This window comes from Coptis chinensis, chromosome 7 (assembly GCF_015680905.1).
Source record: "Coptis chinensis isolate HL-2020 chromosome 7, ASM1568090v1, whole genome shotgun sequence".
Classification (NCBI taxonomy): Eukaryota; Viridiplantae; Streptophyta; class Magnoliopsida; order Ranunculales; family Ranunculaceae; genus Coptis; species Coptis chinensis.
Window position 1 is genome coordinate 21013211 of NC_141462.1, and position 72089 is coordinate 21085299.

Below are 72089 nucleotides of genomic sequence, written 5' to 3' on the forward strand. Positions count from 1 at the left end.
GGTATTAAGCACATGTATAAAAACTCAGATATCCCAGATCTCAGATGTAATCATGAATTGATGAAAAAATATTTGTTAATGGTGGGTGCATGATTAATCAGGTGGGGATGCCCTCCAAGCAAATTTCCATGGACCTACTCTGCCAAGTAGACATGTTATTTGTTGAAGGGTAAGGTGAAGGTGTATCCTGATGGACATAATGAGTTCGTTGAGTTTGGGGCTGGTGACTTGGTCGAGTTTCCTAAAGGTATGAGCTACACTTGGGATGTATCTGAGACTGGACAAGCACTACAAATTCGAGTAGAGCAATACCAGAAATCCTTGTACTCTCTCAACTCATAATAATGTAAATATTGCCTTCATGTCTTACGACTCATGTCTATTACCACTGAATGTGTAATGGTAACTAATTCGTCCTCTGTTAAGTCCGCTTCACCTTTGTACTATAATGATGAACATTTAGAAACAGGGGTTAACAAAACTCAAACTTCTATACCAGTTGTTTTCTGCTTTTGTTATTCAGAAGTTCTTCAAACAAGAGAGTCTATCAATTTCTGAGATGTCACGAGGGACAAAGAGACTGCTGCGTTTTCTTCTGTGAAATTTGAGTTTTAAACAGGCAACACACTTCGGCAATAACATAGACTTGATAGATCGAGTACGTAGACATGCAGATAAGAAGAAATAAGGTTCATTTAGTTTAATGGAAAAGGTTATTTGCTTCTATGCGTTGTACTCTCCTGTCCAATTATGTAATTGCTAAATGTATTACTGTGGGAGGTGCGGAGATCTTACAATTAAAATTAAAAGGACATAATAAATGTCCCTTTACCCCAAAATTAATGTCCATTTTAGGGGCATTTTAGTTTCCATTGGAGATAATAACATAATGGAAAAAAAAATTGTTGACGTATACAAAAATGTCCCTCCATTAATACTTTTCCATTTTTCTTGTATAACAAATTATGTTTTGGAGTGACAATTAATCAGTTAATGTATAGCACTTTGTCAACTCAAAAGAACCATTTTTTATATTTTTTTCCTCATACTTCATGTCATAGTTTACATTATGCTCAATCTCATTCATTTCTTTGATCCGAAACGTGTTATATCACTTCATTTTCCAGGCTGGTCCAAGGGACTTTTGGGTGCATAGTTGCACACTTACGAATGGTGAGTTGGTGACTATTTCTTGCTAGATTACTCTGACTTATTCGTTATCCTAGGGTTATATATATCAAATGATTTTTATTTTTTTTCGATAATCGGTTATATGAAATCCTTGATAGCCCCCATATATAATGGTTCTAACATGACGCTACCTGTATTTGTGATGCCTAATTTTTCATTAGTGAGAGGACTATGCACATTGTTGTTACAATTTTCATACTTTCATATATAGAATATTGATACATCAATTCACGAAACAGGTTTGGAGTATTTTAATGGAGGGATAACAACAGTCAATTCAACACTTAGAATGACGAAGATGGTGCTGATTAGAATATTTAGGAGTGGCTAATAGCACGTGAAGGCAAGTAGCAATTATGGGTGCTTCAAATAGAAAGCAGGTCATTCACATTTTTGAACCCTTTTCTCTTGAGATATAAAAGCAGTAGGCTTAGAGATAAGAATACATACTTCGGTATAGTTTATAACAATATTAGTGGAAACTTAATAGAAAATTGGGATCCATGTTGCAGGCTATATAGAGGACCTCTTCTGCCTTTTTCTTCGTATATCTCCCTTGGAATCATCAATTTTGGGAAGTCCAATTCATGAATTTGATTTTTCAGGTTATGCTGATCCAAGTGAGTTTGAGGATGATTAATGTTTTGTTGATTCTTATTAGGCTTTTTGATATAATTAGGAGTATGTTTTGTCTTTTGAATAAGAAAGTTCTTATTACTAAGCTTATGCGAGGGCGTAAATTAGCACTAGTACTATTACTTCATTGGTTCTGAAACAATACTAGCATCATCACTTTATTGGTAATATATGTTGAGTTGGTATTGTGATCAAAATATTTCTAAAGGTTGTCCATCTCTTTGTGATTACTGCTATGCTAATTGTCTTGTTGAATCACTACACAATGTTTCGCTTATTGTTTCGCCCTTTTTTAGTTGGTATAGAACTCAGTTCTTTAGTTTTATTTTATTTTGCAGATAATGTATGCTCCTATTTATCCTATAAGCTTGGGGCCTGCACTTAATTTCTCATTGTTATATTTTAAAATTCTGAACTCTCTTGATCGTGCTCACAGTCTGGCAAAACAGGCATTGTAAATTGATGTGTTTGACAACCATGCTTACACTCTGTGATGTTGTTTGCTTCTTTGTACGTATTTAATGGTTGTGGAAACTCAATGATTTTTTTAAAGTTTGTAATCAAAATCATAAAGGTTAATATCGCGCTTCGAACACAAGTGTACTCCTTCAAAATATTGAAGTGGTTGCTTTTTTTTTTTAATGCCGTGTTTTATACTTTCATATATCGTACCACTTTGCATATACCAGTATTTGCAGTACTTAAACATGTTTTCTTTGTAGTTCTATTGGTGGTGTTTCACTTCTATCTCTTAGGACATCAAGGTCACTGGAATGCCCTTACTAGGACGAGTATTTGCTCAAGGCACCAAAATGGAGTCCATTTTGATGATCGTGTGACAAACACTTAGGATAAGGCCAGCTTAATTTTAGCACAATAAATTCAGCCATGATAGTGGAAGAAAGATCTACAAGTTTATTTCATGTTTTTTTTACAGGTAATGTATAAAGATGTCACAATTTGAAGGATTGCAAATTGTCGGGGTTGAAGTGTCTAATGTGCTCAATGAACTTGCCACAAAAACTCTTGTAAATTGAAGTTCCCATCTTTGTCTGTCCCTCGTGAATTCCTTTGTCCAATCACACTGGATATAATGAATGCACCCTGTTATCGTTTCTTCCAGACAGGTAAACCTTTGTCCATTATGTTTTATCCTTTGTAATAAGGGCATCCCAACGCTTAAAAGAATTTCTATGTTACTTTTTAAGTTCATTTGTCTCTGTTCAGTACCTATAGGACACATGCTAATGGGGAGGGTCTTTATTTCTGCATATATTTTTTTTGCTCTTGAACCGTACGTTAAACTTAATTGCCAATGCGATTTTAAAAAATTAGTATATGTGAAACCCCATTTTAATTTTGTTTGTATGTGTATTTAATATAATGATTAGAGTAATAATTAATTTCATTTTCTTTTGTTAATCTGTTTTGATATGTGGGCTACCCATGACCCATGTAAGACTAACCCGACCCATAAGTGGAATAGAATTAAAACTTAGAATTCTTCACTATTCGAGAGAGTTCTTTTTCTCTTCTTTTACCGACTTAGTACCAACCACTTAAAGAAAACAAAAGCTTGTAGCTATCATGAGTTGGTTTTGGGAGCTATTAGAGATGGATTTCTCACTATTTTAGGCTGTCCATATCTATACTGCTTAAGGTAAGTGATTTCTTACTTACAATTCTTACTTTAGATAGATGGATGCTTAATAGAGGTATACCAAACCAATTAATTTATTTGGATGTAGTAAGGGATGGTGTTAGGTATTTCGAATTACTCTTTATGATAATTTAATTGATATCTATTCTACATGCTTATTGATTTTGGTTAGTTCACTAACCTTGTTACCTATTATTCTTATATAAATGGTTCAGTGGATGTTTCCCTTGTGTATGATATGACGGAAGGTTGATACGCCATCAGAAGTGATATTTGGGTATTGATATATCTTAGTGTGATGTTACGTGTAGTGAAAAAATTATGGCAGATGATTTAATGGATGGAATTGGTTTCTTATCCTGGATATATTGGCTATATGAATATATATGATAAGGTTATATAGTAAAATGTGATTATGGTATATATGGTTTAGTGGGAGGTACGTGTGTGTGCGCCTGCGAGGCCGTACCTCTCAACTTTCAGGGGGAAAGATGACCGCTTGTGAGGCCATAGGGCGCAAGTGACCCTGAAAGCGTTGTAATATTTTCAAGAGGGTGTATATTATTGTTTGCCACTTGCGAGGCCATAGGGCATTACCTCATTGGAGGCTGCAAGTGTGGTCCCTGAAAAACATAAGGCACAGGCTCGTGTAAGTGATAACCTACTGCCAATGCTTACCTTAAGCAGAAAAAAGTCTCAATAATAATAACCAAAAAACCCAATGCATATAAGAAATGAATAGATAGTATCATGCCTCATAACTAGGTCTTAACCTCAACGAACAATAGCCTAGCTTCAAGTAAATAATCACAATGCAACAAAATTAAACCAATCATCCACACATACTGAATTATATATAAGCACTGAAACGTCTAGCCTTCACATCTAGGTCAATCATCTCACACCATTTTCTCTCATTTTGAGAGAGGACGACACTTCTATTGCAAGATTTATCAGCTCTCTCTATGTTGTAGAGACGTAGTCGAAGTGTTTGATACTTAACTGCCAGTAGGCTCTCATCTAGCTCTCAATGCGAATTGCTAGATTCTGAAGCGTGTTTTTGTAAAGCGTTGGGACAAGTTCTTGATGTATATGGACAATGCAACATATCAGCTGATCCATCATTGCTTGAGGAGTACGAGTAGATGGTTGCAACATATCAGCTATTATATTGGAGGACAAGTCAGAGCGACCTACTTCTTTTTGTTATTGGTGTACTTTAATTCTTATATTGATGTAATATCCTATGTAGACTGAGTATGTTTTTGTGCCGCAGAGGCCATTGTAACTCCATTTTAGATGAATGATTAACAAACCAAATGACTAAGCTTTGGAGGTTATGTCTCATTCTTCCAATTCAATACCTACGGTTGTATATTACCTATTTATCTAAGGTTTGTATACTGATTTAAGTGAATGACGTTACAGCGATGTTTTTGATGCACTAACCTTTTATCTTTGTCGTTTGCAACGTGCACTTAGCTTGCTAGGATGAGAGGCTCAAAGTACGTGTGATTTGGAGATATACTTAAAAGTTTATTGCTTACGTATGTCTAAAAATCAAATAGAATTGGAGTTCCCTTTAAGTAAAATTTTAAACGGCTGCCAATGCGTATGCTCAGGCATAATGTGAATTGTAAGTATGCTCACCCAAATTATGTTTACACTCTTCGGTAAGTTTTATTTGACATTGCGTGCAGAGCATGAGCATCTTGCTAGTACATTGTAGTCTCTAAGAAGTCCTATATCGTCAGACTCTTTTAGATATCACAAAAATTGAATTCTTTCCCCATCAAAAAAAAAGGTGAAGCTATCAAGTCAAGCATATACACGTTCACCTTTAGCAATGGAAATTTTTAAACTGCTTCATTAAAACTCATAGTAAAGCAATCAACATAGGTACAGTCCCCTACATAATTGCCTTAAAAAAACTTTTACATGCCCTCATAGCTAAAGTACCAAAGCTCTATAACGTGAAAAACCTTCGTACCATGGACTATAGAAATAAGAAGTAATTCCATAATTTAACCATAAAATTTAATGCTTAGATGTCCGCAAAATTAGAAAAAGGAATAGGGAATATTTAGAAGAAATAATGCAAGATAATGAGCTAATTGTTGAGTATCTAAGTTTTAAGAGTTTTGCAACTTTAAAATAGCACCAGTGGTCTTAGTTTTCAAAGTGTTAGTAATTTCAGAAGCATTATCTTTGTCCAGGCCAGTATCTTCACCTACATTTGAGTGACTCCCCTGGATATGTTGCCACACTATTATGCATAGGGTTTTTAGTGGATATCTTCTGTTTATGAATTTGAACAGGACATTGAAAGTCTTGAGCTCTACTTTAGGCATTGATCAATCGAGCTTGGATGTACAACACCTTGAAATTAAGACAATGTTAAGTTAAGCTTTTTTTTGCCTAGTCGTCGTCCTCAAACCAAACTCATCCCCTACCCATATCACACTGAATTTCATAGTGAGTAATAATTAATTCCTTGGGCCATACACCCACAATCATATTTCTCATTAATACACATTCTTCTATTCTAACATATCTGTTACCGAGTCTTGAGTGCTTCCTAATATTGCTAGCTACCATTCTCTAAGTGTTCCATACTTGGTTATATATTCTCCACTGCAAACTTGTTTCGACTTAGTGTGTCTTGTCCTAATCACATACACTGCCAACGTTTTTGCACTCGTTAAGGATTTTCTTCTTCAATAATTCCCTACCACTCAATCATGTAATACGTGCAACTGCATGACCAATTAACATAATTATATTGCATATATGCATTACATATAGGAACACAAATTGAACGCATATTGTCTAGACTATTTGTACTATCAAACTCAATGGCCCTGCTACACTCACATCAAACTCTATTATCTCGAGAAAAAAAAGAGAATTGAAGCATATCATGACATAACAGGATTATAGAATATAGTTTACTTGCAAACATTCAAAATAGTTGAGAAGGTGACAACATTATGTTTCATATTCAGTTCATGCATTTTGTGGAAAAGTCCCCAGATGCACAATCACTCATGAGATTCTCCTTTAATTTGGCTTCTTCCTTCGAAGGATGTGCTTTTTCAGTAGCTAATCGAACAACATCTTAACCCTGTCGTCATTATTGCTCTCCTTTCCTTCATTAGCATTTTGGAGAACCATACAAATAGATGAATCATTCCCTAACTCGATCATCACTAAATTAGCTTCAATTTGGTTGTGTTAAGTACTACATATCAACCTTACAAACTTTAGAATTCGTGGACCAAGTTTTGTTACTCCGTGATGATTACGATATACAAAAGTTCCAATTATCTTGTGACTAACATTGTGATGTGGAGCAAATCATTAACTGGATTATAGTTGCAGTTCAACGACATATTTACATCAACAATCTCAGTATTCAAGTTCCGTAGTTTCTTGACTTCCCAGTTCAATGCAACTTAAAACTTTGGAATTAATTCATGCTTGATTTCCTCCGGTGAAGAGTCGAAGAGCATAAGACTAGAAAGACTAATTTATTAAGACTCAGCTAGTTAAAACTGATCTTTTATTATTAATCTCTCTCTGCCTCAAGTTCTGGAGACAAGAATATAAGTAAATTAGCAAATTACATGAGGCACTTAGGTCCTCTATTTATAGAGGTTACAATGAGCTCTAGAAGCATTCCAAACTGTCATTTGTTTCCTAATACAAATTGACTTCTTTCAGAGTCCAACTTCGTCTCCAAAATTGAGAAGAAATTGGCTACAGTGTCGATCCATGAGTCTGGACGCACTATTCATGCATCTCAGACGCGATCAATGCGTCTGGACGCTCGATCCATGCGTCCCAAACGCGTAAGTCTATTTTGTCTCTTCAGCTCTATCTTTCTATCCTCTTTTGCGGGCTATGGTCCAAGCAACGAATCCTTCGGCCTTGGGCTTCCAAATAGGCTTTAAAATAGGTCCAAGTCACATCTTTAATAGCTCCAATTCCTTGGCCTTCTCCATGATTGTCCACGAGCTTCCCATGTGACCATTAATGCTCCGAATTGCTCCGTTTTACCCCTTTTTCTCTAATATTCCACAAAACTCTCTCTTTCACCTGTAGAATCATAAAACATAACTTACAAACACTATTAGTCCACTAAGATGGCTAAACAAGAGGCATAATCGAGGGTTAAATAACACTTTTTGAGCACTTATCACAACTCCCAACTAGCCTTTTGCTAGTCTCTTAGCAAATAAGATTAAAAAAATAGATAAAATCCTAATAATAACTCATTTTCTTGAGGCATATTACAAACACAAGGCTTTTAGTCCAGTTATAAGAGGGTTTTAGGTAATTTACGCGACAAAATCAATCAATAGCATGTTCAAGAAATTTTTGAGAGAGAGAAGAGGCATAATCGAGGGTTAAATAACAAAAGACTTATAGATTTGATGAGGGATAGCACTTATCACAACTCCTATACTCTCCTATAGCTGGTTTACCTTTTGCTAGTCTCTTAGCAAATAAGATAAAAAATAGATAAATGATCAAAATCACATCCTAATTGAAAAAAAATAAAATCCTAACTCATTTTATGAAGTGTCGGGCATCACTTTAGATTACATTTACCATATGTACCAACAAGGCTTTAAACCTTTTTCTTAGCTTTTCCATCCTAAGGTTGTTTGAAAAAAGGGTTTTGCTTCATTCTTTCAAAATTTCTTCAACTTTTTTTTTTTTTTTTTTCCATTTTCTTTTTTTTTTTTTTTTTTTTTTTAGTGGTATATCCTTGATTAGTACTGGATATGTTTGTTTTCCACTAGCTTCTTTCACTTAGAACAGAATGATGGTCTTCATTGTATCTTTCTGGTATTTCCTTATAATCCTCCTTTTATGCTATTTCTTCCTCTTTGTGCCCCTCGTATTCTCATAAACATATGGGTATGGCTGATAAAGATTTTGGTTATACTCCTTGTCTAGAGTTGGGTAAAGGGTAAAGGGTTTTATGAAAGAAAATGGCTTAATGTAAGGCTCAAAAGGGTTTAACATGATGGTCCTACTAGGTGGGATAAAGGCTGAATGGGTTCATTACTTGACTTATCAGTATGATACTCTGTTTCAAATAGACTACAAGACCTAATGGCTATCTACTTTTGTCTGGATGTGTCAGGGTAAAGGGTGGTTTGATTAACCAAATCAACAAATAATGAGACTATATTACAATGACATAAAGAACTGAAAGATGTTGAGTCACTAAGACTTCGGATTTTTCATAAGAACTCTCTAAAGAATGGGTATAAAGCTCAAGTCTAAAGAATGGGTATAAAGCTCAAGGGCTAAGTCTAAAAATTCTACTTCCAGTTTACTAGGGGTTTAAATCTCTCTTCTAGCAAAAGTACACAAACCCTGACCAGTATTATTATGGTGGTGGTGCCTTGATAAAGAATTTTATCAACAAGAACTATGTCCGAGCATAATAAATAGTCTAAGTGGTAATGAAATCAATAATATCAACTATCTATCAAACTCAACACTAAGCAGTATAGAATATATATCCCAGACTCATCATTAAGATTCATTTTTCTCATGCTACTGATATAGAAACAAAAATATTTTTGTTTTTGAAAACTAATTTTCAAAATTCATATCTCAAGTACTTCTCAAGTACACCCTCCCCCAACTTAAGATATGCATTGTCCTCAATGTATAGAAATTAAGTAAATGAAATGAATGAGAAAAAGGGAAGATGTTACCATTGATGCCGAATATCAAAATTAATCCCAAAAATAAGAACATTTCCTTTTACCAGTTTTTTTTTTTTTTTTTTTTTTTTTGTTAGGTATTTTTAAGTCAGATCCCTAAGACTATATATCATGCATTATCAATTTGGAGTAAGGAGATAAGATTTTCTTATCCAAATCTGACGATTGTTTGGAGGACGAGGAGGTCTCACCTTGTGGGCTGTCAAAAATACTCCTTGATATGCCAGAAAGATTGTTGGTGAAGTTGCTTCTCTACCTTGAACTATTTCAGGTCTGATGATTGTGTGATAGGACTTGTGGTTCCTCTGTGTAGAAGATTGATGAAAATCTTTCTTTCTAACAGGACAATAGTATCTGATGTGCCCTTTACCACCACAGTGATGATAATGGATGTCTGGCTGATTGCGCTCAAGGTGGGCAGTTGACTGGTTCACATACTTCTCTCATTCAGATAATGATGGTGTAGAAGAAGCTTCAACAGTGCAATGCTTGTTATCAATATGGTCCACTTTCTGCTTAAGAAGACTCATTTCAATTTCTAGATTCTGTTGTTTTTCCAAAACTTCTTTAAGCTGATTCTCTAGTAACTGATTTTTCTGGGCAGAAGTCTGTTGTTAATCCTGAAATGTAGAGTTCATCTTCTCAAGGTATGATACTCTCTCTGTCAATTTTCCATTCTGCTCACTTAAATCCTGAACTTTCTATAGAGATTCCAAGAACATGGCTAGCAACGCCTCTATGGTGGGTTTCTCAGGTTCATCACAGTTTTCTGTAGATTGAGCACTCTCAATTGTATCTTCGAATGGGAAGGATTCTTGTATCATGCTATCAAGGAAGTACACCTCTCCACCTTCAGCCGTCATCATAATTTTTATGCAAAGGTGAAAGATATTTATGTCCATGGACATCTTACCAAAGTTGATCTTCATTTCACCGTTGTGACAATTTATCAAAGCTTTTGCGGTAGCGAGGAAAGGCCGGCCTAGAATAATTGGAATTTTATCAAAGGCCTCCTGGGTGTCTATCACAATGAAATCCACTGGATAGTAGAAATTAGCTACTTTAACAAGAACATCCTCAACTATGCCTCTGGGAATCTTGGTAGAGCGGTCAGCTAACTTCAATTTGACTTGTGTAGGCTTTAGGTTCTCCAGGCCCAATGCTTGGTACACATGATATGGCAAGAGATTAACACTAGCACCAAGGTCTAAAATAGCATTACCCGTGAATTTTTCTCCTATCTTGCATGATATTGTAGGACTTCCTAGATCTTTGAGCTTGACTGGAGCTTGCTGATGGATAATAGATGATGTTTGTCCAGCTAGAAACGCTCGCTTTGGAACATGAGTACTTCTCTTTATGTTGCATGCATCTTTCAAGAATTTGGCATATGATGGAAACTGCTTGATCGCTTTGAGAAATGGGATATTGATGTTATCTTTCTCAAATGGATCCTTCATCTCTAAAAATTGCTTGTCCTTTTTGCTTTGAGCATAAAATATAGGAAAAGGTGTCTTTGGTACAAACACATTAGCATGTGTCTGCTCTTCTCTCTCTTTGGCATTCTTGCATATCTTGTCTTGACAAATGGGAGTTGAAAGAATTTCTCCCACTTCCTTCCGAACTTCATTTGAAATCTTGATTGATTGCTCTGTAGCAATGTCATCATGAGAAAGTAAGTTAACCTTGTTGTCTATCTTCAATCCTGATCTGAGAGTAGTAACTGAGCTGACATGGTGATGGAGTTGATCAGTACTAGAAGTTGTCCCAATGTGGCATACATCTTCACTCTTCGATATTGGTTCCAATAAGCTAGGTTGAGTGGCTTGTATCTTTACAGACAAAGCAGTAGTGAGTTGGTCGACCTTAGCCTCTAGAGACTCTATTCTAGAACATTGACTTGCCTGAGATTGCTGGAGATTGAGTTGAGACTGTGCAAGAAGCTCTAGAACACTTTCAAACTTCTAATTTTTTTGTGATAGCAAAGTAATTGCATTCTCCAGGTTGGCGGGTGGCATAATAATTTCCTAGGATCAGGCACTAACTCTCCACTTGTATTGGAATTCTGCTGAGAGTATAATTGTTGTTGAGGAACTAACTGTGAAGCTTGACTTGTCTGTGGAATATAACTTTGATCTTAAGAACCTGGGGGGGTCTATCATTCTGTCTCCAATAATTACCTTGAAAATTATTACCACCTTGGTTGGGCCTCTGAAATGAGTTTATATTGTACGATCCAACTGATGCATGTTGATAGTAACCAGGACATTCTAGAGTTGCATGAGAAGTGCCGAGAAACGGACTTCTCGCAGATTGGCTAGCTTGCATGACTGGGAGAGATTTAGCTTGGGACTTGTTGATCTTGGAGGGATTCATAGAGAACTGATTGAATTTCTTACTCAAAGTTTCAATGCTGGTGGCTAGGCTGGCCAATGTAGACTTCAGTTCTTGATCTGCTTGTTCATGTGCTTGGTAACCAAATTGCTTTGGCTCCCCCTCCATCCTAGCGACATCCTTGTTGCTAGTAGTCCATTGTTGTGTTTTTTCAGCTAAATTCTAGAGAAAGTTGTAAGCTTCCTCTCCATCCATTGATGTAAACTTGTCTTTGTGCATTGATTGTATCATCTGCTTGTTCATCATCAAGAGTCCTCGATAGAAAAAATAAGCCAGTGTGCTCTTATCATATCCATGATGTGGACATGAGACTAGCAGATTATTGAATTTCTCCCAGCTTTGATGATATTCTTCAGTCACCTTCCCTTTGAAATTGTTGATGGCTTGCTGCATGGCATCTGCCTTCTGGGGTGGGTAGAACTTGTTCATAAACTTCATTCTCAACTTCTCCCAGTTATCTATTGAATTGATCGGCTATGCAGTTAACCATTCAGAGGCTTTACCTTCGAGTGAGAGCGGAAAAAGAATCAACTTGATACTCTCTTCTTTGATATTTTGGTTCTTGAAAGTTCTGAGGACTGATAGAAATTTGTTCATGTGAACATATGGCTGAACATTGTCTGAACCATTGAACTTTGGAAGCATAGAGATTACTGATGCTCTAAGTTCAAACTGGTTACCTTCTTTCTCTGGAAAAACAATGCTGCTTGGTGGGTCTCCAATGATTGGTGAATAGAAATCACTCAGCTTCTTCCTCTGTTGTGCTTGCATAGGTGGAATAGCTTCAGGATTATTGGTGTCCACAACACCTCCATCATTGTGTGCGGCCATTGTATCAATCTTGTCTAGTATTTTTGATATGCGAAGATGATGAAAAACTATCCTACTATGCTTGAATGCAATTAAACTAATATACAACTATTCTAAATTATACTAATATGCAAAACTACTTTCTTTCAACTGGGTTGGGCTTTGCAGCTAGTATCTTGCCCGTTGTCTAAAGATGTCTCTTCTAGGGTTATGGTGAATCACTTGGATTGCTTAAGTACCACGGTCCACATACGCTAGTCCATTTGTCAAGATTCAGACAAGAAACACTAGAGTTTGATGTTTCGCTGTGTTGGCTTACAACTTCAATTGTTGAAAAGGTCCTAAATGCAATTATACTAGAAAGCAATAAAACTAAACTAAGATACAACTATACTAAGAAAGCAATAAAACTAAACTACGATGCAACTATACTAAGAATGAAATAAAAAGAATGAAGATTCGACTAACCTGGATGGTAGATCTTGTCTTCGAGATGTCCTTCAAGCTTCTCTCTTTCTCAAAAGGATGGTCTTGCCTCTTTTTGTGTATGTTTATATGAATGACAGGATTGGAAAGGGGGTTTGAAGGATTAAAAACTATGATTATTGATATTATAGATTCTTAAACTAAACTAAACTAAACTATTGAGAATTTATAAGAAAGAGAATTCAAGATATTAGAATCCACCAATACTTTTGATCTATGACCTTCTGCTTCATGGTTGTTCTCACAAGTAGACTACAATTAGGCAATCGAGCGAGTGTCGATGCCCTCTTGGACAAAACATCGTTAACAAATAACTCTACTTAAAGTTGTTCCTATGTTCATGTTACTAGTATCTTCTTTCCTTTTATGTGAGCTTGGGCAGCTATTCAATGAATCACCATCTAAGGCAAACACAAGGAATACTTTCCTTACTCTAAAACACTACACAACTAGAAGAAAAGTAGAGAATAATAGTATAATATTCATTTACAATAAATAAAACCCTATTCTAGCATTATATTCAATTGCAATAAATAAAAGCATGTCACTAGCAAATATTCAATTGCAATAAATAAAACCCTAAACTAGCATGATATTCGATTGCAATAAATGAAAACCTTAATCTATACTTCCATCCCCTGGTCTGGGCAATGGAACTAATAACTAAAAATATAAAGAGCTAACCTGATTGATGAACACCATGAACCAGAAGAATCATTAAACCTTAAGCACTGGCTTCATCTCCTCCCTTGAAGGAGAAGATTAGCCTTCCATAGAGAAGGAAGAACACGAAGAATGAGAGGAAGAAAAGTCGAAGAACATAAGACTAGAAAGACTAATTTATTAAGACTCAACTAGTTAAAACCGATCTTTTATTATTAATCTCTCTCTGCCTCAAGTTCTGGAGACAAGAATATAAGTGAATTAGCAAATTACATGAGGCACTTAGGTCCTCTATTTATAGAGGTTACAATGAGCTCTAGAAGCATTCCAAACTGTCATTTGTTTCCTAATACAAATAGACTTCTTTCAGAGTCCAACTTCGTCTCCAAAACTGAGAAAAAATTGGTTACAGTGTCGATCCATGCGTCTGGACGCACTATTCATGCATCTCATACATGATCAATGCGTCTGGACGCTCGATCTATGCGTCCCAGATGCGTAAGCCTATTTTGTCTCTTCAGCTCTATCCGTCTATCCTCTTTTGTGGGCTTTGGTCCTAGCAACGAATCATTTGGCCTTGGGCTTCCAAATAGGCTTTGAAATAGGTTCAAGTCGCATCTTTAATAGCTCCAATTCCTTAGCCTTCTCCGTGATTGTCCACGGGATTCCCATGTGATCCTTAATGCTCCGAATTGCTCCATTTTACCCCTTTTTCTCTAATATTCCACAAAACTCTCTCTTTCACCTGTAGAATCATAAAACATAACTTACAAACACTATTAGTCCACTAAGATGGCTAAACAAGAGGCATAATCGAGGGTTAAATAGCACTTTTTGAGCACTTATCAGATGACCAATTATAGACGAGTCTACAAGGACTTTGTTGAGAAAGAGATGTGCTTCTAGATATTCAAAATCAATGTCGAGTACATTGATACTTTTAACAAAGTTGGTGATCGAACCTATGTGCTAAGTGCTAATGGCTTTGCTGACCAAACTAATGAAGAGTTTGTAGCATCTTGGAATGGATACAAGAAGTCCTCTGAAGAACGAAAGTTGGAGACATCTTTCAGGTACGAAAATGCTGCAGCAGTTCCATCTAGCATGGATTGGAGAAAGAAAGGAGTTGTTACACCAATCAAGGACCAAGGCCAATGTGGTAAGTGAAACATACACTTCTAAGTTCTAATAAGCTATATACTAATATGAGTTGCTCTTGGTTTTTGGCATATCTAGGTTATTAAAAAGACACCACCGTACCATTTTGCTGTTTGCTAATAAATTTTTTTTATATGAAAATACACAAAAATTCAGGAAATTGTTGGGCATTCTCTACTGTAGCTTCTATGGAAGGTATAACCCAACTCACAACAGGTACATTGATATCTTGACCATGGTTGTGGAGCCAAGTTTACCATTAATTGGTATTATTTCATTGATTGATTGTTCAAGCCATGGGTTTTTAATTCTAACATGTTTTAATTGAGTGTTTGTATATTTTTTTATTAAAAATGAAGAAAAAATATCATATATATCCAATTTAATGATATTGAATAGACCCTATTTATATATAGCGACAGCTTTTTACAGGCTCAATTGAATGGGAATAATGATTTTTTTGTTTGTTGATTTATTCTTTAACTATTTTCATTTATTTTTTTTTATTTATTTGTGAGAATCCCTTTTGAGGTTATGTGGAAAACTTTTGGAATTAGTAGGTGTTAACTTGACGGATCTTTATTTTATTTTTTTGTGATGGATATAGATAGTCTGATTTATCATTTGTTTAGGAGGATGTGTGGTGGTTTCTAGAGTCAACGTGGGAAGAAGAAACCTATCAAAAAATCTGCAGATGAGTTGAACTAGGAACTGGATAACTATCCCGTTGAAGTCGTTAACACTTCATATTGTGTTGGTATACGTACGGAGAATGCGCTGATCAAAAGTGGCGGTTGGAGCAGTAATGCTGCTGTCCAGATTGTAAGTGGGGTTGGGATTGAATTAAGAAGCAGGAACTCAAGTGGTTTCCAGATTTTTTTTTTTAAGATTTTTTGTCTTTGAAATATATTGTGAAATATTTTTCATGTTTGCTATCTGATTTGTATTTTATTTCTTGCATGGAATGATTCATACTTCACAGGGTGTCTTCCTGTATAGCACATGTAATCTTTGATCGAGGTACATCAAATTTAGAGATGAACGCCATCATGAGGAAGAAGCCTATAACTCCCTGATTTGGCTGAAAGGTTAGTTTCTTCAATGGCGGTGTGAAACTGATTGGATTGTTATGTTGTAATGTTCTAGATATTTTACAATTCAAAAGTTTTTGATTGATTAAAATTGTGTTTAAGGTTTGTTGCCGATCAACTATATTCATTACAAACCAGTTGAGACTTGAGAGTAATCACCTTGGCTCAAGCAGCACAATTTACAGGTTTGGTATTTTTTTCAACAAGCTGAAGCAAGAAACCCAGTAGGAAGATATTGAAGTTCAATAAAATGTGAGCTTCCAGCCATGGGTTTCATGGTTTACTTTTATATATCTTCGATTCTCCGATATGGGTATATTTGATTTCTTTATTGACAATGTTTTCCTATAATCATCTACAAACTATGCTATGGGTGCTTCACTTTTTTTCTTCTTTGTTTATCTTTATGATATATATTTTGGTGGTGTTTGAGTTGTTCTTTAACACAAGATTGATTTGGACAGATGGCTAGAATTTCATGGCACTTCATTGCAAGCATAGCCATATAAAATGAAAAAAATATCATTTCATGCTAAATATAAGATGTCTTTATGAGTTTTCATATTTGAAATGCTGTTATTTTTTTTCAATGGTGGTATGTGACCTTAGTCGTTAGCTCAAGAATAAACCTTTTATTCATTAATTTTATCTTATCGTGAGTATGTATCTCTTTTCTTTTCACTTCAATTTTTCTAATTATTCAATTTGGTTGTTGTTGTTGTTGTTGTTGTTGTTGTTGTTAGATAAGCTACTTTAGGAGAAAACTTGAGTATCGCATTTCTCTTCTTTTATTTGCCTTCAGTCGGGTCATCAAGTGTTCAGATATATATAAACAAACATTGCATTTAGTGGGTTGCTAGCTTTTTGATCTTCTTAATTGTAAATGAGCTTGATTGGGGGAATTAGTTTAGTCTTGTGACATTGGAGTTATTTGATTTTATCATTTCAAGATTTATAATCGGTTCTAACAAGAAATATATTTTCCCAAATATACAAGTGGTGGTGTTCATTGTTTCGTCAATTACCTAGTTTTTTTCTTTTTCATTTATTTTTGGTGTATGAAGCCTGACGGGGAAGCATTTATGTATTTTGGCTACAATTTGTTGTACTTAAGTTGGTATGATGGCATTGTTATTGTTAGTAATGGTACATACATTTAATGTATTTTGGCTACAATTTGTCGTACATATATAGGCTGGTGTGATGGCATTGTTATTGTTAGTAATGGTACAAATAATGGTGTGGACTAATTTATGCTGAAGTATTCACAGGGAGCCAACTGTAGGGAGATAGTGGTGTATCGGTTTAGGGCATACATAATGTAGCTAGCAGTAGAAATAGCACTAGAAGTGCGAGATTGCCTAGCTTCGTACCCCAATAGGAACGACCAGACTCAACCCAAACATCGTCCTTCTCCTCCCAAACATGGACCGTACTCTCATATTCTCTAACACATCTCAACATGTTATTGCTTTAAAATCTATGATCTTTTCTTTGTTATGTTATTGGTTGTCGCCGAAATAATTTTCAACTATCTTCTGCTGCTGCAGGTAAATTTTATACTTCTCCAGGAGTCAAGAGTCAGGTATATCATTGACACCTATTCTCTGGTTTGTGTTTCAGTTTCTTCTTTACTACTCCAGTATTGTTTTTAGCATATGGCTTCCATGTATTTTTAGTTTAGGTCTGGTTTCTGATTTGTTTAGGAACAACTTGATACGTGCTACCAGTTCAGATCGTATGAACCGAAAGCAATTTGGATGAACTGAAAGCCATGTTTATGACAGGTACAATTCATAAATTCCTATTCCTATACTTGCACTCTAAGCCACAAAATAACATAATCTCTTTTATAAAAGCTGATGAACATTTAGTAATCCTTAAGGTTTACATGCTCACTTTCTGGATCAGTTTTTGTACTTAAGGTTATCTATATGTTTGTACTATACTTAAGGTATTAGTATTGTAAAACCCGTTAAACAGGACCCTATCCACACCGAGATTTAACTGGAAAGTATAGACACTTATACTTCTGTCATATATTTAATTCTTAGAGAATATCTTTAATCAAGAAGTGGTTAGAATAGGTTACTGGAGAAGCTCCAAGATAACCAGGTCAGTCTTAATGAAATTACAAATGTTTGTCGTATATTATAGATGTTACGATGTTTAAATTTTTAATCTGCTTTGTTGCAAAACTCTACAGGAAGTTAATTTAAAATTTTACATTGTTATATGTATATCTAACATAACTATTTTGGAGCATACTCCATGAGTTATATGCATTCTACCCTCCTTTCATTCTCGGATGCAAACGTTCTCGCTATAAATAAAATCCAGGATGGTAAGTTAGGTTAAAACTCTTAGTTTAATACTTTAACCCTCCCTTATCTCGATTGAGCTTATAACACACATTGGGTGGTCAAAGAAAGAGAAATGAACCTCACTCTTAAGTCCCAAACAAATGAAAGGATGAGTACAATACCACAAGTGGAATTTGGATTTGTATTATTTAGACATGGACTTAACCATAGAAATCGTAGAGTGCGTAGGCCTTCTGACCTCAAGGAGATTATGCTTATTGGGTTTTGAGGTACTTCTCATGAAATCGAGTTAACAAATTATTTGCTCCGCAATAGTCTAGCACTTTTGTGAAAATGACCATCATCTATGAGCATAAACACTACGATTATGATCATGGCTTTTATGATCCAGATGACATGGGAGTATTATCAAAAAAACAGATGGAAGAATGGGTAGCAGAAGATGCTAATCAAAAGAAGAGAATGGTAAAGCAAGTCCATTCAAAGCTTGGGAACGTACTAAGCCCTGGTTTGCAATTACAGTTTGTGTAGTTCGGATTTACCTGTTTATGTGCTTTTTTTTTAAGCTTACAAATATTCATTAGTTTTGGATATGCTGAACTTATTTGTTTATGTGGCCTGTGAGAGTCTCTTCACTTGCTGTGAAACAAATATTTATTTGGTTTTGATTATGAACCATACCATATTTCATATTGTTGTATTGAGTTTTGCCTGTTAAAACAGATGTATATCGGGTCATAATTATTTAGTTTGTTTCGTATCATGATTTGTGAGGCAATTTTCATCTATCACTGTTGTATCCTGTTTTGCCTATTTATTTGAAAACAATTTGAAATTTGGAAGTTCATCTGTCAGGGCTATGGCTGAGTTTTCTAAATCTGCTTCTTGAATTGCTCCAAGATAAATGAAGCAAGCATTTATGCATTACTGAGTCAGGAAACCAGATTCGAGATCAAATGTGCAGCTATGAGGATGATCATGCCATTGGAATCCTTGAGTCAATGCAGAATCAATTCAATATAAAAGCTCGCCTATTGACGTAATCACGTTCCAATTGAATATTTTGTCGAAATATTCAACTGTAAAGTAATCTTTAGTTTACACAAAATGCCAAAACGTTCTTTCCATTATCTTCCTAACTAGCACTCTCTTCCCACATCTATACTGCGACACTTCTTAACTGGATGTTTCTTCCAATCTTTTTTACTTTGTTCACTAAATGAAATGGAATTTCTAAGTCCCTAAATTAATCACAAACTGGATTGAAATCAGATAAAATCCCTGATGATAGTTACACTGTTCTTAGGCTGCTTACGAGCCACAGGCGCTGATACTGATACCGGTGGATCATTTTATCAGTTCCTTGGCTTGGCTCAGCTGTTTGGAGTGACAAAATAAATAATTTTAGAACAAGGAAAATACTTCATTCTCATTGAAGTTGGTTCCTATTATATGTACTAGATTGATGCACATTACATAGAAGGATAATATCGTCAATTTCTACTAAAAAAACAGAGGTAAAATAGTCAAAACAAAACCAAGAGATTTAGAGATACATAAAAAAAAAAAAGTTCTCACTGTTGTGGGACTATAGATGAGGGTCGCGAATTTTGAAGTAGTTTAGATATACAACTTTTACATGCATTGCAGGACATCTAAAGTACGGAGTTGGAGCTTGGAGGCATTGAACTAAAGAAAACTACTGCCTTTGATTTAGTTTCTTTTAATTCACTTTCATCTTGAGTAGTTGATTTTTTCAAAATAAACAAGTGCTGAAGGATGTGTTGCACACGATGGTAATTTGTGGTAGGTGTGAGTGTGATGCCAAATAATATTTTAATTTATGCAAGACTAAATAGGTTAATTAATGTTGTATCTTATTCACCTTAGTTATAATATTACAGAAAAGTGAAAAAGAAAAATGTAATAAGTACACATTTGCTCCTATGCAGCCTAAGATTTGTCAACTATGAATTCTATTAATCAGTTGTATGTTCTAATCCAAGTATTTTGTAAGGTTACGTAAAGTTATGAGATTAAAGACAAATTTGTGTGGTCTTGACTCCTTTCGAAATGTTTTTTCCTTGGATTTACTTTATTATTATATTTATCTTGCTTAGTTGCTATTTTCCCTACTATTTTTAAGTTTTCTTTATTTATATGTAAAAAAAACACCTATATGGATTTGACCACTTAATATCAATAGTTTTATTTTGTTGGGGATTAATTTTTTTTTTTTTTTTTTTTTTTTTTTAAAGTTTATGTGATGGTTTTAGTGGATCATATTAGACTATTGAAATGACTCATCACATGTCATTTCAATGTATTTTTATAAGTTTTTGATGATCCTAAATAGTTAAAATCATACATAACTACAATATTATAATTTGATAACTAATATAAGCATTTGTGAATTTGATTTTTATTGCTATTTTTTGCAGAGACACTGCAGGAGGATCTACGTACACATTTGGCTATTATAGATCACCTTGATTAATCAACGGAAAATCAGAAGCTTAATGCAAAACACTCACGAGACGGAAAAATTGGATCAATCCCAAAGCACCCACGGGACAGGAAAACAGAAGCCTAATGCAAAAGAATTGAATCAATCTCAAAGCACCCACCAAATGGGAAATCAGAAGCTTGAATAATACTTACAATGTCTAAGGTTCGAGCTTATTGTATCCGACCAACCAAGAAGGCCCAATGTAACAAAATATCAAGTCTTTTTCATACACATTGTCCATTTGAAGTTTTGGAGTAAGCTAAACCACTAATGCATTTGTTTTCTCATGATTTTACTATGTTTCTTGAAGAACATTATTGTTTGAATTGTACACCCATGAGGTGCTACTTATAACACAAATTTCAATTGTATCATGACTTTCTTCTAATGGCGAATATCTCTTATGAAAAATATAAAGATGGAATTTCAAACGGGATCGTTACCAAAAGTCCGACATAGATAGTCTTACTCAGAGAATAAATAATCCAAACTCACTCACTCTCTTTCTAAAAAGTCTGAAACCCCGATTATGACAATAAGCAGGATTAATGCACCATAAGTATGCAAAAATTGTAAATGCACACTACCGTGTGTAGCAGTGCAACTCAATCTTGAACGATGAAAGACTTCTAATTTATATTTTAAAATAATATTATTAAATGGTACCGGTTCGTAGGACGGGTTCGAAAACTAGTATAGTTTATATTTCAGTAAACAATTCTTTCTTAGAAAGTAAGTTCTTTAAATTTACTAAATTTGTTGATTACATTTTTAAGTAACACAAGATACATATAGTTCATTTGGATTTGGTTTCCCATTATGTTTTGAAATCCCCAAAGTTACCATATTAACTTGATTTTGAAATATCAAAGATTATCTGGAAACTATATTTGGTTGAGATGTAATTGGTAGAGCAAATATAAAGAAAGTGATGATGAAAATAATCGTTGTAAATATCTTGTATATCCACCAAAATGCAGCAAAATACATTGTCTTAATTTGTAATATTTCGTGTGAAATGTGTAACACATGCAAAATTTATCATAATTAATTTCTTCTTTTAATCTAAGAAAATTGATCTTTATTATGGAAACATTGTAAGCTAGACTATCAGGCTGAGTTTCAGTCCAAATCGTTTCCTATAAATTGAGATATCATCAGTCAGGGTGTTCTATATCGACCAAATGGCTAAGTTTTTCATTCCTGGATTTTCAGTTCTTATATTTTCACTAAGCATTATATTTAATTGTGTCTTTGCTGATGATAGACAGGTAAAACTAATTTACATTTTTTTTCTATTTTCTATTAACGATTTATAGGTACATTTCAGTGATGTCATTATATAAGACGCCACTATTTGCATAAGAGAATTTGTTAGAAAATTAAATGATTATGGTGATTAGACAGGTTTATATTGCTTATATGGGATCACTCCCTAAGAATGATTATTCGCCTTTAGCGCACCAGCAGAGCATTTTGCAGGAAGTTGTTGAAAACAGGTACTGGTAGTACTCAACATATAACAACTAGCATCTGTGTCGATTTATGACTATTTGGACGGTGTTGAAGATTTATGCCTAGGTTCTGAAATTTTTGTTACTATGTTTCGTTTTGTAGCTCGCCCTCAGAGTTGATAACTCGTAGCTACAAAAGGAGTTTTAATGGGTTTGCGGCCAAACTTACTGAAAAAGAGAGCCAAAAGCTAGCAAGTTAGTAGCTAGGCAATCAGTACTTCTTTAATACAATGGAAATAGTATGTTGTTTGATGCCACATAATAATTTTGTACCCTGCACATACAGGCATGGAAGGAGTTGTATCTGTCTTTCCAAGTAGAATATACAAGCTTCACACAACAAGATCTTGGGATTTCATGGGAGTAAGGGAGAATGTGAAGAGAGTTCCAAGAGTAGAAAGTGATGTGATTGTGGGCGTCATTGACAGTGGAATCTGGCCTGAAGCAGAGAGCTTTGCTGGGGAAGGTTTCGGTCCTCCCCCTAAGAGATGGAAAGGCGATTGCGATGGAGGCAAAAACTTTACGTGCAACAAGTAATATATTTTTATTACTTAACCAATTCGTGCAACTTGCTAACATAAGAAATAGCTTTTTTTTCGAAAATATATAATTTTTAGTAACATAAGAAATATCATAATGTGCACTTCTTTCTTCATTTTTCTTTATCTTTTGTTTTGCATCCTTCTTTATTTTTTATTTTGCTTCCTTCCTATGCTCTAAAGCTGTTGTAACCAAAGTCTTAATGTCTGTAGCAAGCTTATTGGGGCTCGATTTTACAAATGGGAAGACTCGGACTTGGCCCTTTCGGCAAGTGACACACAAGGACATGGTACGCATACTGCATCGACAGCAGCTGGAAACCAAGTTAATAACGTGAGCTTTTTAGGTTTGGCTCAAGGCAATGCAAGAGGAGCAGTTCCCTCGGCAAGGATTGCAGTTTACAAAGTCTGTTGGGAAGAAGGATGTAATTCAGAAGATATTTTGTCTGCTTTTGATGATGCCATTAGTGATGGTGTTGACATACTCTCAGTCTCGTTAGGAGCCGAGGTTGTTGATGAGTATGCAGTAGACCCCATTGCCATTGGTGCTTTCCATGCCATGCAGAATGGTATTCTCACCTCACAGTCAGCTGGAAATAATGGTCCTGAACAAGGAACACTTGCGAGTGTTGCTCCCTGGATACTAACTGTGGCGGCTAGCAACACTGATAGAAAAATCATAGACAAAGTTGTCCTAGGAGACAACACCACTTTTGTGGTGAGAATGATTCCATCTCTTTATTATGTTCGATCTTTTTTTGTTTTGGTTTTTTTGTTGTACTTTGTCCACCGTTTTAATTGCAACTCATATAAATCCCTTTGTTATGGTTACAGGGAAGGGCTATAAATCCTTTTGTTATGAAAAAAAAATTGCCTTTGGTTGAACAAGATACGGCTGCTAAAGATGGAAATATTGTCTTCTACCAAAGTTCCGACCAAGGATCAGACGCCCTATCCTACGGTGCAGATGGGATAATAGTGCAAGATGACGACCAATCCAAAGAATATTGTGTGAACTATCCCCTACCCGCATCTCTTTTAACAACTATTGATGCAAAAAGAGTTGAATCCTACATGACCAGCACCAAGTAAGCATTCAGCCTAATTACTGAAATCGCAATCACCATTTTATTTTTGTCTTGCCAGAAATTCTGCTACTGTTTTTGAACTTTTAGTTGGACCAGTTCTGACATTTTAGTTAAAACAGAAATCCTGTGGCAACTATCTCAAAGAGTGAGGCTGTGAAAGATGCAAACGCTCCTACGGTTGTTTCATTCTCTTCTCGTGGACCTAACACTATAACTAGAGACATCCTCAAAGTGTGTGCTTTTGTTGTTGCCTTAAGTTTTTCTTGCTTCAATCCATTGTGTTAATTCTATGGTCTTTATTGTGCTAAGTATACATATTTGCCTCAATTTCGGATGTTTTGCAGCCAGACATAACAGCCCCAGGAACGAATATATTAGCAGCATGGTCGCCAGTAGCTCCACCAACAGTATCTAGTGATGCAAGGTCTGTGAAGTACAACATGATGTCTGGGACATCTATGTCATGTCCCCATGTCACTGGTGCTGCTGCTTATGTAAAGACTTTCCACCCCGATTGGTCGCCTTCAGCAATCAAATCCGCTCTTATGACTACTGGTAAAATCATTTCACGATAGATCCAGTGTTTACCTAAATGTATACTTGACTACTAACAAATTTTATATTTTGATGTGCACAGCTTTCAACCTAAATGCTACAAGAAACCCAGATGCTGAGTTCAGTTACGGCGCTGGCCATATTGATCCTGTAAAGGCTGTAAATCCTGGCTTAGTGTATGATGCTCTTGAAGGCGAATACATAAAATTTCTTTGCAGCATAGGGTATACTTCAGACAAGGTAAAACTTGTAGCAGGTAATGACACTGGCTGTCCAAAGAATTTCAGAGGTTCAGTGAAGGATCTGAACTACCCTTCCATCATATCTCTGGTTGCCAAGGCCAACTTTTCCAGGACAGTTACTAATGTTGGTGTGGCGAATTCTACTTATAAAGCAACAGTCACCTCTCCTTCCAACTTAAAAATTTCTGTTGAACCCAACGTTCTTGCCTTCAAAACCCTAAATGAGAAGCAGTCTTTTGTTTTGACGGTTTCCACAACGTCAAAAGATAATCAAATTAAGTCGGCATCACTGGTTTGGTCTGATGGTGTTCACACAGTAAGAAGTCCAATAGTTGTCTCCCTACAACCCATTGCAAGCAGAGTGATTTCTTAATTTGTAGATATGAAAAGTTCTTCGTTATGAAAATGTCTCTTTTTGTGCTAGTAGTTAGTCCAAATTGTTAGATTACTTTCTAATTAAGCATGTTACGAATTTACTTTTTGCATATATATTCTTTACATACGCCGTGATCGTATTAGATTATAAAAAAAAACAGATTAAAATAATACCTATGTATATGTGACTCATAAATCTAAAGTGTGTGCACGATGAACTCATTCGTTATCAATGCACTTATTTCATGCTTGGAGGTTTGTGGTTCTTTGTTATTCACTTATTTGAGTAGGGAATAAGTACCCAAGACGCTCGTCAGGTCACAGACTGTAGGGGGTGCCTAGCATCGTTTTGATGTTAGAAGACGTTATTCCATACAAGGAAACCCACTGTTCTAAAAGGTTTACATAATTTTAGTGATGAAGTCCCTGAAGCACTTCCAAACTAAAAGAAGCAATACACTAATACAGTACTCTCTCTGTGGCCACTACCATGGCTTGAAGCCGATTTGAGATAACTGGTGGTCGACGCACACAAGGTAGGAATGCAGAAGTAAGCGGAACCCCATCGAATTATGTTGGTACCTCTCAACAAAAACAGGGCCCTACTTGGCTAATTCTGACACTTTGCACTGCCTCGTCGCAAAATGGGAACCACCTGGTACTGAAAGTTGCGAAACTGAATACAGATGGCAGCTTGAACAAACACAGAGCAGGGTATGGCAGCTTGAATGCATCACCATAGGGTTGAACTCCTTTACAAATCATCACGCTTTTATATCTTGTCATGCTTGGCGGTTTCTAATTCTGTGTTTTTCAGAATCAGGAATAAGTGTACCCAAGACGGAATTCGGCGCCTCAGCCGGTTTTGAATACTCCACACACAGAAATACAACAATACTATAACATCTCTGTAATGAATGTAATCAGCTATTTTGCTTAGAAAGTTTTTTTTTTTTTTTGAAATGGTTATGGGGTTAAGGCAGACCCCCACCTGTGTTTATTGAACGTTAAACCTTACAAAGCCTCCCTAAGAGTTAGATCATTAGGGAAGCACACAAAGCCTTACAAAATCAAAATGCAACACGCAACAAACTTGACAAAGATGAGATTACTCACTAGCTAGACATATCACAATGGGTCCTCGATCAAGAATGAAGTGATAGCAAGCAATGCTATCTCATTCTCTTACTTTTTGGCCATTAATTGCTTCACTATCTTTGGATGATCCTTCCCTAAAGATGAGTCTCGCTTTCTCATAGTCACGAAGAAACCCTCGCAAGCACAACACACATAAGTGAGTCCTAGAGTGTCATCCCAAAATTCTTTGGTGTAGTCTCAAGATTCCTCATCTTTTTGTTTTTAACTATTGACTTTACCTTTTTCATCATTGCAAGAGTGGGCTCTACTTCTCCCGAAGAACGCTCTTGTATTCTTTTGCTTCTTTTTGGATTCGCAACACTCCATTCGTTTTGATCCTTAGACTGGGTTGTATACCCTGATGTACTCTTAGGAACATGATCTACAAATAATTCGTGTTCGGATTCAAGGAGGTCATCTTCTAATTCTCCTTCGCTCACATTAGCTAACTCTAAAGTGTTCATCTCTTGAGTCCCAACTGCCAAGAAATTTGTAGGGTCTTTCTCATATGATACTACCCTACCAGTTGAGTCTCCTCTGTTAGAAGCACCCATACTAACAGTTAGGCCACCTCTAGATGATGTTCCACCTTTAGTAGCAGAGCCACCTCTAAAACTTCCTCTTGCAGAAGTGCCACCTCTTACATCATTGTGATGTTGATGTTATGATTGATTTATGCGGTGTACTTAATTCCTCTGTTCTTCTTGCTCAATCATTTGGAAGGATTTACATTCGCCACAATTGGCTTACTAGGTTGCTCTATAGTTTGGAGATATATAAATTACATCGAGTCTTGAGTTGTAGTGTTATTTTCCACCACATTAATGACTTGACTACGCCGGTTGGTACATTCATTGTTTGCTCTTTTCTATTTTGTCACCGGTCTCTTTCACTACCCATACAGTTTTAGTGTTTGATGTACAAACCCGCTTTGTGCCCAAATTTTTTTGCAAGTTTGAGCAGCAACGAGGAATCCATGGATATTCAAGGTTTATGTCCATCTCATTTTCATTTATCTTGATCCTAACTAATTTCTTGTACTCATGATCAACTGGAACCTCAACACAAAACTTTGCAAAGTTAAGCCTTTGCCTTAGCTTAGTGGCACGTCCATACACATAGGGTTTCCTATTAGACTTGCTACATAGTCTAGTCCATCATCATCCGTCCATAGTTGTTTGGGTAGGTTCATCGGTTTTACCCAAACCGGCAAAGTGTTTTGATAGAAGATTTCTCGAAGCTTCCACCTCCGGTGTCCATGCCGAATGACAAAAGCTTCCCGATTGATATAGATGGGTCCGCTTCTAAGATTTGCCTCATGTCTTCCACTAAACTAAACTTGAAGTAAAATAAATCTTTGTCGATTAGAGATGGAGTACCCACCTTTGAGTTTCAGTTTTTGCGCGAAATCTCGCGACTAGTGGGTAAAGGCGACCTCCTTCCGAAGAAGAACCCCCCACGTAGTTGCTCCACTCATTTATACCCTTGTTGATAAGCTCGGATGGGATTGTTGCAACACCGTCAACTATGTTGACATTCACCTTCTTTAGTGCGGAGAGTTGTCGAGCGACTTCGCTTTAAAGAGAGAGCTCCATGAAGAATTAGCAACAATAGTACTAACTTGAAATGAAGGAGAGGCCAAGTTAGCATTTTGAGGACTAACATTACAAGCAACAATTAGAGATGTTCTTTGGTAAGTGGGGGAAATCATTGACCCGAAGCTAGTGGGTTTTCCATAGTGGTAAGAGTATAGATCAATTCTTAGAGAGAGATCTTCAAAAAGAGCTGGCGGAGATGTAGAAGTTGTGTCAATGGTGGTCAAGCTTGGGAAGTTTGCCTAAAAAGGGAGCTTTTTTTGTAGGAACTCTTATAGCCTATGATAAAAGATTACTAGAAATGGAAAGGGTATAAGGTTTCTCTCACTAGAACTAGAGAGGCCCACACCATGTTGCGGCCTCCCCACCCTAACTACCCGAATGCGAAAAGTTCAAGCAACAGTTAGAGATGTTGCTTAGAAAGTTACTACACAGGAAACCATTTTTTTTTGGGTCTTTTGCATTTTGGTCCTACTATTAATAGCGAATTTAGGATTTGGTCTACAATTAATCGTTTATTACACTTTGGTCCAAAATTACTGTTAAAGTGTGTTGACCGTGAATTGAACCGAATGGCCCACACCTATTCCGTCCATATATTTTTTAAAATGGCCATAATACCCTGCACATGTCGTACACGTGACTTATTTAGGGACCAAACTGCAAATATTGCTATTAAAAGTGGAACCAATTACTAAAAACTACACATTACATCATCTCATTCATTCAATCCAATGGTTTTAGATAATTAACATTTTTTGTCTTGAATACCGCTCCACCACCACCTCCACCCTCCATAACAATCTGAATCGCCACCACCACCACTATCTAACAACAATTGACATCATTAACACAATCAACTACTCAATTTTTTTTTGATTTCAAGTTAAGACAAGAGTTGTTAAAATTTTTGTCTCATTTATTAGAGTTTAAGTTAAAATTTCAAATACCCAATCTTATTTTTTTAAAATTCAAAATTAATTTTTGTAGTCTTATAGTGTTTTAAGTGCAATAGGACAAATGATTTTTATCTTTGTATAAAGTTGAGAAAGCTAGATGACGGTGATGAATGAGGTGATAATTGGGTAGTGGAGGAGAAGGTGGTAGTGGTTATGGTGGTAAGATATGAAGAATATAAAATGTAAGTTTGAGACTCGGTTAGTTGAGATACACATAGTGTAAGATGAGCCGTTAATTAAAATCAAATGATTAAATGATGGCTAATGATTTTAAAGGTAAGTATGGTATTATAAAATTTTAGATGGATTGACGAGACCAAAATGCAATAAACGATTAATTATGGACCAAACCCTAATATCACTATTATCACTAAGACCAAACTGTAAAATACCAGTTAAGTGATGAACGTTGATTAGTTTCACATGCAATATACGTGTTAGGGTAATTTGGGTATTAAAAAAGTATAGACGGACCGACCAAATTGCAATAAACGATTAATTGTGGACCAAACTCTAAATTCGCTATTAATAATAGGACCAAAATGCAAAAGACCCATTTTTTTTTTTTTTTTTTTGGGCTATACAAGTGTTCCGCAATATTTTCAATTGAAATTCATTTAGATCTCTTATTGGATCCTAAGAATGCCATGAAAATAAAAGAGGCACTCTTATGCATTCCCAGTGACTGCAACTGGGTCGAACCCGTCAAAATAACCAGTTGCCAACCAAAGTACGAATGTGGAAGAAGTGAAGAACATATACGGAAAGGACAGAGCCCTACAACAAGTTCTAACAATATATATGTTGCCTCAGTCACAAATGGGAACGAGTGGACTTGGAGCTGTAAAAACCAATCAGTGGCAGATGATAGCTTGAACAAATAGACCTGCAAGCTTATAATTGAGTACATTCCTAAGTGTTCTGTAGCGAACAAAATGGTGTTTGGTCTGATTGTATTCACATGGTACGAAGTCCAATAGTTGTCTACCTTCAAAGCAGTGCTGCCAAAGTGATTTGTTAATCTTAATTAGCACACTTGATTGATTTGCAAATATGTAAAAGGAGCTTCTTCAGTATAGAATCATTCTTCTTGTGATAGTAGTTCAACCAAAAGGTGCATCTCTACGTAATAAATTATAGTACAAAGCGAAAAGACTACATCCTTCTTTCTCTATCTGAGGTTCTGAACTCTTTCCGTTTCTTTGAGTTTATATGGATTTGAAATTGAAACAATCACCTTACTAGATTCTATTTATTAACAAATTAACTTATAGGCTCAACACCTAAATCACCTCGCACAGGAGGCCTATGCTTTAAAATTGATCATCCCCAATCTAAGCACATGATCTTTTCTTGCACTAAGATGATACTACAAGTTTGCCTACCAAGAACAAAGAACTATGATAGATCTGTTAGAGCTCTTCAGCCCCTTCAATGATTCAAATAGACGAATAGTTCACACGACAATGAATCTCTAAATTTATTCCCTCCCAAAAATCTAACTAGAGCAAACAGGAGTTGAAAATTTGGGAGTGTGGGTATATCAGCCTACTTACTCAGTTACTCCCATGTGAGACTCACATCGTTTGCCGTTTATGGATGTTCCCGTGACTTTGTTTCTATGAGCACAAGTAATTTTGACTTACAAAGGAGTGTGCATTTTACTATATAAGAAGAACATGATCGTGAAAATACATGAACGCGTATGCACATCACAAAGCCAAAAACTTTTATCCTTGAAACGAAAAACACAGGTTAGAATCACTATCTCAAGAAAAAAACAGTTGTTATCAGGACACCGGAATCCTCTGTAAGTCAAAAAATAAAGAGCAAATGCAACTATTAGTAGGGCATGTAAAAAAAAAAAAAAACAGTAAAAGCAAAGCTAGTAACGCGTTCACGCAGAATTGTGTTAAAGGCCCACAGGGAAATTGAGACAAAAAGATAGGCAAGACGATACCGTTAATCCTTGTAAGAACTGTTAATAAATAATCTTGGAATGGTTCACAAACAACGTCAATCCTTCTATCTATATAAATGTAGATACAGTTTATATACACTCAGTCCTCGTAAATCAGTTCTGAGCAGCAGTAACATACCGAAGAAGACCATACACCCATTTAAGAACCCTGCTAAGCCTGCACCACAACCTTGCAGTCATCTTCTTGGGCCCCAAATGCATCCTACCGGTACCCCTGACATTTAGTAAGAAAAATAGTACTAAAATCCTTGTAACGTGACACAAGCAATCATAATACAGATGTAACTACATCATTGTAAATGGATGTTAAGCAAAACTCAGATAGAAGAATGCTACGGGGATGTCTTAAAGGAGATCTCACAATATTCAGCAGGATTTTTGCCCAAGACGTAAATGAGGTAGTCCTCAAGTATGGAGATAATTAGCAGCCATCATGAGCTCAAGAGTCAATTCAGGTTCAATATGGAACTCGGTCTCCTTTCCGCTGGCAAAGGAGAATATCCCAGTGTTAGACTATAAAATAAATATTGAAAATTTTCAAGTTAACCTGAAGAAAAATCAATGATCAAATAAAAGTTCTGACATGTACCGGTACACCACAATCACTTTCATTTGTAGCTTATATCATTTTTTCAAAAATAGGTTATGAAAGGAACTCATTCTATCAATCAACAGGTCACTAGTATAAAAAACCGATGGTGAATTTTGTAGTATGCTGCTCCATTTCCCTAAATTAAAAGGTTATAAGTGTAGGATCAGACGATCAGTCAAAGCATTCTATAATAAGGTTCCGAGGGAAAAAAGGATTTGTTATTTATGAATATTAAACTATTAAAGTTATCAAGAGAGACACATAAAGACATGTAGTAAGGGCTAGAAGACTATAAACACTTGAGAGTCTGAAGCCTGTAAGTTTCTTTTCCTATTTCAATGCTGGTGCATCACTTTGCAGTGTCCATGGATGATCAAAGTCATCAATCATCACCTTAGACAAAATCCTTACGCAATAGATCATCTCCCTTGAAACAAAGCAAGCATGTAAAGATGCAAGAAATTTAGAATATTGCGCTCTTGGTTACTTTATTCAACATCAATTCTATTTGATGGTTGCTGAGCCTATAAGTTCCGATACCAAACAAGTGAATCCGTTGATGTCTTGGTGCTAAGTGCTACCATCAACGTCTTGCTTTTAATATGCATTTTTCCTTATTATTGTCAGCCAACAGAATTCTTCATTCTTGAGCCAAGACAAAACTTGATCCACTGCAATCTGACACTTAGCCAGTTCTGAAAAGAGAAATCCCAAACACATTGAACTTGATCCACTGTTTGGTTCCACTTAATTTTAAAGCTGCAGAATATTTATTCTAATCTTTAGTATATCACAAAAAAACAACAACAACAACAACAACAACAACAACAACAACAACAAAGAACAAAAACAAAAGATAACCAGATAAGGTTGTATTTCAATGTGCAAGGGGGATGGAAACTAAGGCGCAAGGCAATATACAATAGGATTCAATCTTATGGACACAGGTGGATCAAGGATTTTCCATCAGGAGAGGAATGCTATATACTAAGTTAAACCAGCAACAAAAACAGAAACACAATCGATTTCTCAATGTACGACCGACTTTCTTTTTATGGAAAAATTGCTGCAGCTACCATTTTCACAATCTTAATTCTTAAGTTACAAGACTCACCAAAGAAACGGAACAAAAACTATTAACAATCAATTACTTCTAACCTATATACATTTCACCATGACCCTAAATCCCTAATAAGGGTTGAATTAAAATATAATATGCAAAACATCAAAAAAAATTGTTCCCTAATTAATCTATTGACATAAAAAAAATCAAAAAAAAATGGAAAAGATTAGTACCTGGTGAATTGCAAAGACCAGTAGAAATACTGACAAATCTTTTCAAGTATAGTTGTACTGATTTCTGGAAACCTTACTACTCCATGTTGTGTTTCAGAAAAACTACCTGTACAATAAAGAATATAACTTTAGTTTCAAATTTAATGAATAGAAAATAAAATATATAGAAAAGGAGAGGGGGGGTAACCTGGAGAAGTGAGCATGTTACGAATGGTTTGAGAAACCATTGCGGCTTTTTTATCGATTACGAATTCGAAACCTTCTGCACTGATCAGCTTCACTGTTTCTTCCTTATTCATCTTTGTTTTAGTTCGTATCTCGAGGATTTCTAGGTTGGGTCTTTTTTTTTTTCTTCTGTTAATTTTTATTTGCAGTGGTAGAAGAACTAGAGAAGACCTCGAAGTCTACGCGTGCCTGTAGTTTTCAATACTGGATTGAAATCAGGCCCAATGTCAGTTTGAGTGGGCCGTGTTTTTTTATTGGATCCATGGGCTTTTTCGAAGGGCCGCGGTATTGACACCCTCATAAATGAGACTAGCACTCATTTAACCAATTCAAAGGTACTAGCACCCCTCTATTAAATACACAAAAAACACTAACGACAAGCACCTGCCGTGGGATCGCACAATTCACGGCATCGGGTTGCCGCGAGATCCCATATCTCACGGAAAGTGGTTGCCGTGGGTCATTTTTTTTAATAGCCACCGTAAAAAAAGTTAGTTGCCACGAAATGATTTTGTTTATTAAAATGGAGTCTTTGCTTGTCTTAATTATCAAAACTCTTCTTCATTAATTTGATCACAAAATTTTCTTATATCATATGAAAATATTTGCCGCGAGATAGCAAAATTATGGCTCGATTGTACATTTTTTTTTTTGTAATGGTTTTGGTGTTGTTCTTGGAGTGTATAAAAAAACTTTAAAGAAAAAAATGAGGTATTCATATGTCATATGTGTTCAATACGCAAAATTTGAAGTAAAAAAAAAACAAAAAACACAAAAAAATATACTGCGGCAACTGCCTGCTGTGGGATATAGGATCTCGCGGCAACCCGATATCGTGGATTGTGTGATATCGCGGCAATTACCTACCGTGGGATATGAGATCTCGCGGCAACTGCCTGTCGTAGAATTATGGGCATGTGGGGGGTAAAAAGACATATAAGAAATAACCATTATTGTTTTACTTTTTGTGAAAGGGGTACTAATCCTATTTATGGGGGTGCCAATACCGCGCCCCTTTTCGAAACCAACGGGTCAGGCGTTGATAAAATCGATGCTTCTATTGGCCCATTAATGGGAAGAAATAACAAGAAAGTGGTCTAGAGGACCAATTCCGGGGTAAAATCACCGTCAATCACACTTGTTTTTCGAAATCACTCATAAACCCAATTTTCGGGTGAAAATAACCTTAAGGACAAATAACTCGAATTTGAAATTAATATCTTTTTATTTTACTCTTTCTGTCGTTTTGGCATACCTCAAATATGTATGAACAGTGTTTGTTCATGTAGAGGTTTGGTGTTCTAGGGTGAACGACTTGATGTTCTGTTTGATAATAAATTGCTACACTCTTCTTGGGACAAGAGTTGCCTACGTATCAAGTTTTTCTAGGGGTAAACTTAAATCAAGCCTTACGTAGTTCATCTCTCTCTACTTATAGATGTTTGAGCTGACTTTCCTTATTTGCTCCAGGCCGTTATCAAATGTAGATCCATCTTTTGTGCTATCTTGATGATTCGTCATTACTCTGATGTTACAAAGTAAATGTTTCCTTGATTGTTGCGTTGACTGAGCTCCAAGACTGCGCTAAATTATTTGCTTCTATATATGGCTGTAACTGATGCTAGGGACGACCTGGGTTTGGGTCATTGGTACGTTCTGATGGATTAGTACGAGCTAGTGAAGAACGACCTGGTGTGTGGACACGTGTGATGTAGTGATATGAAATGTAGAATGTAAGGTACTTACACAGCCCCCTTTGTTTTATTTATTGGTTGGACAGTTGTGGTGTGCAAGTAAAAGTTAAAACAAAGCTTTTTAACACGTGTCTGTCAGCTGGGTTTTTTTGTATTTTGGAAAAATATGATGGAACATTTGGATCTGACCCATGGTCCCAAAATCGCGGTGGTTTGTGTGCGAGTTATGATTGTGTTTTTAGGAATACGAAATGTTTGTCTCTTTCCGAGGTTTGTGTAGTTGAAGGGTTTATGGTCTGGCGGTGGCTTCTCATTTCTCATTCTATCTAGACGAGTCAAGAAAAAGCAGAGTGAAAAAAAGAAAAACTTTTCCAACCTTTCGTCTTCAGGTGCATTTTCTTGATTCTAAAAAAGTTAGATATTTTGTTTATTTTTGCACTCGTAATGTCTGTTACCAGTGATAGCTTGAGTGGGGAAGTTGAATTGGACCAATGGAGAAAGAGAGAACTTTAAGTGAAGAAGATGTTGAAGTTAGGGTGCATAGTGGAGTTAGGGCTTCATCGTCTTCTTTAGTGGAAACGATGGTTGAGGAGGCGGGGCCTAGGTCAGTTTATGCTGGTCTGAGGGAGGAGTTTGGTTGGATAGAGTCCAACCTGGCCATGTACAACCTGGTTGGAGAGAGGAATGTGTTCAACAGTGATTACGTTCCTCAGGATGGGGGAGTGGTGGTTTGTTATGGGTAGTTGAAGGCTGGGATGAGGTTGGCATTTTTCTGTCTTATTATTGAGGTTTTGAATTTTTATGGAAAAGCCCCTTGTCAGTTTGTAGGAAATAGTTGGAGGGTTTTCCATGTATTAGACTTGTTGAATGAGAGGGGCTACAACATCTATTTAGCAGATATGTTAAAGCATTTCTCTATGAAGAGGTCGTCTACAATGAATTTTAGTTTGCAGGTCGTAAAGGGGAAGTCTGCTATGATTGTGGGGGTGAGTAAGGAGGATTGGGGCATAGGCTGTTATTGGTTGTTGGTAATTGTAGTCCTCCTGGTTGGGAGTTGGTGAATTGAACTATAAAATGGGATGGTAGGTCGTTAATTTGATGTGGGTCATTCTTAGGTTGTAGGTTGTTTGTTTTGGTTATAATTTGATATAATGACGTGCTGATAGCTTTGTATTGTTTTTGCAGAGATCGTAATTCGAGGTCGTACGTCTGCGAAGGCAATTGAGCAGTTTGCGAGGCTGTCTTGGGAAGAGAAAGCATCCTTGCTGGGGGAGGTTGTGCACTACTTCAAGAGACAAGGTGGTAGGAAGATTAACAAGAAGAAAGTTAAGCAGAATAAGAGGGCTCGTAAGCTTGTTTTTGACATCTCTAATTCTAGCTCGAACCTTGGGATGGAGAGAGACAACCAAGGAGTAAGAATGGCTGGAGGAGCTGCTGATAGCCGTTCTGCTCCTAGACGTTCGGAGGGAGGTGATGGTGACCGAGCTGGTCATGTTAGTGGAAGTGCTGGTGATGCTCCTGCTTTGTTCATGAGGCCTCAGCTGAAGAGGCGCTCTGAAGTGGTTGAGGCTGAGGGGGCGAAGAGGTCCCGGACTGAGTCTGAGGAATGACCTAGTGCTGGAGAAGGTCATACTTTTTCAGGTCAGGCTCCTCTAAAGAGGATGAATTTGGAGGAGCTTGCTGTTGATGTGGGGGTTACTGATGCCCGGGGCAAGAAGAAGACTAGTGAAACTGAGCCAGCTGCCCGAAAGTGCAAGGGGTCGGGGAGTGCGGCCCCAAGTGATAAGAGTGGTGATAACGTCCTGGATAGGCTTGTCACCTATGAGGACCCTGCAAGTCGGCTAAGGAAGTTTGTGAAGAATGGGGACTGTAGTTTTAAGTCCTCATTAGTTGCTAGAGGGCTGCTGGAGAGCATTGCCCTGGACGGAGATAAGCACAAGCTGGAGAATAGGAAGGACTTGGGAGTGAACCTGAAAGATATGGATTGCTCCATGTGCTTTGTAAGTGTCTTTCCGATTTGAGCTTTGTTTTGTTCTTTGATTTTACTGCTTTGTGATTTACTTTGTTTGTTATCAGGTCTGGGCTATGTATAGGAAGCTGAGGGAGATGGCCACTATCTCCGACCTATACAAGAAGGAGTTGGATGTCGCCAAGGAGGCTTATGACAAGATACTTGTTGTTCAAGAGGTGGAACGAGATGAAGTGTTTGGGCTGAGGTCGCAGGTCGGGGATCTTGCTGGAAAGGTGGCTTTGTTGCAACCATCTATTGATGCTTCAAGGGTGGAGGTGCAGCATTGGATCAGTGAGTACAAGAACGCACAAGTCATTGCTGAATGAGCTCAAAATGAATATAAAGACCTGGTCAACTTGGTAGAGAGCGGTGATGCTTACGTGCTGGTGGATGATTTCCTAGATCTCCAGATTAAGTATAAAACCCTTAAGAGGTCGGTTGAAAGTGGGGTTGCTGGCAATGGGCGTGAAAGAAATCGCATTGCGGATGCTAGTAGGCGACGACACCGCCAAGTGACCAAGGTGTCGCTCCAGCTACTTTTCCCGCTGAAGGTGTTGCCATAGAGGTGATAAATACGAGTGGTGATCTGGCTAGCAGTACAATATTGCTGCTACAAAGGACTGCCAACTGGATCCCTTGAATGTGGAGCAACTTTCCCGTGTTGATTGATCTTGATTTTCTTGTTTTGTTTTGCCGTTTGGTTGAAGATTCTTTGAACAAAGTTTAAATACTTCTCTTGTTTGATACTGATAATTGATATTTTTGGTGATGGGGGTGCTGAGGTTGTTTTCTTAGGATAACCTGGGGGCCTCTAGCATCTAACAAAATTGTGTAAGAAGTAAAATATTTAAATTACTTACTTGTTCTGCATTGATATTGTCTTTGAATTTTGCATGAATGTGATTTCTTTCATTGCTGTTTGATTTGTTGTATGACGACCTGTGCTGCATAGTAGTAGTCTTGATGACCTGTTGGACTATGGTAGATCATCTAATGTTCGAAGGTCGTAATTATTTGGTTCACGACCTGATTAGATTAGATGTCACCTAGGTCTCCTTTTGTGTGTTGATTGGGTCGTTCCTTTTAGGGGAACTCCTATTGACTGATAACTAGCCGTTGATTGATAGTTGTAGTTGAATCAAGCTTAACCCTTTTGAAAGGTCTTAAGTTGGCTTTGGGTCCTTTTGGAGGTCCCATATGTTTGTATTTGACTGATAATTGTGTGGAATTTACAGTTGAATCATGTTTAACCCTGACGTTGGTGTTAAGTTGATTTAGGGTCCTTTTGGGGGACCTTGGGTTGGATCTGATTGGTAATTAACCACTGTGTGGTAATTGTAGTTGAGTCGTTCTTAACTCCGTCTTTGGTGTACGACCTGACATTGTGATGTCCCAGATTGGGTAGCTTAGTGTAAGATGCGTGGTACTCATATAATGCAAAGATGACATTTGTACGCGAAATGTTGATGAAAATTTATTCATATTGACTTATACATCTGGAGAAAGCTTGTTGATAAAATCGCTTGAGGAGAGCTGTATTCCAAGGTCGGGGAAGCATATCACCGAGCTGAGTTTTGATCCAGTATGCTCCATTTCCAACGACTTTGTCAACAATGTAGGGGGCCTTCTCATGTTGGGTCCAGCTTGGCTGGAGCTAGTGTCTTTTTGAGAACTAGGTCTCTAGCTTGGAAAGACCTTGGGATGACCTTCTTGTTGTAAGATCGTCGGATTGTTTGGTGGTACCGAGCTAGGGATATTGCAGCTGTTTCCCTTCGCTCTTCTAAGAGATCGACCTCTTTTGCCAAGATGTTGTCATTTTCTCCTGATTCGATGATGTCAGAACGTGTGGTTGTGATTGTGAGTTCTGATGGTATGACTGCTTCTGTTTCGAAGCAAAGTGTGGAAGGAGACTCATTGGTACTAGCTCTAACTGTTGTTATGTATGCTCATAGAATGTTCTCGAGTTGTTCCAACCATTGGCTTTTCTTGCTCTCCAACTTCTTTTAGAGATTTTCTTTGATTGATTTGTTGGTAGCCTCTGCTTGGTCATTGCTTTGTGCATATCTAGGTGTAGAAAATGTTTGAATGATGCGCCATTTTTGTAGAAATGCCTTAACTTATGAGCCAGGAAATTGAGTTCCGTTGTCCATGACAAGAGTGTGGGGCAGACCAAATCTTGTGATAATATTGGTCCATATGAAATTGATGACGTGGACTTCTTTGACTTGGACTAGTGGGATTGCTTCAACCTATTTGGTAAAGTAATTTGTGGCTGCTAGGACGTATATGAGTCCTATTTTCTTTCATGGGATGAAGGGTCCCATGATGACTAGCCCCCACATATGAAAGGGCCATGGGCTGGCTATGTTGATTAACTCTTGTGTTGGGCTTAGATGGTTGTGTCCAAATATTTGACATTGGTGGCATTTGAGAACATATGTCTTTGCCTTGATGTGCATGTCTGACCAATAATACCCTTAGGCGATTGCTTTGTGAGCTAGAGATCTTGCTCCTACATGGTTACCACATTCGCCTTTGTGAATCTCGTCAAAGATGAGTTGGCCTTCGCATGGAGTTATGCACCTTAGATAGGGTTCCTGCGGATTTACGAAATAATTGTCCGTTGATTACGTTGTATCTGGGAGCTCGGAATTTTATGGCACAAGCGTTCTTTGCTTCTGCTGGGAGCTCCCCATGTAGGATAAATTGCAGAAATGGGCCTATCCAAGATTTAGTGATCTCTTTTTCGGATGAGGGCTGAAAGTCTGTGAGGCTGTTGACACTTTCTTGCTGGTAGGCGGGTCTTTTCAAGATGTTAATGTAGAATGTGCTTGGACATGTTTCTTGTGTCTTCGAGACTAAAAAAGACAGGCTGTCTGCATGTCTGTTATCCTCTCGAGGAATGTGTTTCAAGGAGAATGTTTTGAACGAGCTGATGATGTCATTGACGACCTGAGCATATTTGGCCAGGTTTGCTCCGTTTGTTACATACTCTTTGGTGATCTGCTTGACGATTAACTGTGAGTCACTGTGAACTTTAAGTTTCTGGACTTGTAGCTGTTGTGCCATGCGGAAGCCTGTGATTAATGCTTCATATTCCGTTTCGTTGTTGGATGTTGCGAAGTCGATCTTGATTAACTTTTGTAGCTGTGTTCCTTCTGGTAAAGTTAACACAGCCCCCAGTCCACTACCGCTATTGTTGCATGCGTCATCTACGAAGAGGTGCCATGTGTCTGGGGTGGTTGGTTGATGAAATGAAGTAATTGGCTCGGGTTCCCAGTTGATGTCTTTGACGGGAAAGTCTGCCAAGAAATCAGTAACGACCTGACCTTTGCGAGACGTTATGGGAACGAAGTCGATGTGATGCTCTCCGAGTTCTTCAGCCCATTTCCCCATGCGGGTTGTTTTGTTGCTATAACTCAAGACCTGTTTGATGGGTACATCTGAGTACAGCAAAGACAGGTTGTGAACCTGTTTGATGTTGTGAGCCTGGAAGTAAGGTCGGAACTTTTGCTGAGTACAGCAAAGACAGGTTCATTTTCTCCATCGGAGAGTAATGCTTTTCTGAATCTGCCAACATCTTGCTGGCTGGTGAAGTAGACTGGCTTTACAATTCCTTCATGTCCGCGAAAGAGAACTGAGCTGATAGCAAAGTCGGTAGTTGCAAGGTAAAGCCCCAGTGTCTTTCCTTCAGTTGGTTTGGACAGGATGGGCGGAGTTGACATGTAAGCTTTTAGGTTGTTGAAAGCTTTGTGGCATTCGTCTGTCCATGTGAATATTGCGCCCTTCTTCAATATTTGTAGGAATGGTCTGCACTTGTCAGATGTACGTGAGATGAATTTGTTGATAGTTGAAACCATGCCAGATTACTTGTAGATTTGTTGCTTGGAAGTTGGTTCTAGCATTTCAAGGAGAGCTCATATCTGTTCTGGGGTTGCTTTGATGCACCTTTGTGAAACGAGGTATCCTAGGAATTTTCCTGAAGCTACCCCAAATACACATTTTGCTAGGTTGAGCTTCATTTTGTTTTGGTGCAGTCTTTCAAAGGCTTCTTATAGGTGAGAAATGTGATCTTTAGCCTTTTTGCTTTTGACTACCATGTCGTCTATGTAGACTTCTATAGTGTCACCCTGCAAGTCTTTGAACATTTTGTGACCAGTCTTTGGTAGGTCGCGTCTGCGTTCTTTAAGCTGAACGGTAGGACCTTGTAGCAGAACGTTCTTTGTTCGGTTATGAAGGACGTCTTTTCCTGGTCTTCCTTTGCAAGTGGTATTTGATTGTATCCGTTGTATACGTCCATGAACGATAGGAGTTTGTGGCCGTAAGTTTGATCTACCAGTATGTCAATTCTTGGTAAGGGGAAGCTATCCTTGGGGCAATGCTTGTTGACGTTGGTGAAATCTATGCAGAGTCGTACCTGACTGTTCTTCTTGGGAACGACTACGATGTTAGCTAGTGAGGTCGAGTATTCGACTTCTCTGATGAATCCAACATTTTTGAGCTTTTCTATCTCTTCATTGATGGCTTTTTGAAATTTGAGTGCAAGCTTCCTATGTCGTTGTTTGATAGGCTTTACATTTGGATTGACATTTAATTTGTGGCAAGCGACCTGAGGGTTGATTCCTGGCATATCGATATACGACCAAGCAAAAACATCTTTATTGAAAGATAGAAATTTGACAAGTTGCTCCTTGAGCTTGGGGTCTAAATCAGCCCCTACATAAACAAACTTTGGGTCATCATCTATGCCCAGATTGACTTTTTCTCCTGGTTCTATTTGTGTTTGTTTCCCTTTGAGCTTGTCTGCTGCTGCTGTTGGAGGGCTGGAAGCTTGAGGATCTTGCTTCTTTGGGACATCTTTGCTTTCGACGACCTGAGCCTTGGACGTGGTTGTTGTGCTGACATGATTGTATCGGTGAGCTTCTAGTTGGTTGCTTCTGAGCTCCATGATGCATCGGGGTCCAGGGAACCGCAGGACTTGGTGTAGGGTTGATGGAATTGCTTGGACCTTGTAAATCCATCGGTGTCCTAAAATGATAGTGTAGGATGACTTGACACCGATCACACTAAAGCGTGTTGAAGTTTTGACCATGTCCTCTTTTTCTCCGATGGAGACTGGTAGGATGATGTCTCCAATGGCGTCTGTGTGGTCTCTGTTGAACTCATAGAGTGGTGCATTTGATTCTATCATCACCGAGTCTAGCAAGTGCATGTCCTTGTATGTTTGATACAAAAGTATGTCGCAAGAGCTGCCTAGATCGATGAGGACTCTTTTGACTGTCCAGCCGTTGATTTTGACGTGCACTACAAAGGCATCATTGTGGGCTAGGCACACTTTATATAGATCTTCCTCGGTGAATGAAATTGTTGTTGTTGTTTGAGGGTTGGTAGGATTGATCACCTCAGCTTTGTGGGAGAGGTGGTAGATTTCTTGAAGCACTACTACCCGTCTGCGCTTTAAAAGCGACTTGAGGTTTCGTCGTTGGAGGTATCTGTAATCATGTTGATTACCTTTTCCTCATCGTGGTCGGAGGAGTGATGTTTCCTGTTGTACCTTGACCAACCTGGATCGTCAGGTGATATATGCTTGTTTACTACTACTTAGAGGTTTGAACTCTCTAAATTGATGCAAAAGCACTCAAAGTTCCTTACTCACGATCTTCGTTTCGTAGAGTTGGAATAAGGATTCAATCTAACCTAAAGTTTTAGAACAACTACAAATTGGATGTTACAATAAAGGGAACTAAGGAGTAAGGTTATAATATTGATGCTAGGTTTTCCTTCCTACACAAACATTAAGAAAGACATTAAAGTTTGAAAACATGCACTTAATACCAAAATAGAGATTTGAAAGAAAAGGTGGAGAGTTAATCCTACTAATGTGAAACTATCATTAGTTGTTGATTTGAAAAAGGTTATTTGATCCTTCCTAGACTCATAGACAAGCCCCTAATGGAAGAAAAGATTTGATCCCTAGCATGTATGGCTCACTTAAGAGCTCACACATGCTAGCAAGTGGAACTAAGCAATGACTTATCTCTAAGCTCATTGCTTTGATTCCTAACTAGACACTACACCAACTATCATTTTGGGATAGGGTGTAGAGCTAGTTGTTCTTCCTAACAACCTACCAAACCAACAAAAATTGATTTACCCTCACATGAGTTGGATTAACTCCCTAAAAGGGAAGTTAGCTCATGATCCTTGGGACAAGGATTTATAAACTAAAAAAAAACAAAAGAGAGAGAGAGAGAGGAGAAAGCTAAACAATCAAACTCACTTCTATTTATTTTCTAGAAGAAAACAAGTGTTTCCTCCATTAAAACTATTACAAGCTTTTCTTATAAAAACTAAAAACTAACCTATCATTTTTTTCACTAAGGAACTAAAATAATGCCATGTAAGGAAAATAAGTCAAGGGAGTAAATGGAGTGTCCCCCACCCTTGTCTAATTTCTTCTCCATTTGAGAGAAATCTCATTTCCTCCCACGTGAATCATCAAACCACATTAATTCATTTTTATCCACCACATTTAAACAAAGTGACACCTTGCCTTTTTTTTCACTATTAACACCTAATCTAATTTATTACATGCAATGTGTCAACTTTGCACCAATAATTTGTTATTTTTGTCTTGACATGCTCCATGATTGATGACTCATCCAATCTTGTGGCCCCAAGATAGTGGGTCCATATGCGATCGATGGCGGTCCGGTATTTTTGGGCGAGTTTTACAACTTTCCGCCTATCGTAGAGTTCATCGTCCCGATTGTGCGAGCAACTCTCTTGTCGATTCGAGTCCTGGTTCGAGAGGTAGGAGCTTTGGAAGTTTGATGCTTACGTATGGATTTGGAAGAATTCATATATACGCCCGTTCCTCGTGCTTTATCGCAGGTTTAACCAATATTTCCATGTTTACTGCAAATACCTGCAAAAGTATGAAAACATATTTATTTCATGATTATTAAACACATAATTAACCAAATTTATATGTCTCAATGGGGTTTCATAATACACTTTTGGGTGCTTATCACACTACCCCCAAACAGCACTTTGTTTGTCCTCAAGCAAAGAAGAGACACTAAAATAGATAAGTGGCCAAAAATGTGTAGTCCTAAACTAATTCTCCTTTCGCAGAGTGCGGTTGCATTGACCATATGCAACAAGGCCTTAAACCACTAGGAATTCCCTAGTGGATGAGTTATAGCCTCGTGAGAGTTTTCCAGAAAAGATACTCACAAACTTCATTTATACTACAACGACTTCGATGATGTAAACTTCGTTTCCTAAATTAATCTAAGATATCCATACATCTCCTTAGCGAGGGAGCGAGGATTGATTTCTTTGAAACTCAAGTTAATATGTATTCAATAATTAAAACATCTACATATGATTATTCATGCGGTGAACTTTTCATTGAAATATACTAGCGGGGTTGTTTTCGGATCCTTTGGAGAGCGCACCTAAATGGGTTCTCACGGGTATGTGTCGAAACACAATTCCACTCAAAATTTTACCACTCGAGGTTTTGTTAACTCCGATTAATGCAGTGGGCACGCGTTTCCTCACATCTCAATGACCGGTCGAGGAGCCGATGTCGATCAATCACGTCTACTACTTATTATCACAACACCCTACTCCTAATTGAGCTAGAGGTCTTTATTAGGTATTGTGGGGCTTAGATGATAGTGTACAAGAAAATGGAAATGGATAATCAAAATTTACAAGTATGAGAGACTAGGGTCTTCATATATTTACACTAGAGAAATCCTTGTTTCCTTTCCTTCTTCTAACTAAGTTTTTCCAATCTTGTTCTTAAGCCTCTGGATACTGATGATTTTATATATATATATATATATATATATATATATATATATATATATATATATATATATATGGCTTAAGAACAACATTCTATTTTTCTTTCCCGAAGCAAGTAACTGACTTATATTTAGGACAAGTCTTTCTCTTTATTTTTCCACATTTCATCTTATTTCTCATACTCACTATACCAAAACAGGACATTCTTAACGGTCAGAAACCGTTACTAAAAATATTTCTAACGGTTTTTTTGCGTCATAGTTTTGGCGTTTCTAATTCGTTATTAATATTCGTAACGGTTTAAAACCGTTACAAAATTATTTATTGTAACGGTTTTTTCCGTAACTAAAAATATTTGATAACGGTTTTCTTTGCTTAATTGTGTTACCCTTTTCTAAGAATAGTAACGGTTTTATAGAGTTAGTAACGCTTTTTGACCGTTACTCTTTTCTAACAACAGTAATTGTTTTATAGAATTAGTAACGCTTTTTTGTGTTACTGATTTATAGAATTTGTAACGTTTTGGTAACGGTTTTGTTGCTTCGTAAGTGTTACTTATTACAAAACTTAGTTACGGTTTTCCACCGTTACAAAACTATTTCATATATAAAAAAAATAATTTTCCCCAAAAAAAGGTAAAACCACCATTTTTGGGAAACTATTAAACCTGCATAAAGATGCCCCTACTTATTAGGTATTCTACAATCGTCCATAACATAAACAAGAAAATACATCCAATCACATAATCTTTTATTAAAAAACATTACCAAAACGCGTCTTTTCATAAATAGGACTTGCCAATTAATTAAATACACATTGTTTTCCAAATCAATGGGACTTGTCCTTAAACTCAAGCTCTCACTTCATTTGTACAGAACTCCCACCTTCAATAGTTGGAAGCATCAGGGGATGACTTTGGGATGGTATCATCAGAAAAGTCCCTTTCATCGTATACAACAATAGAAATAAATAAAAGAGAGTTAGGCAGTAGAAAACAAATATGTATAGATATATACTTATATCTTATTCTTAAGTAGTAGCTCCTTATACTCAAACTACATAATTAAAAAAAAAATAGTATGGTAGCAGACTAGTAGCATAGAAGCATAGTATAGACACGAAAGTTTATGTACCGTCCCAAAACCCTATAACCTTGTCAGACACCTTGACGAAAGACATAAAAATTTCGGCAGAATCTCCTCTGTATATTCAACATTTCATAGACATAAATTCTGTCATAACCTGACAATCAAATAATATACTTTCATAACATATATTAAAACCTCAGACCTCAGTCGTAAACCAAACTACTCAAATATATATTGATTCGTAGAACCAGCTACTTAACCATCTCGACCAATGCCAGTTAAGTCAAATAGCCAATCCTCGAATCAAAAAGACACTATAAATTATATACCAAAATTAAAATGAAAACAACATATACATCACTTCCACTTATATCAATGTTATACACCTCTATTAGTTCCAACCATAGATACCACACTTAGAATATATATACACCATACATTCACACTACTCATATGTAAGGACTCATCTTCCAAAACAAAACTCATGAATATTCCAGCATCTGCATACACTTGTGACATATGAAACGAAAGAAACCCACATGAGGACCTTACTTTTCATTAACTGCTAGGTCTCCTGTTGCTGCTCTCCATCTACGTTCTAATACATCACCAAACAGAGATGTATCCCTTCAAATATACAATGAGGCCCTTGAATAGATCTATTCTTGGACCAAAGTGAATAAAAGAAAAAGATACAAAAACAAACATTGTATAATATTACCAGATACAAACCTCCTGTACTCGAAAATGAAAAGAAATTTCGCACAAGGGGCTAAAGGCTTGCCAGAATTTATCCCTAACAGGTATTTCAATAGCTAGGTTAAGAAAATTCAAGTTCAAAACTCAAAAACACAATGCTAATTTGCTAATAAAGATTGAGAAACCCCCATTGAAAGAACATCACTATATCTGTAACTATCACTATTTGTAGGATCAACAACCTACTTGTCCTAAAAACTGATTATGTCTCTGCTGGAACTAAAACATTTCTATATATTATTATAGTTGGTGAGAAGAAGAAGATAACTCATTAAATCTACCACCACAGCCCATCCAATCTTGTTAAGCACCACCAAATAAAGATAAGCCAACCAAATGATATGGATGAGCTTGAACAGCCATGTAAAAGCAATAAGAATAATATTTACCTTTATCTGAAAGTGCCGCCAAAGAAGCCAATTGACTACAAGCTGTGACCTGCATGTTACAAGCACCCCACATTAAGGTTATTATGTTACTAGTCAAATGCTACACAAGCTTCTAAAAAGTCTAGAAGGTAGGAAAAATAACAAAAATGGATGTAAACTATAAACTTGATTACAAATGGATGTATGTATTCACCTCTGCTGAAAGCAAGTTATTGCAAGATAGCTTACACTGCTTCTCCTCACAGGAAGCTTCCTCTAAAGCTTTTCATTAGACCATACATTTTTTATCTCTTGCCCATAGCCTAAGAGTGGTCAGAGGCTCAGAGCCTATAGCTAATATAATGAGCTCGTGAGAAATTATCACATTACCTATAAAATAGAGTCCATTCAGGACAAACATCGTATATTTTATAACCCTATTTCAAATAAGTAAATAGAATTCAATTCACACAAAAGAGATATTACTTGAAAAGAAACACAAACTTGGAGTCTTGGACTAGTGTTTAAATTATTGCTTTCAGTTGTTATCAAAGGGTCGATCAATGGTGTGAGATCTTTATCACTAACAAGAGTACACATCATTGATCTAACATTGCCATTGTTAGTACACTAATAATTGTATGAGACCACAAATCTGAACAGAGTGACTCCAAGTAATGCCTCATAATTCTGTAGTTCACACGGTTATAGCATCAAGCAATGGTGGCTAATAAGCCATAGCAGATTACATAACTATGTGTCTACGACTCTATGCCCATATCTAAAGGTAAGGTAGATAATGTTTGCTGCCTATTTCAGGAGGTAGAATCATTTTATCACTGTTTCCGCGTCAAGTTTGCAACCATGTTAATCAAAGATCAACAAGAAAAATCTATTAGGAATACACACTAAAACTAACAACAAAATTCTAAAATCCACCGTTTTCATACCTTTTTCCCTCAAACCAAGAGATTGAAACAAGATCTGCGAAGGGTGAAAAAATAGTAAAAATTAAAACTTTTGAACAACGACATAATTTTTATGAAACAATTTAAAATATTCAGCGAATATTAAGAGATAGCCAACACACTTGTGTTCAAATACCCGTTAGCAAAATTAATTGACCCAATCAGAAATGTTGAGCGTACCATTGACAAAACCCTACCTCGTTCTAAAACAAAAATTTGAAATCCAATTAAACCCAACACCAATAATGACAACAAGTAAAGAAAAGAATTGAAATATCTTTACTAATAACTAAAAAACCAAAGAGGAAGAAGCAAAAATCTAAAATCTAAAATTTCCAAACCCTAAAAAGAGAAGGAGAAGAAGACAAAAAACTTACCTTCAATTCTTTTTAGATCAGGTAGTCTAGGTTTGAGGTATCCACATCTCGGCCCTCTGAAAGTGAGAAAGTGAGAAAGATGAGTACGACATCCTTTGGTTTTGGACTGTCTTTTATTTTTCTAATTTGTTTTTTCCTAGGTTACATTGACACGGGCATGCGTGTCGGTGTCCGACACGGATACAGGGTGTCTGATACGGCGAGCAGTTGAAGATCGACACGGGGACACGGATAGGAATAATTAATTAATTTTTTAATAATTATAAATTTATTAAATTAGATGGTAAATCAGAAATTCGAGGTAAATTAAATACAATATGTGTCCGTGTGTGTCCGACACGGATCTGGGACACGATGGATACATGATCCCATAATGATATTTTCAAAATATGGCGTGTCCATGTAACCTAGGGTTTTTCTAACGGTATCAATGTGTTAGCTCACCATGACAAATTAATTTTGATAATTATTCGAAATTAAGTAATGGAAAATTTTACATAGTTACGCTTTCTAAACGTTAATAAGTGCGTCACGGTGAAAAAATGTTACTAAGTGAAAAAGGAGTGCGTTACTAAATCACCTTTTTGGTGGTGTTATCTTTTTGGTTTGACATATATTAAGGACTGAAACTAAACCTTTCCGTTCTAAAGCATTTCACCTTCCAAAGTCTTTTTGTAATTTACAGTTTGAGCCAATAACAAAGCCAAAGTATATATGGTGCAATATAAGAACTAACAAAGGTTTATAAGAACAAAACCAAAGTTGCCTCTTGCAATTGCATACTTGCATTGGGTATTGCCAATAGCATAATACATGATAAAGGTTTATCTCTTCATGGACAAATCTTTGCCATTCTTGGATTACTTCAAACAAGATAAGTGCAGCAAGAGCATTATGATTTTGCAACTACACAACTTAATCTGCTACATAATTAGCCATATGTGCAACTCACGAGAAGTTATAATGTATAAGACTAAAATGCACTTACCATTCATTGTCACTTGAATCGCCTAGCTAGCAATATATATATCAGCTAGCTAGCAATATATATATATATCAGCAGAAATATTGAGCAAAGGAATAAATAATACCTCTTCTTTGAGTCTGACATTTTCAATCCGAAGATGTTGTTCATCGAATGACATTTCTCCTAGAATTGCCAGACCTCCACAGTTTGGACAGGATATGCTCCTCAACGCGGCTTGTAGCTTGAAACCCTCATTTTTTAGGTTCTCATATTCGGCTTTGAGTATCACATAATCCCTTCTGTCTTGTTGTGCCTAAACATACAACATAACAAGATAGAATGTTGTGAAATTTAAAATAGAAGCGAAGCTTATGTTGTGTTATCGCATTAAGTAAGGTTAAATAGGAAGAAGCACGAGAATTGGTCATTAATGAGTATCAACCACTTTACCAAAAAAAAAATGAGTATCAACCAAATAGTTGCTTGCCTGTCAAGTATAAATCCAAGAACGGTAGATTGCAATGATGCAAAGAAACAAATCAAAGTGTTCAGTGACAGATTGGCTGGATAATCCTTGCAGATTAGTGCCTGTGGATGTGCGTGAACAAAAGAAAGAATAAAAGAAGTATTTATCAATCAAACAACAATTCTGATGAATGTAAATTAAAACTGATGTACTTCAATAGGGATCATCCAGATCAGACCTGAAGAATAAACCATGCACTCCACGCAGCATTGCTAGCCAAAACAAGAGCTGACCCCTTGATCCAATCATTTTCATGGTGCCTTGACCCGAGGGCCGAGTGAACCTTTTGTATTGTGGATGTTGATCAATGACCTCTGGTTAAAGTCTCTGAGTAGGTAATCTCCTTTCCAAAATGTAAATATTAGTGCTCCTCCAACACAAACAAGAGCACCTATAATCTTTGCTTGACCTTTAATACTCCGAAGCATAACTTTCTCCATCCTGAATGAGAAGAAAGAAAAAAACATATCCGTCAGCATTTTGTAGTAGGTACAGGTATCGTGGATTTCTGGGGAAAGGTGGAAGACTGGAAGTACTACTTATGCTTTATGTTTTTGTATGTATCGACTACCACCGGCACGATAAGCTATTAAAGAAGTAAAATGATAATGATGGACTATTACCCGAGTGAAACCGCGATTAAGAATGTGAGACTAGGAGTTACATTAATCAAGGCAGTTGCAACAGTTGGAGAAGTGTACTTTAGTCCAGCATAGTAAAGATTCAGATTGAGAGTGCGCGCTACCGAGTGATGCAAGAACAAAGATCTTCATTATAGTTGTAAATGGAAGTGGAGGGCGTGTTTTCCTGCAGTGCATTATCATTTTATAAGAAAATGCAAAAGAACATGCGATCCTTGATGTCAATTAAAAGTTTAAAACCATTAGCACAACACTCCTCGAGCTCTGAAGAAGTTATGGAATCATTTCTGTTGTGTTCTTAACCATTTGAAAAGTGCTTGTGTTGTACAGCTGCTGCTGCTGATGTTAGTTAGCTGATCGATCTATTCTTAATTTCAAGGTACTATTTCAAAATTTATTGAAGAATTTGCAGCTTTGGATTTTCAGGGTATTTGAACATTGAGTCCCTAAGCAAGGTAGATTATAAAGCACTTTGAGTGGAAAGCAAAAGTACTTACCTCTCAAATGCATAGGCCAAAGGGCCTAATACAAGCAAAGCAATTAGGTGCCGATAAACTATAAAAACTTGTTGATTCATTCCCTTCTCTAGAGATATCTTAGCCAGAATACTGGAACCGCCATAAGATAGCTGTACCACGACCATGGCCACATACGAAGCACAAGTCCTAGTAGTTACCATCTCTTAATCATGCAAGGACAAAGACGAATACTGTGTATGTAACAAGCTAAACACCTTTCTATATATATATATATGGTGATTGAATTGAACACCCTTGCACACTGCATACTCCACTTGTTCTTATGTTGTGTGCTTGACTCCTTAACCATAGTCATTGAGTGGGATTCAGAATCAGTGAAGCAATACAGCAGCGAACCTGGGCCTCTTTCTTTTTATACGGATTTTGCACAGTAAATGGATATGATGATTACCAGTTTTTTCTTGGTGGAAGCAGTGGGAAAATTGTTCAAACTAAAGACTATTGGAATATTCGTTCCTTATGGATAAATAGGTATGCTCCACTGCACATTATTTGAGCACTAGCCATTAAATTATACATATACCATCAAACTGTCTCTAACATGGAACTTGATTCACGATGAACTCACAGCAGTACTAATGAGATCACTAAAGGAACTATTCTTCTTTCATTGGCCCAAGACTCTTTTTGATGCATACAACATACATTCAAATGCGAGAAAAGCATAAAATAAGACCTACATTATAACTAGATTAAAAATTCAGAAAACAATAATTACTTGAGACTTACATTATTAGATTTAGAAACCGGATACACCAAATAAAATGCAAAACTAAGCACCAGTAAACATGAAAATTTTAAACTTATCGCAATTCAAAGCTAAAATTGCATCCAATCAAGAGCTTATTACTGATATATATGGAATGTACGTGGCTCTACAACCCACCATCAAATGTATGAGTCTCACTCGTATTTGGCACAAGCACATTAACTTTACACTCAATACTAGTACTAGTAGTAGTAGCAGAAGAGTAAAAATAAACCAACAAACTGAAATTTACACTCAATACTAGTACTAGTAGTTGTAGCTGAAGAAAAAAAATAAACCAACAAACTGAAACTGAAACAGAAAACTAACAACACCCAAAAACAATTATTTTTTATGCCTAATTCTTATGCAAAAGAAAAAATCATAAGCCCTAAAATCATCCCCTTTGCAGACAAGAACAATCATACTACAAGATAGTAGTTTCGCTCGAAGAACACACACAAATGAAAATAAAAATCGTACCTTTTGCAACAATTCAAACCGAACTTGGACTGAAACAAACCGAGCAAATCCCTAGATCATAATGGATTAAAAAGCGAGAGAGAGAAGTTAATTAGTGCTACTGAAGAATTACCAAACCCTACATAATTGAAAGGAAGAGGAAGGGGAAGGCGTACTTACAAGCGGCGGCAGCAAACAGCTCAAAAATAAAACAGATTTGAGAGAGATTTAAAGAAATTTGAGAGATTTAGTTGCGAGAGATCGAAACAGATTTGTGAGAGAGAATCGATTAAAGATATATATATTTTTCATAGTTAAAGAGTGCAAATACGTGAAACTTCAAGAGAGCGCGAGTTTTTAGTATACTTAATTCCCAAATTTCTATTTTTTTTTTATTTTTTTTGTGTTTTTTTAGTGTTCACGGTTTGAAAACGCATATGTTCCGTAAGAAAATTCCAAAAAAACATTAGCAATTAATTTAATTTTAATAGAAAATCATTGTAACAGTTACTCGTAATTGCTAACGGTATTAAAGTGAGAGGAACTCTCTTACGCTTAAAAACTGTTACTAATGAAAAAAAACGAACGTTACAAATTTTCTGTTTTGGTGTAGTGACTCATCACTTAGGTAGGTTCTTTTATTTGGTTTAATAGATAGGTAAGGAATTTTTGTGGTGAAAGTGAAAGGTTTGATGAAAGGTTTAGTGGAGTGACTAGCGGTAATATTTGTAACATGTAAGAATTTTTAGCTATGTCGATCCAAAGAAGGCCTAAATTCTTGCCTAGGGTTCGGGTGGTGATCAAGTAAGTAGATGCGTGATTTCCTCTAATCGGAAAAACTACTCCTCTATGTCATCACACACAAATCACTCATGTCAAGGCTTTTGGTTAGATTCTCACAGGATTTATAGTTTAAGTAACTAACTGTTGGTTCCAGAAACTTACTGCTATGTACAATTGATGATACTCAGTACATGAATATTCATGACAAGATGTATAAACTATTGCATACGTATTATCTAAAGTTTCTTAAAATCAAATCCTAATTCGGATACTAATGTGAGATTTCTTGACAATTTTCATCATTGAAAAGGAAACAAGACTTTGTCACTAAGTACAATTATTAATATGAAAAAAAAAAACTATATATCAACAGGGCTACAAGATGCCTAATTTTTTTGCTCTGAGGTTTAAAGCACCCCAAAACGAGAATGATGCTTAGTCCTCGAAGGATCAATAATTAAAGAGAGAAAGTACACGAGAACCGTGAGCAAAATTAGGGTTAGATTCTTTGGAACGAAAGGTTGGAGAGCATAATATATTATTGAGAAAAGAACAAGAAAATGTTCAATAGCACACTAAACATAGCACACCGAAATAAAAAAAAACAATAGCATACCTAAACATAAAAAAACAATAGCACACCAAGCATAAGGTTTAGCTAGATATATGTACAATGGCAAACTCTAGTTTACCATCCATTGAGGATGTGAAGGTCAAGGCCCTCTTTAAGGAAATGCATTTCCTTAGCATCAGCGCCAATAGATAATAGTCCGCCAAATTTCTACCCATTCTTTGTCTCGGATTCCCTCAAATTGGTCTTCATCTTTTTCGTCCTTTGGGTAACATCGAACATGCCTCGGTATCGGCGGGACGCTTCCATTGATGAAACCTCAATGAGCGAATGATTACATTTCTTTGGGCACATGGAATCCACCTTGATTGATCATGAAAAGTAGCCGCAAACCGTGGGAAATGTGTCTTCATGATCCGACAAGCGGTGATCGGTAAAAAATATATCCGATCCCGAAAAGCGCGAGCTCGTTTCAGGGTTGAGACAACACAACCTAAAATGTTAAATAATGCATGACCACGAGCTAGTGTAATGAATCTGACTTAAAGTAGCCTCATTGGGCGAGAAAAATGCCAATCTCCCATAATGTTCGAGGAGTACAAATAAAATTGCAGTCCCCATGTTCATGGTCATGCTTGCTAATGGAATGGTGATGTTGCGCCATGGCACATGGCCATTGCCTTCTCGTTTGATCTCAAGACCATCACCATAAGAGTCACTTAAACGCTTGCCACCGAAAGGAACGGTAAGAATTATGATAGATGTAATGCCAAGATCTGGCCGAGGTTCGTGGTATGGAAGGTCCAAAGTTAGGGCAAGTTGTTGTTCGAGAAAAGATATGAGGTGTGTCACCAACTCGGATTGTGAACCCGTCTAAGTAGAAACCATGCGCTGGTTGAATCTTTGGTGTGTCTTCCATATTAGCATAAAAGTATGCAGCCAAACTTCGGAGAATAAGTTTGGTCAGGGTTGAAGAATTAAGGAAGACCACCCAATGTTTGTGATGTAATCATGGAAGAGATGGCCATAGGCATTGGAATCCATCATAGACTGAAAGGATTTTCGGGGAATGAGTTTGGGAGGTACCATGGATGATGAAGATGCAATGTTTGATGAAGATGCCATGGTGGGTGAAGTAAAGAAATGTGTAACGATACCGCTATTTGTATGGAAAAATGAGTATGTAAGAAAATAGACCCTCCCAGAAGCACATGTTAAAATTGATATTAGTCACAATGAAAATGATGACAATCCTACTAAGCATTGTATACAAAAGAAGACAAAAAGATAGGACAAAATACATAGTACGACGGAAAAACGTAATAACATATATGATTATATACTTATTAACTTAGTAATATCATGGATTCTTATATTGATCTTGGAGATGCATATTTTGCACAAGACTGTTTAGGTCTTCTATTTGTTGGCCGAGCTGCATCTGAATGTCCCCTTGGGAGAGAGAGTACAGTTTGATTTTTCATTAGAGAGGCGTGATTTTGCAAGGATTGAGAATGATTTTCCAAGATCTTCTCCTGTTCAACATCATGCGTTGCTTGACGATCTTGGAAATCCTGAAGAGTTGTGATGATGATATTCTGACGAGCGTGTAGTTCCCTCAAACCCTGATGAAGAAGTTTAATGCCTTCCATGGGATTAACAATATTCAGCATGGCATTTTCATCAAATAAATGGTCTGAATTTGAGCTTGGGATGTTCTGCTCATCTATCAGAGTATCAGGGGTCCAAAAACCAACGGAGTAGTCTGTTTGGAGTACTTTTATATATGCTCTTTGAAGGGGTGTCTCTGGAGAAATTATTGGATAACCCCAATGCATCATAATCTGCATTACTAAAGTGGGTAGGGGTGCTGACCTTCTTGTTTTCTTGGTGATTATGTTCCAGAGGTGTTGGATTAGACAAAAATCATCTCTTTGAGTTTGCAAAATCCAAAGTAGGTGAAGTTGAGGCTTTGTGACTTCTGATTGGTGTGATGTACCTACCACATTATGTCCCAACCAGTGGAGTACAACACGTTGATTTTGTTTCAAAGAGCGTTGAAGAACAATGTGATGTGTATTTTTTCGACGCCGCCATGAGATCTGGTAGCTTCAAGATAAAGTTTTTGCAGAATCAAATGATGACTCTTGAATAAAGGGACTCCACGGGTATGTATTGGGATTTGAAGTATGTAGGAGATCATTTCCTTATTCAATTCAATCGTTGTCCATAGGCATTGAAGTAGAATTTTCCATCTTCATATCCACTAAATTGGTAGAACATCAAAACCAATTCTCGGGAATAACCAGCCTCTTGAATGATATAGAAGGCGCCCATCCGCGACGATATGATTTGGGTGTCAAAATAAGGAGAAAACCGCCCTCTTCGAAAGTTTTCGTAGTCTTTTTCTGCCGTTATTTTTCTTGGTTGAGCCATTCTTGAGGAAAGGATAGTGAAAATTGTTTGAATAAGAATGGCTGAAAAAGAAGGGATTTATAGCCAATCTATGAGTCTATACCAAACTGAGTCCAAGTGTAGTTAATGACCCATGTGATTATGAACAACAACATCATAGGGGATCCACAAGAAGTCTTTGTCATGTCGGATATCCAAATACAATTAATGAGATGGTTTAATGTTAGAAAATACGGAGGAAAGTTTCGGGGTAGTTAGACTTACACGTAATTTCAGAAATGATGATCATAACTCAGTAATAGAATATGGATAGAATAATCGAGCTGCATGTGTGACAAGTTTTCTGTGTACCTTGTAGCGTGCGCAATTTTCTCTGAACACCATGTGTATCCATTAATTATTTTGGTGAGTTTTGGATGGTCTTTCTTTGTTATTGTTTGTTTATTTATTTAATTATTATTATTTTTGTTATTATTTTTATTTTTTATATATTTTTATTTATTATTTTTATTATTTTTATTTATTATTTATTATTTATTATTTTTTTATTACTATTATTTTTTTTAGAGAGGAAAAAACAACTACTATACACAAATATTTAATACGGAACTTCTCCATTTAATACGTAACCCGTACAAATGTGTGAGAATTATTTAACACACCATACTAATATACAAAATGAAAAAAAAAAAAAAAAACGGTTACATAGATCTAGATGTTCTGGATCATGTTATGCATGAGTGACAAGAGAATAATGATAAACACTGTTATCACGATTATTGTGATAGCCCATTCGCGTTGCTCCTTTTCCCATCGGTCTATTTGATTCATTATGTTCAAGGAATTGAAAATTTGTGAAGAGTGAGAGAAGGGAATGATTGAAAGTGGAAAGGAGAGTTGTATTTATAACTTGATTTCTGACCGTTGGGCATCTGACCGTTTGGATCAGTCCGTTGGGTTCTGACCGTTTGGATTAGTCCGTTGGGTTTTGACCGTTGGGCTTTGAGAGTAAGCCCAATGAATCAAAGAGCAAACTCATATTTTTGAAAGTACTATATTCGCATAACATAAATAATTTCTCATTCAAACCGTCTGGAGATACAAAATTATGAGAAATCAACCGATATATAATAATTTAGCACTAAAAAAATAAAAATGCAATGCATAAGGGAAATAAATGACATAGTCATTTCTAAACCAAAGGGAAATAAACACTCTATGGGAATCCTCCGGGTTAGCGAAGATGAACCCGGGTTTCTACGCCTTTCGCCACGCATTAACTTCAGCCGAAATGACCGGGTTTGGAATGTGGCCTATAGATCAGAAAGCAACCGATCTTGGAATTGCTGCTTTGAGTTGCCATCATCATTCTCTCGAAACGGCCTTGGCGATTTCTCATTTCTTTTGGAAGTCATGCGGGAAGTAAGCATCTCTTCTGGCGAAGAAACATCCCACGATACTAGTATTCATGTGCCTCAAGGCGTCCATAGGAGTATTGATTCGGGCGATGGTATCTTCATTAAAACAATCGCGGTGGTGAAGGAGGAGGAGAAGGTACGTTATCATGCTCAATGTCATCTCTAGCTCTTTGGGTCCCGATTGGTCTAAAACACAAGTCTCAAAAATTCCAAAATTCTCAAAAAAGACCTTGTTTTAATGAAAGGAGTAGCGGATCGAACCCTAAGTTAAGCATAAGCCGAAAGTAACAAGTACAAAGAAGAGGAGTTCGTTTGACGCGGTCGTGAAGAATATGGCCCGGAAATGGACCATACGAAAGTGTTCTTCCTCTCCGTAGGATCCACAAAGAGGTGCAAGAAAGTCTTGTTCACGTCGACGCGTCTTTGAAGTTCCAATGGCGTTATGCGCCCATCGAGTGACGGCTAATTGGTTTCGTCTCGGCGAATCTTTGGTACACGCAGATTCGAGCAGTGTTGTACTCTCCCTCGAGAAGCGTGTCAAACATCAAATCCCTCGTAGTCGGATACTCGACAATAACAGTGGTCGGACTATCGAGTTTATCGGAATAAATGCGGCGGTATTCAAATCAACTCCGGTGTGAGTTCACGCTCCAACCCATCCCGCCGTAATCCAAAATTCGTCACCCCGAAACCTCCATTGTTGTAAAATTTCAACACGAAATCTTGAGTAATTGAGCTGGAATTCGTGCAATAGATATTCCCACTCTCTACTAGCAATTTCTTCATCGAAAAATGGGTGAAACATCCCGGAATTGTAGAGATTTGCGAAATTCCTCTCAACTGTAATTCACTTTCGTGCTGCCATAGCGCGGTGTAGAGGATATTTTGAGGGTGCAAATAGCAAGAGGAGGTGAAGGAGATGGTCTTTGGAGGGAAGGGGTTGAGTTTGGTGGACTTTGGCCCGCGTGCGCGGGTCGAATTCACCTCTGCCTAGTCGCGCGCGCGGGTGATGTGTGGGGGGACCAAGATCCGATTTTTGTGGGAGAAGAAATGAGAGAGGTGGACTCGTGGGTGCCTCGCGCGTGGGCTTTGTACCCGGATTTTTTATTTTTGGGTCGAGTCAAAATTTTGGCCCAAGCCCAAATGAATATCAGAAATTCCCTTTATGTCCCGAAATGTTCCGAAATTTCAAACGTTAAAATTCGATTCGTTTCAACTCCAAATTGAACAGATGAGATATCAAAACGATCGGCATTAAAAATTCCATACACTAGAATATAAAAAAAATCACATTCCAACAATTTTTTTTTTTTTTTTTTTTTTTACTAACTTTGGTTTTTATTTATTTACACTTTTATATACAAATGTACAAGTCGAGAAGAACGTGTCAACAACACCGGAAGTCCAAATAAAACAATATATCAAAACAGCTTAACTCAGGCAACTTTCATGTCGGCTTTGGGCGAACCCAATCCAGCCAGACTGTGGCTTATCCTTTATGTTTTGGGGGCCTAGGGTTCAGGACGGTACCATCCTTGACCAATGTGCAATGGTCTAATAATAATATTACCCTTAGTACATATGGTATAGCCTCAAACCGCCCCGAAACAGTCACATAGAAAATTGATCGGGGTTGGCCTTGTGGAATCCATTGCCCGTACGAACTAGGAAATGTCCGATGGTGCATATCACGACTCTCTTTGGGCACCATGCTGGGTGCTAATAAAAAAAAACCAGTATATACATGTTGAGTCTTTTTACGTCAGATCCTCAAGACGAATGTGAGTCTTTTAACGTCAGATCCTCAAGACGAATGTGAGTCTTTTAACGTCAGATCCTCAAGACGATTCCCAACCTGTGGGAGCAACGGGACGACGACGAAGTTTATCCTGGCCGAAGCTGGTGTCGATAATAATATACCTTATACCGGCTCATCTCGGATAGAAGATCAAGACCTGCACAGAAAGGAGTTTGACAGTTCATACACCACCCCATCCTTCGCGCACGTCGCTTTCGAGCAAAAGTACTACAACCATTACTAATTCGAGATGGGTGAGATTTACACCAAATGATGAGTTAGAGTTCGCGAGGAAGGGAATAGAAAAGGGAAGAGAAAGAAGGATTTGACATTTTTGGTACCCATTGTTTTCCAGGAGGCACGTTTGCTCGATTATCAGAAGACATTTATACTCAGTTCTGAAATAGAGTTTTGTGGACTAAGGTTCCGGCGCTTGCAACCACACACTCTAGGGATTTTTAGAAAAGAAAATAGATGAGGTCCCGGCTACCCTAATGGCATACTTTTCCTGTTTAAATACATGGAAAGAAGTACACCAGCGAATCTATTAGCCTGTGTAAACTGGATCATTGAGAAGAGTCTCTTCGACATCTGGAGAGCACAACTCATGATAATGTTTAAGGCGTTGGCCATTTACTTGAAATTCGCTACCATCATTTACGTTTTTCACAGAGATAGCCCCATAAGGGGTGACAGCAGAGACAGTGAAAGGACCAGACCATCGAGTTTTTAATTTTCCTGGAAAAATGTGTAATCTTGAGTTGTACATCAAAACTTTTTGACCGACTTTGAATTCTTTTCTCAATATGTGCTTGTCATGCACTCTTTTCATGTTGGCTTTATAGGATTTCTAGAGATCATAGGCATCACTCCGAATTTCCTAATGCTCATTTAACTGCAATTTTCTCTTTTCGCCTGCCACGTTAGTGTTATAATTGAGGCTTTTGATGGCCCATAGAGCACGGTGCTCAAGTTCAACCGGCAGATGACAAGGTTTTCCAAAAATGAGGCGATACGGAGACATCCCTATAGGTGTCTTAAAAGTCGCTCAGTATGCCCACAAGGCATCAGATAATCGTAGAGACCAGTCTTTCCTAGATGGATTGACAGTTTTTTCCAAAATGGATTTGATTTCTCAATTAGAGACTTCTACTTGACCACTGGTTTGAGGATGATACGGAGTTGCCACTTTGTGCGTGACTCCATATTTCTTTACTAATAATTCAAAAATTTTATTGCAAAAATGTTTTCCCCCGTCACTAATTATAGCTTTTGGAACACCAAATCGAGAGAAAATATTTTCTTTTACGAACAAAATGACCGTTTTATGATCGTTAGCACGACATACCAATGCCTCAATCCATTTTGACACATAGTCAACTGCTACAAGTATGTATAGGAAGCCATGAGAATTTGGAAATGGACCCATGAAGTCGATGCCCCATACATAAAAGATTTCCACAATTAGAATGGGATTTAAGGGCATCATATTGCGTTGAGTAATGCGACCTAACTGCTGGCAGCAATTGCATGCTTTGCAATGCTCATGTGCATCTCTAAACAGTGTTGGCCAATAAAAACCACATTGTAGAACCTTGGCCGCAATTTTCTTACCACTAAAATGAACACCACAAGATTGTTCATGGCAGAAGGATAACACATCGTTGTGTTCCCAATCGGGAATGCAACGGCGGATTAGTTGGTCTGAACAATATTTGAATAGGTAGGGATCATCCCAGAAATAGAATTTCACAAACCGGATAAAAACTTTTTTCGGTCATTCTGAGACCAAGATAAAGGACTTCCTCGGTAACTAAGTAATTTACTATGTCTGCGTACCAAGGACGAAAAAAATAGAGTACAAGTGTTCATCAGGAAAGGAATCACAGATAGGTTTGGTGTCGATTATCAACATCATCGACAAGTCTTGATAAATGGTCTGCAACCACATTTTCGCTACCTTTTTATCTCTAATTTCGAAAAGTAAACTCTTGCAAAAGGAGAATCCATCGGATCAACCTTTGTTTTGCATCTTTTTCGCTAATAGATAATGAAGTGCGATGGTCAGTGTAGACAATAGTTGGAGAACCCACTAGGTAAGGACGAAACTTTATCTAACGCGATATACAACGGCGAAACTCTTTCGGTGGTGGTATAGTTACGTTGAGCTTCATTAAGGGTTTTACTCGCATAGTAAATGACAACCGGCTTATCTTCTCGGCGTTGCCCTAGTACAGACTCTATAGCATAGTCGCCGCATCACACATTAATTCAAAAGGTTTAGACCAATCGGTGGTTGAATTATGGGTAGTTAATGCGTTTTTTAATATCTCAAAGGCTTGTTTGCAACTGAAACTGAAATAAAAAACGACATCTTTAAGCGGGGAGATTGGTTAAAGGTCTAGCAACCTTTGAGAAATCTTGAATAAATCTCCTATAGAAACCTCGCGTGTCCTAAGAATCTTGTGAATGTTCGAACTGTTTTTTGGTATAGGAAGTGAAGCAATTTTTTCTATCTTAGCTTTGTCGACTTCGATTCGTCCTTTGAAACGATGTGTCCTAAAACTATTCCTTTAGTAACCATGAAATGACATTTTTCCCAATTAAGAATAAGGTTTTCTCTTCACAACGTGTAAAGACCTTTTCAAGATTTTATAGACGACTATCGAAAAGAATCTCCATAAATTGAGAAGTCATCCATGAATACTTCCATAAACCGTTCAACCATATCACTGAAAATATGAAGCATGCAGCGTTGGAAAGTATCAGGTGCATTGCAAAGGCCGAAAGGCATTCGTCTATATGCAAATGTACCAAATGGACAGGTGAACGTTGTCTTTTCTTGATCAGCAGGGTCTATGACTATCTGAAAATAACCTAAATAACCATCAAGAAAATAGTAATAGGCATGACCGGCTAAACGTTCGAGCATCTGATCGATGAATGGAAGTGGAAAGTGATCCTTACGAGTGACGGCATTAAGTTTGCGATAGTCAATGCATATTCGCCATTTTACTGGGATACGAGCGGAAATGCATTCATCTTTATCATTTCGCACAATTGTAATGCCAGATTTCTTTGGAACTACGTGTACAGGACTCACCCAAACACTATCAGAGATAGGGTAAATAATACCCGCATCTAGTAATTTTAACACTTCCTCTCGGACCACACCTTTCATGGTAGGGTTTAGGCGACGCTGTGGTTCACGCGACGTCTTAGCATTTTCTTCGAGGTGTATGCGATGGGTGCACACATTAGGTTCAATGCCTTTAATGTCATCGAGGGACCATCCAATAGCAGAACGATGTTGTTGAATGACATTAATTAAACGAGCTTCCTGATCGTCAGTCAATTATGAAGAAATAATAACTGGGTGACGACCATCGGCATCAAGTTGTACGTATTTTAATTCCGAAGGAAGAGGTTTTAATTCAGGGGTGGGCTGAGTGGGTATTAAAGATTCTTGAGGAAGGTCATCATCCATGTAGTAAACAGATTGATGATCATCCAAGTTAGTTGACATCACTATTGTAGGGTCAAATAATGGTACTGACTCTAATAACTCATTTACTTCTTGTGTATAATCATCGTCCTCAAACTCAGATTCGCTAAAGGAAATAAATTGGTACACTTCATCTTTAGGAAAAGAGTTTGTGAAATACTCTTGCGGAATGCTGTCAACCCTGTTGACCTCACCATCAATGTCAGGCTCTGGAAGTTGTTTCATCAACTTGAACACATTCACCTCGACCGAAAGATTTCCGAAGGACATGGTCATGGAACCATCTCTACGCTTAATAAGAGCATTAGCGATTGGCGATGAACGGACGTCCTAAGATGATAGGAATGGAATCACATGCAACTTCTGTATCCAAAATAACAAAGTCTACTGGATAGAAGAAATCTTGGACTTTTACAAGGACGTTTTCCACAATTCCTTTTGGATACTTTATGGAACGATCAGCTAACTGTAGAGTCATGGTGGTAGGTTTAAGCTCATGAAGACCTAGTTGTTTAAATAAATAATATGGAAGTAAGTTCACACTAGCTCCTAGGTCTAGTAGTGCAGTAGCCGTGTATTTGTCACCTAAGGTGCATGGAACCGTTGGTCTACCAGGGTCCTTGTATTTTACTATACCATTGTGTTCGGTGATGGAGGTAAACTGTTCAGTGAGGAACGCTTGTTGAGGAACATTAGTTCTCCTTTTTGTAGTGCACATATCTTTCAGAAATTTTGCATATTTTGGTAATAGTTTTAAGGCATCGAGAAAAGGTAAGTTGATTGTTAAATTTTGAAAAGTCTCTCGAATTTCAAAGCCAAAAAATTCTCATCGGGTTTATTCTTTGCCAAGCGTCGCAGGAAACGGTGCCTTAGTATGAATTTCTCGCAAAGGGTCTACTTGCTTGTTTCCTACATCCGGAGGAGGTGTTGACTTTGTTGGATCCGGGGAATCTTCCATGAGGTTCATTATTAGAAATAGATTCCTTAGAACCCTCTTTTTTCCTTTGGTTGATCATCCGCATAATTATATGATTGTCTACAGTTTTTCCAGATCGTAGAGTAGTGATTGCATGCACCTCACCTTGGTTGGGGTGCTTGTACGAGGGCATTGGTGAGTTCAAAGGCTGTGTTTCTTTGGTTTAGGGTTTGGAACCGCTTGAGCAGGAAACACGCCTTTTCGACTCTTTTCTTGCTTCAATTCTTTGAAGTGATTGTTAGATAGGCGTTAAAATTTGAGATTTGTTGGTTCATGTAAGCCAAGAAAGTCTCATTTGTCCTATCCGTAATGGTTGGCGCAGGTTGTGCAACAGGTAGTAGTTCTCGATTATTGGTTAGAAGTTGTTGATTATAGTTGGGATCTGGATTAGCTGGAACAAGGCTACGGTTGGTTTGATAGTTAGCATTGGAATTATTTTGAAATTGACCTTGTTGGTATTGTTGATTATTTCCTTGGCGGTATGAAATAAAATTGTTGGTAGGCCGAACAGGTGGATTAGCAAAACCTGGAGGAGCCCCCATTTGTTGGTTATTTTGGTGCCAAGCGAAATTCGGATGTTGTCTCCACGGTGCATTGGGAATGTTGAATGCACATGCCTCCTCCGATTGTTGAGTAGGTGATAAGCACCCAAAAGTGTATTATGAAACCCCATTGAAACATATAAATTTGGTTAATTATGTGTTTAATAATCATGAAATAAATATGTTTTCATACTTTTGCAGGTATTTGCAGTAAACATGAAAATATTGGTTAAACCTGCAATAAAGCACGAGGAACGGCGTATATATGAATTCTCCCAAATCCGCACAGAAGCATCAAACTTCCAAAACTCCTACCTCTCGAACCGGGACTCACGATGCGACAAAGAGAGTCGCCGCATAATCGTATGCGATGAACTCTATGCATAAAGGGAAGTTGTAAAACGCCCAAAATCTGGAACCATCGATCGCACATGGCCCACTATGTAGGGCCACAAGATTGGATGAGTCATCAATCATGGAACATGTCAAGACAAAAATAACAAATTATTTGTGCAAAGTTGACACCTTGCATGTAATAAATTAGATTAGGTGTTAATAGTGAAAAAAAGGCAAGGTGTCACTTTGTTTTAATGTGGTGGATAAAAATAAATTAATGTGGTTTGATGATTCACGTGGGAGGTAATGAGATTTCTTTCAAATGGAGAAGAAATTAGACAAGGGTGGGGGACACTCCATTTACTCCCTTGACTTATTTTCCTCACATGGCATTATTTTAGTTCCTTAGTGAAAAAAAATCATAAGTTAGTTTTAGTTTTTTGTAAGAAGCTTGTAATAGTTTTAATGGAGGAAACACTTGTTTTCTTCTAGAAAATAAATATATCAGTGAGTTTGATTATTTATCTTCTTCCTTTCTCTCTCTCTTTGTGTTTTTTAGTTTATAAATCCTTGTCCCAAGGATCATGAGCTAACTTCCCTTTTGGGGAGTTAATCCAACTCATGTGAGGGTAAATCAATTTTTGTTGGTTTGGTAGGTTGTTAGGAAGAACAACTAGCTCTACACCCTATCCCAAAATGATAGTTGGTGTAGTGTCTAGTTAGGAATCAAAGCAATGAGCTTAGAGATAAGTCATTGCTTAGTTTGACTTGCTAGCATGTGTGAGCTCTTAAGTGAGCCATACATGCTAGGGATCAAATCTTTTCTTCCATTAGGGGCTTGTCTATGAGTCTAGGAAGGATCAAATAACCTTTTTCAAATCAACATCTAATGATAGTTTCACATGAGGAGGATTAACTCTCCACCTTTTCTTTCTAATCTCTATTTTGGTATTAAGTGCATGTTTTCAAACTTTAATGTCTTTCTTAATGTTTGTGTAGGAAGGAAATCCTAGCTTTAATATTATAACCTTACTCCTTAGTTCCCTTTAATTGTAACATCCAATTTGTAGTTGTTCTAAACTTTTAGGTTAGTTGAATCCTTATTCAAACTCTACTAAACGAAGATCGTGAGTAAGGAACCTTGAGTACTTTTGCATCAATTTAGAGAGTTCAAACCTCTAAGTAGTGTTAAACAAGCATATATCAAATGGCGCCGCTGCTGTTCTAAAGCCATAGAACTTGTGCTACAGATCGGAAGTTGCATCAAGGGGGAACCCCCATTCTCTTCCTTCCTTTCCTTTTCGTTCGTTTACGTTATTTTTTTTTTTTTTTTTTTTTGTTCAAATTCGTATTTTTACCTCGCAATAGACCTGTTCGCTCACAAATTTTTTTTTTCCACTTCCAGGTACCAAAAGTTAGGACTGGGAAACATCACCGCAGCGATTATAAGAGTCTTTGTAAAAAGTTGAAATCATTCTCAATTAACCGACACGCATGCATTGTGTGTCGCCAAGAAGCCTAAATATCCGCCCTCAGACTGAAAAAATTCGATAATCCTTTGGGATTAATCGCGTAATTTAATTGAAACGTTTGTTTCAAATTTTTAAGGGCAAAAATTTTGGGAAGCTAGGAGTTCCAAATTTTCGATATTATTGTAATTTTTTTTATGTTTTTTCTGCATGTATGCCATGTATATAGTATTAGGAAAAATTTATGGATTATTATTTACCTATTAACCTAGAATTATGCATGAATCATGTGAATATGCGTGTGAATATATATATACGGTTAACTGGTCATGAATTACATATTAATGTATATATACATACAAATGGAACTGTTTTGCATGGTTATCTATATATCTATATCTAAGTCACATGTTTAGCATATATATTACCGAATGAGTGATTATTTGCATGTTAGCATCTATAACTTAGGAGTTATACATAGTAATTAGGATGTGTTTTGGTATTTTGGCCATAACTTTGGCTACGGTTCTCTGAATCACGCGTGTGAGCTCAATTCGGAAAGATCTCGACGGCGCGCACGCTATCTCCACCGAGCTTTATTTTCGAGGTCAAAATCAATTGTTTTCCTCTCCAAAATCATCATTTTAGAAAATGGTGTTGTTTAATAAGTCGATTTTGTAAAGAAAGAGGAGAACATTCCAACGAGGGTTAAAATCTGAGTTGGGTAAGTTGTTTCTAAACCCTACGGGGTAAAACTGCTCTCTATATGACATTCGCAATCTCAATGAGTATTTTCGAAATCGAATTATTATGCAATACAAGAGTCGTATTTTAGTTTATGTATAATACCTTGCATGTTTAGTTTTGTCGTATTTATCTGCGTATGTATACTATCTATGCATGCTAATGTATTTCGATACGTATGAGTGATTCAAATTTGCCTGTTACTGTTGATATACGTTTACGTAATATCGATTTACAAATTAGCGTACATATATGTATTACTGATGTATATTTGCCTGTACGTATGGAAGTATTTATTGATGACACAAGCTTGCCTATTCGTATAGCTATACGTATGAGTAGAGTATCTTCACATGCTACTGCACCTAGTATTGTCTGAGTAGATCGTATTTGCATGTTTGTAGTTTAACCCTTGCATAAATCTTAAAAAAATAAATAAAAAAAAAATAAATAAAAAAATTAATTAAATTAAATTAAATTAAAATTAATACCGCCTTTGCATAAAATTTAATTCCATACATCTTAATCATATTCCAATGGTGTCTAGGAAACTTGAAAGATTGAGGTTACTTAATTAGAACCGTGCTTGCACGGAAAGCCTCCCTCATATCTCTCTTGTGACCTGGCTGTTGGTTTATGCACACGTATTCCTAGCTTCACTGCTACGTTAGCAGCAGCTTAGGCATATGTTGTTAAACTATAATGCTTAAGATAATAATAAAATTCGAGTCCTACTAAATTCCTTCTGTGAGTTAGATCTAATTTTATGCTTGCATGAGATTAAGGTCTGGTTCCACTAAAGATATTGAACATACCTATCGTCGGAAAAAATACGATAAGCAATTGCGTAAGTTCTCACTTAAAAATTGTTCTTCTACCGCTAATTACCTTCATCACAATCCTTAAATCGTCATCAACTTCGTCATTATTATGGCCGATTATCCTCCACCCAGAGAAGCCCTCTCGGACTTCTATATTGCATTCACGGGGAAGGACCTTCTTCCCCGCGATCAAACTTGAGGACATTGTCGGTGATTTTCAGATCCCACCAAACGCGTTTTCAGTTTGTTACCTATATATCATGGTTTGGAGCACGAAAAACCTTACAATCATCTTCGTCGGCTTCAACAAGTGGCAACAACATTTCACCATCCAATGATCTCTAAGGAACAACTCTTGCTTCGACCGTTTCCATTCACTTTAGCGGAAAAGCGTCAATCTAGCTAGCGGGACAACAACCACAAATCCATAGACACATGGAATAAACTAGTTCAAGCTTTTATGCTTCAATTTTACACTCGAAAAAACAACCGAAATGCTTCAGAAAATTCAATTCTTTTCGTCAAAATCCTCATGAATCCTTTTACGGAAGCATGGAGTCGTTTTTATCGATCTTACGTTAGAATGTCCTCATCACCAACTGGACAAAGTGTCCTTGTTCGCGTTCATTCTTTAATGGTCTTTCTGATCATCAAAAAGAAACTCTTGATATAATGAACGGCGGTTGCTTCATGGACAAAGGAGCTACTGAAGCTTATACTTTTCTTGAAAAACAAGCGAAAAAAGGTACACACTGGGGTAACACTGAGTCGTCTCGGTCATCAAAGGACAATGTTATAAAGGCCACATCTATTTTTGAGGTAAAACCCGATCCCGAAATAAAAAATTTGATAGAATCCCTAACTAAAAAAAGTAGATGCCCTTGCAGTTCAAGTAAACGATCAACTACCAAAACCAGTCATGAACGTTGACACTGCCCCTTGTGTCCTTTGTCTTAGTCCTGACCATCCTGATGCATATTGTCCCTTGTTATATGCTTCCCCTACTCAACAATCGGAGGAGGCATGTGCATTCAACATTCCCAATGCACCTTGGAGACAACATCCGAATTTCGCTTGGCGCCAAAATAACCAACAAATGGGGGCTCCTCCTGGTTTCGAAAATCCACCTGTTCGACCTACCAACAATTTTATTCCATACCGCCAAGGAAATAATCAACAATACCAACAAGGTCAATTCCAAAATAATTCCAATGCTAATTATCAAACCAACCGCAGCCTTGTTCCAGCTAATCCAAATCCCAACTATCATCATCAACTTCTAAGCAATAATCGAGAACTACTAATCATTTGTAACAACTGCGCCAATCATTACGGATAGGACAAATGAGACTTTCTTGGCTTACATGAACCAACAGTCTCAAATTTTAATGTCTATCCAACAATCACTTCAGCAATTGGCACAAGAAAAGAGTCAGAAAGGCGTGTTTCCTGCACAAGCAATTCCAAACCTTAAACCAACAAACACAGCCTTTGAACTCACCAATGCCCCTGGTCCAAGCACCCCTAACCAATGTGAGGTGCATGCAATCACTACTTTACGATCTTGAAAAACGTAGACAATCAAACACATTATGCGGATGATGATCAACCAAAGGGAAAAGAGGGTTCCAAGGAATCTATTTCTAATAATGAACCTACGGAAGATTCCCCAAATTCAACAAAGTCAACACCTCCGAATGTAGGAAACAGGCATGTAGGCCCTTTTGCCAAATTCTGCCCTAAGGCACCGTTTCCTCGACGGCTTTGGTAAAGAATAAAACCGATGAATTTTTGCTGAAATTCGAGAGACTTTTCAAAATTTAACAATCAACTTACCTTTTCTCGATGCCTTAAAACTATTACCAAAACATGCAAAATTTTCGAAAGATATGTGCACCAAAAAGAGAACTAATGTTCCTCAACAAGCATTCCTCATCTGAACGGTTCCTCCATCATCGAACACAATGGTATAGTAAAATACAAGGACCCGGTAGACCAATCCGGTTCCATGCACCTTAGGTGACAAATACACGACTCTTTGCACTACTAGACCTAGGAGCTAGTGTGAACTTACTTCCATATTATTTATTTAAACAACTAGGTCTTCATGAGCTCAAACCTACCACCATGACTCTACAGTTAGCAGATCGTTCCATAAAGTATCAAAAGGAATTGTGGAAAACGTCCTTGTAAAAGTCCAAGATTTCTTCTATCCTGTAGACTTTGTTATTTTGGATACAGAAGTTGCATCTGATTCCATTCCTATCATCTTAGGACGTCCGTTCCTTGCCACTGCTAATGCTTTTATTAACTGTAGAGATGGTTCCATGACCATGTCCTTCGGAAATCTTTCGGTCGAGGTGAATGTGTTCAAGTTGATGAAACAACTTCTAGAGCCTGACATTGATGGTGAGGTCAGCGGGGGTTGACAAAGATTCCATAAGAGTATTTCACAAACTCTTTTCCTGAAGATGAAGTGTACCAATTTCTTTCCTTTAGCAAATCTGAGTTTGAGGACGATGATTATACACAAGAAGTAAATGAGTTATTAGAGTCAGTACCATTATTTGACCCTACAACAGTGATGTCAAGTAACTTTGATGATCATTAATCTGTTTACTACATGGATGATGACCTACCTCAAGAATCTTTAATACCCACTCCGCCCACCCCTGAATTAAAACTTCTTCCTTCGGAATTAAAATACGTACAACTTGATGCCGATAGTCGTCACCCAGTTATTATTTCTTCACAATTAACTGACGATCAGGAAGCTCGTTTAATTAATGTCATTCAACAACATCGTTCTGCTATTGGATGGTCCCTCGATGACATTAAAGGCATTGAACTTAATGTGTGCACCCATCACATACACCTGGAAGAAAATGCTAAGACATCGCGTGAACCACAGCGTCACCTAAACCCTACCATGAAAGATGTGGTCCGAGAGGAAGTGTTAAAATTACTAGATGCGGGTATTATTTACCCTATCTCTGATAGTGTTTGGGTGAGTCCCGTATTAACGTAGTTCCAAAGAAATCGGCATTACGGTTAATGCGAATCGATAAAGATGAATGCATTTCCGCCAGTATCCCGGTAAAATGGCGAATATGCATTGACTATCGCAAACTTAATGCCGTCACTCGTAAGGATCACTTTCCACTTCCATTCATCGATCAGATGCTCGAACGTTTAGCCGGTCCTGCCTATTACTACTTTCTTGATGGTTATTCAGTAAAAGACAACGTTCACCTGTCCATTTGGTACATTTGCATATAGACGAATGCCTTTCGGCCTTTGCAATGCACCTGGTACTTTCCAACGCTGCATGCTTCATATTTTCAGTGATATGGTTGAACGGTTTATGGAAGTATTCATGGACGACTTCTCAATTTATGGAGATTCTTTCGATAGCTGTCTATCAAATCTTGAAAAGGTCTTTACACATTGTGAAGAGAAAAACCTTGTTCTTAATTGGGAAAAATTCCATTTCATGGTTACTAAAGGAATAGTTTTAGGACACATCGTTTCAAAGGACGGAATCGAAGTCAACAAAGCTAAGATAGAAAAAAATTGCTTTACTTCCTATACCAAAAACAGTTCGAGACATTCGCGCATTCTTAGGACACGCAGGTTTCTATAGGAGATTTATTCAAGATTTTCGAAGGTTGCTAGACCTTTAACCAATCTCCCCGCTTAAAGATGCGTTTTTTTTATTTCAGTTGCAAACAAGCCTTTGGGATATTAAAACCGCATTACAACCACCGATTGGTCTAAACCTTTTGAATTAATGTGTGACGCCTTGAAATTTAACTATGCTATAGGAGTCGCACTAGGGCAACGCCGAGAAGATAAGCCGGTTGTCATTTACTATGCGAGTAAAACCCTTTAATGAAGCTCAACGTAACTATACCACCACCGAGAAAGAGTTTCGCCGTTGTATATCACGTTAGATAAGTTTCGGTCCTTACCTAGTGGGTTCTCCAACTATTGTCTACACCGACCATGCGGCACCGTTATCTATTAGCGAAAAAAGATGCAAAACAAAGGTTGATCCGATGGATTTTCCTTTTGCAAAGAGTTTACTCTCTCTCGAAATTAGAGATAAAATAGGTAGCTTAAAATGTGGTTGCGGACCATTTATCAAGACTTGTCGGTGATGTTGATATCGATCATCGAACCTATCCGTGATTCCTTTCCGGATGAACACTTGTACTCTATTTTTTGGTCCCCTTTGGTGCGCCCGACATAGTAAATTACTTAGTTACCGAGGGAAGACCCTTTATCTTGGTCTCAGAATGACCGGAAAAAGTTCTTATCCATCGCGGAAATTCTATTTGGGATGATCCCTACCTCTTCAAGTATTGTTCGGACCAACTAATCCGCCGTTGCATTCCCGACCGGGAACACAACGATGTGTTATCCTTCTGCCATGAACAATCTTGTGGTGGTCATTTTAGTGGTAAGAAAACTGCGGCCAAGGTTCTACAATGTGGTTTTTATTGGCCAACACTGTTTAGAGATGCACATGAGCATTGCAAAGCATGCAATTGCTACCAGCAATTAGGTCGCATTACTCAACACAATATAATGCCCTTAAATCCCATTCTAATTGTGGAAATCTTTGATGTATGGGGCATCGACTTCATGGGTCCATTTCCAAATTCTCATGGCTTCCTATACATACTTGTAGCAGTTGACTATGTGTCAAAATGGATTGAGGCATTGGCATGTCGTGCTAACGATCATAAAACGGTCGTTTTGTTCTTAAAAAAAAATATTTTCTCTCGATTTGGTGTTCCAAAAGCTATAATTAGTGATGGGGGAAAACATTTATGCAATAAAAATTTTGAATAATTAAGTAAAGAAATATGGAGTCACGCACAAGGTGGTAACTCCGTATCATCCTCAAACCAGTGGTCAAGTAGAAGTCTCTAATCGAGAAATCAAATCCATTTTGGAAAAAATTGTCAAT

At 37.2% G+C, this 72089-nt stretch overlaps 3 protein-coding genes and 1 long non-coding RNA gene across 28 annotated transcripts; 2 read left to right on the forward strand and 2 right to left on the reverse strand.

Moving 5' to 3' along the window:
• Positions 1-1485: 1485 nt before the first annotated feature.
• On the forward strand, positions 1486-2808 carry LOC147486562 (uncharacterized). Its single transcript, XR_015201236.1, has 3 exons — positions 1486-1571; positions 1704-1811; positions 2765-2808. It is a non-coding gene; the product is annotated as an uncharacterized LOC147486562 (long non-coding RNA).
• A 19253-nt stretch (positions 2809-22061) lies between these two features.
• On the forward strand, positions 22062-25077 carry LOC147486563 (subtilisin-like protease SBT4.9). Its single transcript, XM_086573771.1, has 8 exons — positions 22062-22168; positions 22287-22378; positions 22470-22716; positions 22936-23440; positions 23557-23810; positions 23930-24041; positions 24155-24365; positions 24448-25077. Exons 1-8 carry the CDS (start codon positions 22062-22064, stop codon positions 24978-24980), a joined length of 2061 nt encoding a protein of 686 aa, XP_086429897.1. The 3' UTR covers positions 24981-25077.
• A 5553-nt stretch (positions 25078-30630) lies between these two features.
• Positions 30631-32936, reverse strand: LOC147486564 (BTB/POZ domain-containing protein). Of its 2 annotated transcripts, none has more exons than XR_015202121.1 (4): positions 32730-32936; positions 32543-32648; positions 31016-32005; positions 30631-30868 (listed from the first exon to the last, which is right to left on the reverse strand). XR_015202121.1 is itself a non-coding variant. In XM_086572677.1 (4 exons), the coding sequence occupies exons 1-3, from the start codon at positions 32839-32841 to the stop codon at positions 31060-31062; spliced, it is 297 nt and encodes a 98-aa protein (XP_086428803.1). In that variant the 5' UTR covers positions 32842-32934; the 3' UTR covers positions 30631-30868; positions 31016-31059. The 2 variants fall into 2 exon arrangements, 1 of the variants encoding a protein (XP_086428803.1); XM_086572677.1 differs by having other exon boundaries at positions 31016-31138; positions 32730-32934.
• A 12086-nt stretch (positions 32937-45022) lies between these two features.
• Positions 45023-52093, reverse strand: LOC147486565 (uncharacterized). Of its 24 annotated transcripts, none has more exons than XR_015202480.1 (11): positions 50485-50960; positions 49970-50153; positions 49525-49787; positions 49308-49408; positions 48945-49133; positions 47854-47909; positions 47459-47492; positions 46723-46898; positions 46530-46578; positions 45934-45979; positions 45023-45234 (listed from the first exon to the last, which is right to left on the reverse strand). XR_015202480.1 is itself a non-coding variant. In XM_086573180.1 (11 exons), the coding sequence occupies exons 5-10, from the start codon at positions 48986-48988 to the stop codon at positions 45947-45949; spliced, it is 297 nt and encodes a 98-aa protein (XP_086429306.1). In that variant the 5' UTR covers positions 48989-49133; positions 49308-49408; positions 49525-49787; positions 49970-50153; positions 50485-50960; the 3' UTR covers positions 45023-45234; positions 45934-45946. The 24 variants fall into 24 exon arrangements, 9 of the variants coding, with proteins under 9 accessions (XP_086429306.1, XP_086429303.1, XP_086429302.1 ...); XR_015202479.1 differs by having other exon boundaries at positions 45934-46008; XR_015202469.1 differs by lacking the exon at positions 46723-46898 and adding an exon at positions 47599-47679 and having other exon boundaries at positions 45934-46008.
• Positions 52094-72089: the final 19996 nt, after the last annotated feature.

Coding starts and splice junctions, on each gene's coding strand:
- LOC147486563 (XM_086573771.1), top strand. CDS start 22,062: ATGGTGATTAGACAGGTTTATATTGCTTATATGGGATCACTCCCTAAG. Junction 23,811..23,929: donor TCCTACATGACCAGCACCAA/GTAAGCATTCAG, acceptor TAGTTAAAACAG/AAATCCTGTGGCAACTATCT. Junction 24,042..24,154: donor TAACTAGAGACATCCTCAAA/GTGTGTGCTTTT, acceptor GATGTTTTGCAG/CCAGACATAACAGCCCCAGG.
- LOC147486564 (XM_086572677.1), bottom strand. CDS start 32,841: ATGAATAAGGAAGAAACAGTGAAGCTGATCAGTGCAGAAGGTTTCGAA. Junction 32,649..32,729: donor TAACATGCTCACTTCTCCAG/GTTACCCCCCCT, acceptor TTTATTGTACAG/GTAGTTTTTCTGAAACACAA. Junction 31,139..32,542: donor TGGTCTTTGCAATTCACCAG/GTACTAATCTTT, acceptor CTCCTTTGCCAG/CGGAAAGGAGACCGAGTTCC.
- LOC147486565 (XM_086573177.1), bottom strand. CDS start 48,988: ATGAACAACATCTTCGGATTGAAAATGTCAGACTCAAAGAAGAG. Junction 47,680..47,853: donor TGATCTAAAAAGAATTGAAG/GTAAGTTTTTTG, acceptor TTTTTGTTTTAG/AACGAGGTAGGGTTTTGTCA. Junction 47,493..47,598: donor TAACGGGTATTTGAACACAA/GTGTGTTGGCTA, acceptor CACCCTTCGCAG/ATCTTGTTTCAATCTCTTGG.